The sequence below is a fragment of the Rattus rattus genome, chromosome 1, assembly GCF_011064425.1.
Source record: "Rattus rattus isolate New Zealand chromosome 1, Rrattus_CSIRO_v1, whole genome shotgun sequence".
In the NCBI taxonomy this organism is placed as follows: Eukaryota; Metazoa; Chordata; class Mammalia; order Rodentia; family Muridae; genus Rattus; species Rattus rattus.
In genome coordinates this window covers 14,371,824-14,442,988 of record NC_046154.1, presented here as the reverse complement: position 1 = coordinate 14,442,988, position 71,165 = coordinate 14,371,824, and the positions used below count along the sequence as shown (strand labels likewise).

Sequence of the window (71,165 nt, the reverse complement as noted above, 5' to 3'; positions counted from 1 at the left end):
AGCAGCAAACCACTGAAATGAGAACGGGACCCCCATTGAAGGAATCAGAGAAAGGACTGAAAGAGCTTGAAGGGGCTCGAGACCCCATAGGAACAACAATGCCAAGCAACCAGAGCTTCCAGGGACTAAGCCACTACCCAAAGACTATACATTGACTGACCCTGGGCTCCAACCTCATAGGTAGCAATGAATAGCCTAGTAAGAGCACCAGTGGAAGTGGAAGCCCTTGGTCCTGCCAAGACTGAACCCCCAGTGAACGTGATTGTTGTGGGGAGAGTGGTAATGGGGGGAGGATGGGGAGGGGAACACCCATATAAAAGGGGAGGGGGAGGAGTTGGGGGGATGTTGCCCAGAAACTGGGAAGGGGAATAACAATCGAAATGTAAATAAGAAATACGCAAGTTAATAAAGATAAAAAGAGAGAGAGAGAGAGAGAGAGAGAGAGAGAGAGAGAGAGAGAGAGAGAGAGACAAAATGATTCATACTTCAGGTTGGCTCCGAGGGAAATGCCTGTTATGGACTCTTAGAATTTTTCATCTATTTCTATAGGATAACATTCAATAAAAAGCACCATTACATTTAAAGAAAAAATTCCAGTGTTTCCTATTTGAGAAATTGTAGGCAGGCTGATGTGTCGATTCACATGCCTACTGAATAGAGCACAGATGGAGACCTAATACAGTTAGTTGTAACAATGCCCTCTTCACTTGTCTCTTCCCCTCTGAGTTGAGACACGCTAGCTAAGGAAGAAACCAGAAAACGGTCACTAGATCTCACTGACTTCTAACGGGCTTCTCAGCATTCACCTCTTTGAAGACCACCAGCCTGAGGTTAGGCCTGCACATTTCCATTAGTGATTATGTAAGACTTCTCTGCAGGCCAAAGCAGACATGAAAATGACACTCTGATATTCTGATGCCTCAGGACTGCCAATCTCCAGTGGCCGAAGGGACCCAAGTACCCATTAATGTAAAGGAACAATGTTTTGCTTAGCTCAGCAGAGCATGTCTTTACCCAAGCAGCTGGTCCATGTGTCCCTCCAGGAAACAGACAGCTTCCAGATGCAGCTTCTGGAGGCTTTCCAGCTTAAGGATCTGCAAGGTGAACCTGGTGACGATACGCCTCCTCTTCTCCGGGGAGATAAAGTTCTCCTCACGGATGTTGGAGAGAGCAAGTTTACGCAGGTTCGTCATTCGGCGCAGGTAAGGAGCCAAGTTAAGCAGGAAGGCTGGACTGCAGGAGGAATGCAGGCCCAGTGTTTCTACATACTCCAGGTTCACCATCTGTGATAGCTTCCTGAAGTTTTGGTGGGATGGTGCCCAAACCTGAAGCTCATTACAGTACAGCTGTAGCAACCCTTTCCTCCTCTCAGCCCACTGAACCAGGTAGGAGAACAGCCTACTCTGGCCTCTACCCTTGAGATGCAAGTCCACTGCTACCTTCAAGGGATACGTCATTACTATCTTAGAACAGCAAGGATCTACTGGAGTGGCCTTGGGTAACCAGTCATCCATGGACCCAGGCCACACATCCAAATAGTGTTGTCCCACAGAGCGTAAGTCCAGCACTTGTAGTTTGTACTCTCTGTGAATAGAACAGGAAAAACAACAACAACAACAGAGTCTCAGCAACAAGGCAAGGGGACAATATCTAAAGTGTATCTTTATTCTAGCTCTAAAGCTGGAATTCCATTCCGTGTGTCATCACTTTTTCAGCCTCTGCTATATCCAGCCTGAGTCCTGAACACTCCACACCCCTTTCCAAGATGGCACAGCAGTGGCCTCTGTGGTTCTCCAAGCTGATGGCATGAGAGTCCTCCGCCCCATCCTTGCACCCTTCCACACTCAACTCTCCTCATTTCTGCTCTAGATTCTCTGGGCTACCCTCTGAGTTTACCTAAGCATCCTCACCTGGGGTGAACCTCCCGGATAAGCAGCTTATCAATCTCCTCTAAGACAACCTGTAATTGAGTCTCCAAGTAGGGTGTTCTCTTCTTTACAGCTCCAAGCGGGAGGCGGGGGAAAGGCCAGGAAGACACTAATGTCCTCAGGACCTTAACGTGATTACCATCGTAGGCTTGCTTGAACAGTTGCGGTAAGAGTAATTTGGGTAAGCTCTCCAGAGCAATGATGGCCAAGGCCTCATTCCTCAGAAGGTTCTGCCCTGCCAGCTCCTGGAGCGTGGGTAGGGGCTTGCTGTTCATCTTGGTGGTTCTTCAGGGGTAAAGATCCCGGAGAAGCATCTAGAAACAGAACATCTATTTTCATGTGAATGCTTAGAGAACCCTTCTCACCCGTCACAGGGCCACAGTCACTGCTCCTTCCACTGCAGGTTCTACTGAGCACCAAGTCAAAGGGCTCACTGCTGGTTGCAGTAGCTATATTCTTTCGAGCATCATTGGCCACAGCCCACTTCATTCGCACCCATTCCCAGTGGAAAGTGAGTCCTGAGGATACTGGAAGCTTACTTAAACTCTCTGGGGTAATTTTTCTCACCACTCAAGAGCCCGTGTTTCTGGGAGGAGTGGCACAGGCTTGTATTCCCAGCACTTGAAAGATAGGAGGCTCTAGAGCTGGAGTGATGGTTCAGCAACTAAGAGCACTTGCTGCTCTTGTGGAGGACCTGGATTTGATTCTCAGTCCTCCCATATCTGCTCACGACTGCCTGTAACTCCAGTTGCAGGAAATCTGATGCACTCTTCTGACCTTCTCAGATGCACACATGGTACACTGCATATATGAAGGCAAACTCTCATATACATATAAAATAAATTAAAGGCAGGTATGGTGCTGTACATGTTTAATCCCAAGAGGCAGAGGTATGTGACTCTCTGAGGCTGAGGCCAACATGGTCTCCATAGCAAGTTCCATGACAGCTAGAGCTACAGAGAGACGCTGTCTCAAAAGGAAAATAGGAGAATCAAGAGATCAAGGCCAGCCTCAACTACTTTGCAAACTGGACCTCAGCCTGGGCTGCAGGAAACTTCAACAAGATATCCTAACTTTAACTTGCTGTCTCTCCAACCAGTCATGAAAATAGAAGTGTACACAAATTAAATATTTTGTTCAATTTATCTGATATGGAGCTTCTAATTTTTCTTGCAGAACCAAAAGGCTTCCTCATTTGTGCGAAGCAGTAGCAAAATATTTGAATCCACACCGAGTTTCGGGCACACTGAGCATGGAGACTATTGGTGCCTTGCTCAGGCTTCTTGTGGTTCATTGGCAATGATGGAGAAGGAGAAGCCAGGGGAGCAGTGTTCTCAAACCCAGAACACAGAACTACAAAATGCCAACATCAAGAGGTTTGGTTGTTTTAATTAACGTGGGATTTTGTTTTGTTTTTGTTTCTTTGTGTAATCCTGGCTGTCCTGGAAGTCATTCTGTAGGCTAGACTCAAACTCAAAGAGCCACCTGCCTCTTCCTCTCAGGTGCTGGGATTTAATGCATTTGCCCCCACACCCATCTAAGTTAAGGTATTTAGTCACTTATTTTTATGTGCATGGGCATTATACCTGTGTGTATATCTATATATAATGTTATGCATGTTTCTCAGCCTTATGTATGTTTGTATGCATGTATTTACTTATTAGGCTGGGTCTTATTACTATGTTGTCAGAATGGAAACTCACTCTGTAGACATGTAGATAGACCAGGCTAGCTTTGAACTCAGAGATCTGCTTGCCTACCCCAGTGCTAAGATTAAAGGTATGGACTAACATGCCTGGTTTTCAGCCAGAAAGCCCCCCTCACCCCCCCCCCAGAGTTTCTCTTTCTAGTCCAGGCTGGCCTTGAACTCAACAGAGAGACCCCATTTCAGTAATCATCATCATCATCTCCTCCTCCTCATCTTCCTCCTCTTCCTCTTCCTCCTCCTCCTCCTCCTCCAATTCAGTAAAATATGTAGTTTAAAATAACTTGTGGAGTATTGCATTCTCAGCTCCAAAAAGAGAGAACTTTAAAAATGTTTGCCTCATGGTCTGGAGAGATTGCTCAGTGGTTAAGAGAATTGACTGCTCTTCCAGAGGTCCTGAGTTCAAATCCCAGCAACCACATGGTGGCTCACAACCATCTGTAATAGGATCCGATGCCCTCTTCTGGTGTGTCTGAAGACAGCTACAGTGTACTCACATATATAAAATAAATAAATCTTTAAAAAGAATGTTTGCCCGGGTTTTTTGTAAGTTTTTATTTTATTTATTCATTTATTTACTTTTCAGACAGGGTCTCTCTTAATGTAGCCATGGTCTGGAATTCTTTATGTAGACCAGGCTGGCCTCAGACTCAGACATCCTCCTGCCTCTGCCACCCAAGGGCTGGGATCAAAGGTGTGCAATATCACATCTGGGAGTTTTCTGTAGGTTTTACCAAAAAGTGTACATTTTTATTGCTGCTGCTTACATGTAATACTAGTTCATGAGGCTGAGGCAGGGGGATGTCCCTGAGTTTGATATTAGCTCAGGCACCATAGTGACTCCCATGTGGACATGAGACACCTCAGAAAATAAAGACACCTCAGAAAATAAAGTTCAGAGTTCCAAGTTGTAAGTCTCCCAATGACCTGGTTTCTGTCCTTGTTGAACTTTCAACTCTACAGCTACAGCTCCCCAACCCTAAACAGCTTCATTGGACGAACTTGCAGTCATTAACCCCTTCCTTTCTAGTGTTTCTTTCTTGAAAATAAGTATAATGAGGCGATGTCATTTTGTCCCCAGGAATCTACCAAACATGAAGCAAATGCTGCCCAACTTCATCACACTAGTCCTTAGGCTAGGATGAAGCATGTTTGCTGCTGCAGAGGAACCCAGGATTGATACCCAGCACTTAACATAGATAGCTCAGTCCTTTGTAACCCCAGTTGCAATGGATGCAGGGCCCTCTTCTGGCATCTGTGAGTGGTGCATGCACATTAGGTAATAAATAAGGAAAGTAGGCTGGGGATGTGGCTCAGTGGTGGAGCAACCCAGATCCAGGAACAATCCCTGGGTAGATATGAACTAATAAGTTGTCACCCCACGTAAACCACCAATGGTGACATGGGAGCTTCTCACCCAAGTCCAACTTGACCAACTAATGTATTTATCAGTTTTTTTTTCTTTTTTTCAGTTTTTTATACAGGATCATGGGTGAGGTTACATACAGGAGCCCCAAATAGGACCAACACACATCCATCCCAGAACCCCAACATCACATCCCCATAGCTGCCAAGATGGATCCTTCTATCAGCTAGCCTTCCCTCCAATATACTCAGCCTCCTAAAAGCTGGAACAGTTAGAACAGAATTGCATACAGCTGACATGGGGGCGCCTCAGATGAGGGTCTAATGCCCCTCCCATAATAGAAGGTCAGTAGACGAGATCAAGTAACCACAGCTGTTCTGATGAAGCGGTTAATGTCTCTTGGGCACCAGGAGAGCATTCCACAACATATCCCCACCATTCTTTTTCTTCCAAATAGGGTCTCCCTGTGTACTTTGTGCTGGCCTCTAACCCATATTCTTCCTGCCTTCGTTTTCCAAGTTTATAGGCCACCAAAGTCTTGCTTTAAATTTAATGCAAATGGTGAGCTGTGGGGGTACACGCCTTTAATCCCAGCACTCTGAAGGCAAAAACATGATGGTCTCATTGAGGCCAGCCTGGTCTTCCTATTGAGTTCTAGGACAACCAGGACTGTGTAGAGACTGTTCTCAACAAACAAACAAAAAGGTTAATGTAAAATAAGTGAAAAGCAGAAATTAAAATGATTCGGCTAGGCTGAGCATGTTTGTAAATGCTTTTAACCACAGCAGTGCTTGGAAGGCAGAGGCAGGCTGATCTCTTTGAATTTAAGGCCAGGCCAGGGTTACATAGGGAGATCCTGTCTCAAAAAAGTGGGTTGGAGGTCGGGTGTGTGTGTGTGTGTGTGTGTGTGAAGGGATAGCTCAGTGTCTACGTGAGCTGGCTGCTCTGAGAGCTGGGATTGAATTCTCAGCAGCCACATGATGGCTCACAGCTCCAATTCTGGGATTCTTGTAGGTTTCACAGGCTCCAGGCAGTCATGTGATACAGAGTCCATGGTGTAAATCACCCATTGTGAGTTTCAGGCCAGCCAGGGACCCATAACAAATTTGTCACAAAACCAAGAAAACATTGTTTACCTAAGAGTCTGAATTAAGATCCTATCAAGCGCATACACATTTGGCTACAGGAAATTGACTGTAGACTGTGCTGAGGTCCAGCAGCACCCCTTCCAGACTAGCTATATTGCACAGGCTAGCCTGGAACTCCTGGGCTCAAGAAGTGACCTGACCCTTCAACCTCAGTGGAGCAGGACTCTAGGTGGCACTACCAGGGCCCTCATTTGGGGGAAAGGGAGCAGAAGTGTCTCAATGGAGGTGAGCGACTTACCAGATGGGACAGGAAGCTTTCTGTTTAAGCCAGGCTGCATGTGACTCCAAGCTCCCAGATACTGTCTTCTCCGGCTCTGCTGAAGCTTTACCGTGCTACTCAAGCCTACCCTTCCCAGCTGCAGCTCCCAGTGTAAACGGCTACTAGCTGATTAGGCGTTTGAATCTCCACCCAGCATCCCGTTGTTTTTCTTGTATAAAGTAATTAAAAGGGAAACAGAGGAATTCAATTGTGAAATTCAAAATTTTTGGTAATTCATGACAGAAACGCCGAGACTTCCCAGTGAGTGAGCACTGCCTTAGGCCTTAAGGAACAGACCCAGCCAAAGATTTAGTCTGTTTGCCTGGACTAAACCAAACTGATACCAAACAACACCAGACTCGGAGGCACGGGCCTGTAGTTCCAACACTTGGGATGTAAAACTAGAGGAGTAGGAGTCTGAGGACAGCCTGAGCTGCATAGTGAGAGGCTAGCCTGGGTTACATGAGACCCTGTCTCAAGCGCAGAGCCAAGAAGATGGTTCAGCAAGTTTATGCCAAGCCTGATTACCGGAGTTGGACTCACATGGTAAAAGAAAAAAACCAAAACCAAACAAACTTCCCGTAAATACAAATAGAGGCTGAGAAATGGCTTAGTGGTTTAGAGCACTCGCTGCTCTTCCAAGGGGACCCAGGTTCAGTTCCTACCACTCACATAGCAGCTTACAACCTTCCATAACTCCAGTTTCAAGGAAACCGACTCTCCTGCAGACACAGGGCACAGACACACATGCACCCAGGCAAAACACTTACACACCTAAATAATAAAGGCGAGACCCCACGCCTTGCAATATCATTCCTCGACAACAAAAGGCTAAAACTATCCCATAGAGAAACAGTTCTATGAAGATAGCCATGTGTTCACGTCTTCTCCACAGAAAACCACCATGCATGGCACTTTGGTTTGTTTCAGACAGGGCATTGTTATATGCGGACTTGTACTTGCTGTTGGATACTAGCAGCTGCTACTGGGTAGAGAGTAGGTTGTGGTGGGTCTGTAAGGTACTTCCTTGTCTTCCCGCCTCACCACACAGCTTTCCTGTCATTTTGGCTGGCATCTTGAACAGAACAGCTGTCCTTATTTATCTGTTATCCCAAAGCGTGGTACTACAATTTCTAAGCCTGAAAGTACAAAGGGGTATTATTTTTTTTTAATTTTATTTTTCTTGGATATTTTATATGTTTACATTTCAAATGTTATCCCCCCTCCCACACCCCTCCCCCTGCTTCTCTGAGGATGCTTCTACTCCCACCCACCCACTCCTACCTCAGCACTTAGGCGTTCCCCTACAATGGGGAAATGAGCCTTCACAGGACCGAGGGCTTTTCATCCTATTGATGCTGGACAATGCCATCCTCTGCTACATATGTGACTACAGTCCAAGGACACATGTTCCACTATGTTCGTCGCAGCCTTATTTATAACAGCCAGTAGCTGGAAAGGACCCAGATGTCCTTCAACAGAGGAATGAATATAGAAAATGTGGAGAAGATTTACACAACGGAGTACAACTCAGCTATTAAAAACAATGACTTCATGAAATTCCTAGGCAAATGGATGGAGCTAGAAAATATCATCCTGGGTGAGGTAATCCAGTCACAAAAGAACACAAATGGTATGCACTCACTGATAACTGGATATTAGCCCAAAATCTTGGAATACCTAAGAAAAAAAATTCACAGATCATATGAAGCCCAAGAAGAAGGAACACTAAAATGTGGATACTTCATTCTGTTTTAGAAGGGAGAACAAAATACTCACGAGAAGAAATATAAGGACCAAGAGCGGAGCAGGGACTAAAGAAAAGGTCACCAAGAGAGTGCCCCACCTGGAGATCTATCCCATATGCAGCCACCAAACCCAGCCACTATTGCTGATCCTAATGACAGGAGCCTGATATGGGTGTCTCCTGAGAGGCTCTACCAGAGCCCTAATGATACAGATGAGAATGATTGCAGCCAACCATTGGACTGAACAAGGGGATCCCAATGGAGGAGTTAGAGAAAAGACTGAAGGAGCTCAAGGGGTTTGTGACACCACAGGGGAGTTATCTTTAACATCTGATTTAGTTATGAAGGTTTCAGATTTTCTTTCTTTCTCTCTTTTTTGAATTTTTGAGTGTGGTATGGTGCCATGGGCACTCTAGTTCCAGCACTCAGCAGGCAGGTGGATCTGTAAATTCAAGGTCAGCCTTATTTATATAGTGAGTTCCAGGTCCACCCACATAGTGAAAGTCTATCTCAAAACATAACCATCTAAAGTATGCATTCCATGTGCTGTATATGATGTCCGGTTGTCAGGTAGGAGTGGTAAGCTTGTCACTGCCTGAGAATAATCATCAAAGCACATCTTGCTCCTTCCACTATTCCATGAGTTCCTGAGATCTCACTCTGGTTGTCAGGTGTCGGCCTTTAATCCCAGGCCAGGGCTACACAAAGTAACCCTGTCTTGAAAAACAAAACAAAACCACGAACAAAAGAAGTCCATTTCTATACTTAATTATATCAACAAAAACAAATGAAATGTCATCTCAGATAGTCCAGGAACAGAATTTGACAAGATTCGACTACATATTCACGATTTTCTTTTTATTACCCTGCTCACTCACCTACCCAATGGGAGCATGTTCTGTAGCCCAGTTTAGCTTCACATTTGCCAGCTGGCCAAGGATGACCTTGAATTCCTGATCCATGCCCCTACCTCCACTTTCACCCCCTCAATCCTAATGCTGCAACCCTTTAAGACAGTTCCACATGTACTGGTGACCTATAACTATAGAACTACTTTGATGCCACTTTATAACTGTAGTTTTGCTACTGTTATAAATTGTAGTGTAAATAGCTGATATGTGGGATATCTGACATGTGATCACAAAGGAGTTGCCCTCCAGAGTGGAGAAACAGTGCCCTGAATGCTGGAATTAGATGCTAAGTGTTGTTGTCTGTTTTATTTAGTCCTGAGGATTGAACCAGGTGTCAGGCATGCTGAGCACATACTCCAGCAATGACACCAGACAATGTGTGTCATTGTCTCAGGTAGCCCAGACTGTCCTAGAAATCTGTGTAAGTGGGAGTGTCTTTGAAATTCTTATCCTCTTGCTTCTACCTCAAAAGTGTTAGGACTATAGCTGCGGGTCACTACATATGTATTTTAGCATTATTTCCATCATATGCAATAAGGCTAATTAGCTTAGTACAACTCCTAATTCTTTGGAGAATTTGAGACTCTCTATTCAAGGTCAAAAGGATTAGATAAAGCATCTAACCTTAGGAAAGTTGGTCCAAAGTGTCAAAATGTTAAAATCACTTAATGCAAACAAGTGGACCCAGGTCGTGATGAGACAAAAGCCTTTCTATTCACCAGAGGGATAATTAGAAGAGTTCAAAAGCTAAACAGGAAGTTACATATTAAAGGAAATAAAAAACTGCCTCTGCTTGTTCCTATACCCAGCACTAGGGAGGCTGGGGCAGGCAAGAGGAGTGCTTAAAGCTCAAGGCAGGACTCTGTCTCAGTAAACAATGATCAACCTTTAAGAAGTCTTTATGTTATGGTTCCAATAGTCTTTTTAAAAAAAGGTTTATTTTGCTAGTGTGTGTGTGTGTGTGTGTGTGTGTGTGTGTGTGTGTGTGTGTGTGTACACACATTGGATTCACTGGAGCTATTGTTATGAGAGTCATCACCTAATATGAGTGCCAGGACCCAGACTCTGGCTTTTCATAGAGCAACCACGGAGTCCTCCATCTTTCCAGCCCTGGTCCTTTCTCATCTTTAAATATTTACTTATTTATTATATACAAGTACACTGTAGCTGTCTTCAGACACAGCAGAAGAGGACATCAGATCCCATTACAGATGGTTGTGAGCCACCATGTGGTTGCTGGGATTTGAACTCAGGAGCTCTGGAAGAGCAGTCAGTGCTCTTAACCACTGAGCCATCTCTCCTGCACGGGTCCCTTCCCATCTTAAATCGCCTTAACCTCATAGTTCTGGGAGGTCGAGAAGGTTATTGCACTTCAAAATGTAATTTACCCCCAAATCTGAACACATCTATGATAATAGACCATCATCAAATAGCTAGCTAGAGTGTTCTGCATGCTATGAGAGTTGAGCTTTATTAATGTCTCTTAAGAATAAAAGGGGTTGGGGATTTAGCTCAGTGGTAGAGCGCTTGCCTAGGGAAGCGCAAGGCCCTGGGTTCGGTCCCCAGCTCCAAAAAAAAAAGAACCAAAAAAAAAAAAAAAAAAAAAAAATTAAAGATAAAATCCCATGAGTCTTGGGAATGCCATGGGAGTGGGACCTGTGCTAGGTTTGACAGTGGGCCCGAACGGTCAGGCTGTTTACTTTACTTGGCACATGGCCAATGTTGTTATTATCTCATGGGGTTTTCTTGAGCCCAGCAGGTTCTGGTAGCAATCCTGACCATTTGTGACCTGTCATGCTCAAAAAAGAAACCTTAAACTCTAAGGCTGGCCTCAAACTCACAGAGATCTGCCAGCCTCTGCCTCCTCAATGCTGGGATCAAAGGTGTGTACCACCACACCCTGCTGATCTTAGTAGATTTTAGTTAGAAAACCCACAACCGCCACTGAAAGATTTACACCTCAGAAGAGGTTCACAAAAACAGTAAGTGAATAAGCAAAGTGTTCATACAGCATGGTGCTTTACAGCTTTAACCCCAGTACACAGGAGGCTAAAGCAGGGGCCTCTATGCGTTCAAAGCCAGACAGAAACTTGTTTCACTGTACAATTGTATGATTGTATCACAATGTCTTGTTTAAGGATCCTTTCCAATATTTGGGTGGGTTTGTTTTCTGTTTTGTTTTTGGCTTTTGGTTTTTGATATGGGATCTGATACAGCCCAGCCTGGATTCCAACTTGCTATGTAGAGAAGACTGGCTTTGAACTCTTGTATTCATTTACTTACATTTTTTTGAGAGAGAGTTTCTCTTTGTAACCCTGGATGTCCTGGAACTCAGTATGAAGTCCAGCCTATATTCAAATGTACAGTGATCCTCCTGCCTCTGCCTCCTAAGTGTTGGGATTAAAGGCTTGTGCCACCACTCCTGGTCTTCTTTGGGTTTTTTTTTTTTAAAGATTTATTTATTATAAGTACACTGTAGCTGTCTTCAGACACACCAGAAGACGGCATCAGATTTCATTACAGATGTTGTGAGCCACCATGTGGTTGCTGGGACTTGAACTCAGGACCTCTAGGAAGAGCAGTCAGTGAGTGCTCTTAACCACTGAGCCATCTCTCCAGACCATCCTCTTTGTTTTTAATTGCATTTGTTTATTCTGTGTGCTTGTGTGTATTACTGTAGGTGTATGGGTGTGTGCGTGTGTGTGTCTCTCTGTGTGTGTGTGTGTGTGTGTGTGTGTTTGTGCCTGTACCATAGCTCCTGTATGTGAAGAATAGAGTCTAACTATTACGTTGAATTACTTATTATCGTATTTCCAATAGCCTTAGACTTAAGGACCTCCAAGAGCAGAGTTAAATGGCCTGAAATAAAGCCAGCAGTGTCAGATATCAGAGACCATCCTCTGGTGCTATAGCTCCCTCCCAGGGCTAACTGTCTTGTGAAGGAAACGAGCCTTTTCTAAACCCAGCTTCCTGAATTGCTCTCCAAATGTGTGCGAGAACTGTGTCTGATTCTAAATTCCTCTCTTCATCTTTTAAAAAAAATTATTACCTTTATTTGCTCATTTATTTATTTATACCTATGTATTTATTGGGGTGCGGCTGTGGGGAGCACACTGTGCCTGCCTTAGTGTGCACATGGAACTTGCAGGGGCTGCTTCAGCATGCGGGTTCTAGGGATTGAACTCAGGCTTGACAGCAAGACTTTTCCCCACGGAGCTATCTCTCACCCTCTTCCTGCTCCCTCCTCTTCAAGCACATCCTGCCAGCCTGTGCCACCACAACCAGTTCATCCTTCTTAAGGCGAATGGAGACCATACTTCCTATTGCTCAGGTTACTGAGTGACTGTAACTTAATATTGGGCTATGGCGTGTTCGGTTTAACAGAAATAAAAACACAGTTTGAATAGGGCAAAACAAAACTAAGTCTTAGGCCTGGGGTGGTAATGCAGGCCTTTGATCCCGGCACCTGAGTGAGAGAGGCAGGGCCAAGTAGATCTTTTGTGAATTCTAGACCAGCCTGGTCTACAAAGTGAGACCATAGAGCCCCATCCAAAACCAAACCAAACAGAATCTAAGTCACATGGAGTCTTGTTTTATCATCTTGGGGAAGTGTTCACTGAATAACATGACCTGCATCTAGGGGAAGGCTTTCTGGTATAGAGTGAACATTTCATACCAGCTGGCATGGCATATATGATGTGAAATAAAGATGAAGAAATAAAGTTTCAAAGTTTCATAGATGTGAGGAACAAAGTTATAACAACAAGGTTTTGAGAAATACATCTGGTGGTCAGGATGCCTGTGACAAGCTTGTGACCTTTCTGAGAGGGATACATCTGACGTCAGGATGCCCAGTGATATGATAAAGCTTTGGTGATCAAGATTCTGACTAAGCTAATTAAGCAATAACAACTGTTCTCGGAAATACCCCCTACCCCTCCCTGTGGTAAATTCTGAGAACAACCGCAAGATGTCATCCTGACCCTGCCCGACCACCCACTTCACACACACACACACACACACACACACACACACACACACACACACACACACACAGACCCCGAAAGGGACATGTCAACTTAGCCCTTTCCCAGTGATTCTCCAAGGCCAGGTGCAGGGAAAGTGACCAACTGAGCCAAGAACAGCCCCTTGAGCAGGCCAGCCAATACCTGACCAGATCCTTTGTCCTGTGAACCACCAATGAGAATAGGCCAGCTAATCCTATTGCTGAAGTCTGCCCTCTGTAACGAATAAAAGTTGTGTGCTTTTGGGGTCCAGGGATGCCTTTTCCCGAGTGATGAGCAACCCCACGTATGTGGATTAAAAACCTTATACCCTCATGCTATTGCAGCAGTCACTTTGTCAATCTGTGCTCTGTGGGTGGTACTCCTGAGATAAGGCCACTGTGGGGTCTTACGACAGAGAAAAGCTGCGTGATGATGAATAGATTCAGTATATTCAAAGCCTGGAGTGGATCCCAAAGAAGTAAACGAATGCTTGATCCATGCCGTAGCTCACAGTGGCATGTTTGAGGTAGGCCACTAAGCTCATTAAAATCTGTCCCTGCTCAGTGTGTCAAAACCTTGAGGCTGGTCATAGTAGAGCCAACAAGGGCGGAGGAGACAGGGAGTTATCCAAGTCACAGGTCTTCAGGAGGAATTCATTTAGGTATTTGTTTGCTTCACCCCCAGCTGCTCTGAACAAAGAAGGCTAGGATGGCCTGGAACTCACAGAGATCTATGCAGCTGTCTCCCAAGAGGAGGGATTAGGTTTAAAGGCCTGAGGCACAACACCTGACCAGTTTTTGTGTCAGTATAGGAGCAGATCTAGAGGCCATTAAGACTGGTTGGAACAAGCAGTCAACTTGGTTTATGACATATATAATTTGTATGTGGAGGCAAGGGGACAGCTTGTGGGAGCTGACTCTCTCCTTCCACCATACCGGTTCTAGAAGTCTAGCTCAGGTCCCTCTGAGGGGCAGCGAGCACCTTTATCCAGAGCCATTTTGCCGGCTGAGGCAACTTAGCTTAGGTAAATTAGGTTTCAGAATACTGCTTATCCAATTTTTCTGATAATCTTGAATAGGATAAGGGCAAAGCTAGTACTGTTGTTTTCCAGGATCTTATTTCAGATATGCATCTGCTCCAGGTGTGCCAACTCAGCCCTAGGAAGGCAGAGGCAGGCAGAGGAAGGCAGAGGCAGGCAGATCTCTGGTCTCTCTTTTTTTTTTTCCCTACCAAATGGGTTCCAGAGGGTCATCAGGTCATTAGGTTTGGGAACGCCCTCATTTCTCTATCTGCTGAGCCATCCTACCTGTTCCTTAAATTCTTTCTGTCACGGTTGCAGCAGCAAGCTTTCTACTGAGGGAGGGAAGTCCAAGTCATTGTAAAAAGAGGCTAGCTACCACCTGAGGAGATTGGATTGTTGTTTCCAGCCCTTTGCCTGAGTTATCCCTTTAAATGAGCTCTGCCCTCAGGGGTGTGAGGGTCCAACAGGTGTTCCACATACCTAAAATGTTAAACATCTCTGGATTTAGAAGTCTGACAAGCTACAAACTAGTTTAATATTTTTTAGCCTCTCTCTCTCTCTCTCTCTCTCTCTCTCTCTCTCTCTCTCTCTCTCTCTGTTTTTGTGAGGGATGTGGGCAGGTGGGCATGGGACAAGGTCTCTAAAAACAGCGCTGGCTGTTCTGGAACTGGTTACCTAGACCAGGCTGATCTGCAGCTCACAGAGATCCACCTGCCTCTTCTTCCCTAGGGCTGGGCCACCACACCTGAGTGTCAATGCTCAGATTATAGGCATGTATGTGTCACCACCAAAACCCCTGTTTGTTCTGTTTTGGTTTTTTTGAGAGTCTCACTTTGCTTTTTTTTTTTTTTTTTAATCTTTGTTTTAGTTTGGATTGTTTGTTTGGGTCTCTCCCTGTGTAAACTGGCTGTCCTCCCACACTCGGGCAGATCTACTTGTCAGTTCTAGGATTGAGTGCTTGCACCACCACCACCTGGCAATGAGGCATTGATTTTTCAAGTTGGAGTCTGGTCTCAAATTCTCAGTGTTGTAGAGAATGCTCCTGCTTCCACCTCCTGTATGGAGACTACAAGCCTTTTCTCAACTGATCTACATCACTAGTCCTTTATCCTGTCATCTCCCCTTCTCTCCCTCCCTCTCTCCCCTCTCTCCTTCCTTCCTTCACCCTCTTATTATCCTCTCTTCTTTCTTTTGTAGTTTTTGGATACAGACTGTTTTTTTTTTCTAATTATTATTATTTTTATTTTATAGGTGACTGTTTTGCCCTATGTATGTATGTGTACCATATGCATGCTTAGTGCTTGGTAGAGGTCTGAAGAGAACATCATACCCCCTGGAACTGGAGTTATGGTTGTCTGTGAACTACATTGTAGGTGCTGGGAATCACACTTGGGTCCTTTGTAAGGTAACCAGTACCGTTGTCCACTGAGGCATCTCTCCAGTTTAAGTCAGTTTAATTAATCAACTCAGGCTAGCTGGGAACTTATGCTTCCCAGTGCTTCCCTCTTGATTGTACATGTATTACACGTGTGCGTGTGTTTGTTACCACGTCAAGGTGAAATGTGCGTCTTGATTGCAAAGAATTCCACTGTCCATTAAAGCAGTAGCTGCTATCAGTTACCAGCTGTGAGACATAAGTGACAAACTCCCTGTCCTGACAAGGGGCCATCTCCACCTAACCTAACCGGTTGGATTGCCACAGAGGTGGGGGTAGGGAGGTGATGAAATCACGAGCTCCTGTCAGTACCTGCATGCGTGAAGCATTTGCAGTCAGCTGGCCCAGACGAAGGGCTGTTTTCAAGCTGTGAAAAGATGAGAACAAACCTGAGTAAGAAAGGCAATTTAAAAACATTACGCGGCCTGGGGTTCCTTGGCTTACACCTTTAATTCCTAGTACTCGGGAAGCCAAGGCAGGCGGATGTTGAGGCCCTGCTAGCCTAAAGATGAGTTCTAAGACAGCCAGGGCTGCATAGTGAGACTCTCTGCAAGAAAAATGACGGACAAAAAAGCTGATAAAACTGATAAAAATAAGAGGTTAATAATACGCCCACAGTTGCCTCAAACTGGGGGAAAAGGGGATTAACTCTCGAAGTACTGAAGGTTTTTCTTTAAGTATTCAATTTATGTGTGTGTGTGTGTGTGTGTGTGTGTGTGTGTGTGTGTGTGTGTGTGTGTACATGTGTGTCATGGCAGGTATGCCCTTCTGCCCTCCCATGGGTTCTGGGGATCAAACACTGTTCACCAGGCTTGCATATAGCAAGTGCCTTTATCCACTGTGCCACATCAGTGCTCAGTGGTCCCACTGAAGATTTTGTTTGGTTGTGGCTAACGCAGCCCAGGCTTGACTGCACTAAGAACTCACTTGACCTGACCCTCCTCTCTACCTCTAAATACTTTCATTTGTTTGAGAGTCTCACTCAGGCCCAGGCTGACCTAGAACTCTTTAGCCCCTGGTTTCAGTTCCCAGAGCCTTTTAGGATTGAAGCTCACACACTGTACCCAGAATACTTTTTTAAGATTGGAACAATGCCCGTGTATTGGTATTTAAAAATCTGTTTTAGTTTTTAAAACGTCCCACTTGTTTTCACAAAGAAAACGAAGTTTAACATATTTTCATGTGTATTGCGTGAAGAGAACTAAACTTCCTTTATAATTTTAGGTGGGCACACACACTCATTTATTTAAAATCAGTAAACTTCTTTTATAATTTTAAAAGGATACACTGGGGTGGGGGTGGGGACACATCCCTTTAACCCAGTGCTCAGGAGGCAGAGGCAAGGGCATCCTGGTCTACATAGCAACTTCCAGGTCAGCCGGGGCACAAAATGAGATCCTGTCTCAAAACAAAACTTTTAAGAGAATTTTTAAAATGTAAACCATAGTGCAACTATTCACACACCTAATAGCATGTATGTAACAGTGAATGGAGAGAGAGAGAGAGAGAGAGAGAGAGAGAGAGAGAAAGACAGAGAGAGAAAGACAGACAGAGAGAGACAGAAAGACAGAGACAGAGACAGAGAGACAGAGACAGAAAGACAGAGAGAGAGAGAGAGAGAGAGAGAGAGAGAGAGAGAGAGAGAGAGAGAGAGAGAGAGAGAGCGAGTCTTTCCTGGAATTTATATGTAGACCAGCCTGGTCTGGAACTCGAAGATATCAGCCTGCCTTTACTTTCTGAGTGCTAAAATTCAAGGCACAGGCAACTATGTGTCACTCAATGACATAAACATACATACATACATACATAAATACATACACACACACACACACACACACACACACACACACACACACAAATACTATTTCCTTCTAATGTTAACTTATGATGGATGTTTGGGTTGGCCTACCAGTAGATGGCACTCAAACCCCACAGCTTGTAAAGTTTTCTTAAGATCACTAAAGAGCACTAAATGGTGGGTCACATGTCAGAGCCCAGTCCCTTCTCGTACCTGTGTCTCTGCCTTCCTCCCATTATCAGAAGCAGAGGGCAAACTGAGGCATGGAGAAGGGATGAAGAAAGAGGTAGACTTATTTGAGCTCCCAGTATACTAATCCCTAAATGTGCATCAGTACATTGGCTCCTAGAAGGGCCCCATCATCTAGGTGTGGATTGATATCCTCAGTTGATGCTAAAACTAGGGCTCATACTTCATTCAGACCCCCAGCCCATAACCCTCAGGCCTCAGCTGGGAGACTCACTAGTAATCTTTTACTTAGAGCCACATTTGCCCACAGGCCCCTTGTTATTTTTCATCCTTGGATCACAAGAGCATCTAAAATCTATATGGGGGTGAATGGGAGAGCTGGAGAGACGGCTCTGTAATTAGGAATACTTGCTATTCTTTCAAGGGACCTAGGTTCAGTTCACAGAACTCACATGGCAGCTCCTTACCTCTAGTTTCTGGGAGATCTGATGCCCTCTTCTGGCCACTGGGCATTGCATAAATACGGTGCACATGCATTCTGGTAAAACACTTATATGAGGGCTGGAGAGATGGCTCAGTGGTTAAGAGCACTGACTGCTCTTCCAGAGGTCCTGAGTTCAAATCCCAGCAACCACATGGTGGCTGACAACCATCTGTAATGAGATCTGATGCCCTCTTCTGGTGTGCATGAAGATAGCAACAGTGTACTTATATATAATAAATAAATCTTAAAAAAAAAAAAAAAAACACTTATATGAGTAAAACAAAAGAAACAAATCTTAAAAGAAAAATCTGTTCTAGGCACAGAGATGCAGTCAATTGTGTGCATAAATCCCTAGGTTCGATCCCCAGCACTGCACAATCCTAATGTGGTGGCACATGCCTGCAATCCCAGCACTTGGGAGGTAGAGATCAAAAGGTGTCAGACGATCAAGACCATCTTGAGCTATAGGAGTTCAGGAGTTCAAGGCCAGCCTGGGCTATTTGACACCTTGTCAGTAGTAGTAGAAGGAAGTGGTTTGTTTTTCTTATAGGAAATGGAAGCACTTAATCGTGTAGGACGATCTTTCATTAACGTGATCAAGTCCCAAAACGATACAGTAATTTTAATATGCTAGAACTTTAAATACAGTGTTCCATGTTGGTGTGATCCTAGTATTAGACTCGAAGGGAACAGAGTTCTTTATACCAGCCACAACTAACTTAGGGTAAGAGGGATTGCAACCCAGTAGGTTGGTAGACATGGTTTGGGGAGGTCTAGAGGCTCTAGCTAGCTGGGGGCCCCCTTCACTGCCTGGGAAGGACTTGGTGGAAGTTATCTATATTCATATGGATTCATTATGTCAAACTCTCCTAAAATGGAGAGAGGATGTGAGGATAGAGCACTGTGCTCATAGCCACCCTGTTTCAAAGAAGGGACTTTCCGGAGTGTGCCTGATCAGAGCTGCGGTCACCAAAGAATTAGTATTAATTCCTTCCACAAGTCCATGCAGTGAACCTTCCCCCAAGTGGATAACTTGCATTTTGCTTCCATTTAAATGTATCCCCTCATCTTCTTGTATATATTCATGTTGGCCAAACATGAACGTCCCAAGTGCTCCTGTCATTCCCAAACAAAGTTTACTCTGGAGAGTAGATCTTCATTGTACATCCAAGGTGCATTACCTTGTGTGTTTGAACTCACAGAGTGGCCACATCTGTCCAAGAGAGATGTCAGGAATGGGAAAGAATTGTTGAAATCGCACCATTCCAAGCCAGATGTGGTGGGTCACCATTATAATCAAACATATGGGGTGATAGTAGTGGGGATAAGGCAGGAGGATTATCAGGAGTTCGGTATGGACTACATATATTTAGACTTCTTGCCAGTCTTGGTGGTGCAGCTTTTAATCCCAGCTCTTGGGAGGCAGAGGCAGGAGGATCTCTGGGAGTTTACAGTGAGTTCCATGAAAGCCTGGTCTATGCAGAGACTCTGTCCCAAAAAGCAAAGCAAAACGAAACAAACAAGAACAAAAGCAAAACAAACAACAAAAAGATTTCTTTGTCATGCATTTATTTAAACACTGAAAATTCCCCTACATCCTATACATATACAGCAGAGTAATGATTTAAAGGTACATAGTGGAAGAGCACTTGCCTAGCATGCACAAAGTCCTACATTTAATCCCCATTAGTATATTACTAATAAAGCCACCCACCCACAGTGCAATAGGGCCCGTCACTTAAATCAAGAAGTCTGAACCATCTGTAGACCAAAGGTCAGTCGATAAATCTGTTCATGGCGGTCAGCTGTTAACTTGGGTACCTTAGGATTAACAAATACGTTACTTTACTGTGTGTTGGGTTTACTGATTTTCAAGTATGGTGTACGGTTGTTGTTTACTTAGAGTTTAAACCTATCCCTTCCCACTTTGTTTTGGGGTGGTCCTCAGCACCTGGCAGCACCATCTGGAAGCCCTTTGCATTCCTCTCAGTGAAGCTGTTTAGAATCTACGCTGACAATGCCCTCTGAGCAGAACTATGGCCTTCTTGGATGGCCAACATGGGGCTGCTGGTGGGCAAATTCTCTAGGGCTCAGAGCTGGAGATTAAGGTGGTGGCTGCCAGTGGCTACTGGGGCCTGCCAAGCTGTAACATAATGTAGTCTATTTACCCTATAGCCTGAAGTGGGGAAAAACACACTGGCAACTTCTTTAACCCTATCCACGAAGTAAACAACCTAAAAAGTTTCATCTGGAAACCTCACCTCTTATTGCTAAAGACACATGTCCCAAAGGACATCAATTCCTAAGGTCAATATTTCTGAGGTTGCCTTTGTTGCTCAACCGACCCCCCATCCCAATCCCCCACCCTGAGATCACATGTTCTGTGTTGCTTCAGGATGCCTCTATACCAGAGGAGTCTGTCCCCAAGAGCTAGAAGGAATTACTTGCCACACCAAGTACCCACGGAGGGAAGAGCCTTGATGAAGCTTGCACTCTGACTCATATGACCTGGTTGTCATTAGGAAGACAGGGTGCGACGCTGAACCAGACGGTCCTGGTGTGCTCTAGATGCATCATTGTTTTGCTCAACTCCTCTCGAAGCTCATCTAGCCTCTTATGATAGGAATCACTCTGGGCACCAAAAATCTCCCAAGGGGTAGAATACATCTCTAAGCCTAGGCAGCTCAGCTTGGAGGTGTGAAAAAGCAGGCTCTCCAGGGCAGCCACTGAGATGGGATTCCTTAAGTAGTTGAACATGATGAGCTGAACACATTGGCTCAGGGCAGGCAGGAAGACACTGAGTTGGGAGTCCTTAATCATACAGTTCTCCAAATCCAGGATCCTCAGGGTGGCTGCGACTCTCTCCAGCAGGACGCGAAGGGGCTCGGGATTTATGTTGGTCAGAATGACACCACTCAGGTTCAGGTGTTTGAGCTGATAGATGCCTGGACACTGGGACAGGGCCTTCAAATCTGATTCTGACAGCTGGGAATCAGTGATAGAGAGCATCTCCAAGGGGGCCTCCAGGCACCTAGGGAGAGAGTAAGTAGTTAGTGGTTACAAGTTGTAGGGGTTAGGTTAGGGAGTCCGAGGGTAGGGTGGATCATTTCCTCTGTCACTCTGGCCACCGGATAAGCATCAACGCCTAGTGTGCTGCCTCGAAGAGTCTGTGTACTCAGTTGCTGGTTGCCTCAGAGGACAGCTTTGCAAGGCTCGTGTCTACAAGGCCTCGGTAATAGTTACAGGATTTGGTATGTGCACATGGGATGGATACCAAGTTGGGCCAGGTCACTGGATGGCCTTTCTTTTAGTCTCTGCTCCATTTCTGTCCCTGCATTTCCTTTATACAGGAACAATTCTGGGTTAAACATTTTGAGATGTGTGGGTAGCCCCATCCCTCAATTGGGGGTCATGTCTATCTACTGGAGCTGGTTTCTTCCAGTTCTATCTTTACACTGTCGAATAGTTTGGCTAATGTCATCCCCACTGGGTCCTGGGGCCTCTCCATATCCCAGGTCTCCAGGACTTTCTAGAGGTTCCCCCTGCCCCCTAATCCCCACTGCATCATATTTTAATTCATTCTCCTGGCCCTCTGGGCATTCCTCCTGTTTCTCCTCATACGTGATCCTACCCCTCCTTCTCCTCTCCCACCCAGTTTCCTCCCTCTCTCTGCCTCTCCAAGATTATTTTATTCCTCTTTCTAAGTGGGATTGAAGCACTGACACTTGGGCCTTCCTTCTGTCTTCCTATGGTCTGTGAATTGTATCATGGGTATTCTGAACTTTTTGGCTAATATCCATAGTGAGATACTTAGAGCCAACCATTGGATCTGAGGTCAGGGACTAACATGGGAGGGTTAGAGGAAGAACTGAAGGAGCCGAAGACGATTGCAGCTCCATAGGAAGAACAACAGTGTCAACTAACCCAGACCTCTCAGAGCTCCCAGAGACCGAGTGAAAAACCAAGAAGCATACAAGGGCTGGTTCATGGCCCCAGGCGCATGTGTAGCAGAGGACTGCCTTGTATGGTATCAGTGAGATAGGGTGTTGCTTAATCTGTTGGAAACTTGTTTCCCCAGGGAAAAGGGATGCTGGTGGGGGTGAGGAAGGGGTAGGTGGCTGATGGAGGGTGTGAAGAACTCGGGGAGGAGGGGATCCAGAAGGGAGCCAACTTTTGGAATGTAAATAAATAATTTAATAATAATAATAATAATAATAATAATAATAATAATAATAAATAAAAAGAGTCCACTCACTGAAGTTACCCATTCTAACTTGAGGCATGACATTATCACTGTGGGACTAGCTCAGCCCACAGCCCTGTATCTCCTTTCCCCAACCGTCAAAACAGACAACCCTAGCTCAGGTTACATCATTAAACTGCCCCAACAAGAAAAGGCTTGCCCACCAGAGCTTCAGGGACTAAGCCACTACCTAAAGACTATACATGGACTGACCCTGGACTCTGACCTCATAGGTAGCAATGAATATCCTAGTAAGAGCACCAGTGGAAGGGGAAGCCCTGGGTCCTGCTAATACTGAACCCCCAGTGAACTAGACTGTTGGGGGGAGGGCGGCAATGGGGGGGAGGGTCGGAGGAACACCCATAAGGAAGGGGGAGGGGGAGGGGGATGTTTGCCCGAAACCGGAAAGGGAATAACACTCAAAATGTATATAAGAAATATTCAAGTTAATAAAAAAAAAAAAAAAAAAAAAAGGCTTCTGTGGTCTACTGGAAAGCTCCTCGTGCTTCCTTACCTGAACACCTGGTCCATATAACCTTTGAGGAAGCAGGCAGAGTCCAGGGAGAGCTCCTGGAGGCACTGCAGGTTGGGAAACTGAGAGGTGAACTGGCTGACCAACTGATTCTTCTCCTCAGGGGAAATGGAGGCAGGGACATGGATGTGAGAGAGAATGAGCGAGAGAAGGTTTTTCATTCGGCCCAGGTAAGGAGCAAAGATGGCCAGAGTAGACAGCTTCCAGGTGCAGCACACTTCCACCTCCTCCATACAGTCCAGATCTAGCAATTCCAGAACCTTCACGTTTTTCTGGAGAGCTATCGTGTTGATCTTCAACTTCTTACAGCCAAGCTGCAGCAAAGCTTTTCTCTTTCTCGCCCACAGGAGGACGTAGGACAGGCATGCATTCAAGGCTCTTGGCTTGAGGCACAGGTCGATAAACACTTTCAATGACTCTGGCTTGGCTACCGTTTCCAGACCTCTCCTCTGTGATCTTCTCCTACACTTGGCTTCTGAAATGCAAGACGCCGTCTTATCTCCAGCCCACACGGTCCAGAAGGTTTTGTGCAAAGCCCGCAAATCCAGAATTCGAAGTCGGTAATTACTGTGGGAGAAAGTAGAAGTCTTAGACTTAAGACAGGAATTCATCCTTCTCCATTACGCTTGGCTTCTTCCATTTTTCAAAAAGGTTTCAAAGCACCCCCACCCCACCCCCGCTTTTGGAGTCAGAGGCCTGAAACTACAGGCTAGCACTACCAATTCAGATCTGCAAGGACTCCTTACTCTCAACATCACTTTCCTCCTTCTATTCATCCTGATGTTCTTCAAACCTTCCTCTTGAATCCAGTCCGGTCCCACTACTAGTGCCTATGGGAAAAGGCGGGGACAGGCGTCTTCAGCCATAGCTATGTCTGTTCTGAATAGTCCTAGACACTTAAATCCTTTCCCTAGATGCTCAGCAATGGTGCAATGGCCTGTGAAATCCTCATCACTGAGGCCAACGTAAGCCTCTAACCTTCCTTCCATTCTCTATTCTCTCTCTACCCTAGACTCCCGGGCCTCTCTTCAGGGCGCTTGGCTCTCCCTTACCTGGGGTGAATATTCTGGTCGAGCAGGCCGTCAATCCCATCCAGTATGGTTTGTAAGACGTCCAGGTACGGTGCCTTCATTTTCATCAGACCACCCAGTGGGAGACAGGGAAACGGCCAGACCTGCACCATCCTCCTCAGGATGTTAGATCGTTTGTGGGTGAGGGCGTCCTTGAACAGTGGTGGGAAGAGCTCCATGGGCAGGTCCGGCAGAGCAGAGATGGCCACGGCCTCGTCCCTCAGCAGACTCTGCATGGCTAGCTGCAGGAGTGTGGGTGTGGCCTGCAAGCTCATTCTCACAGATCTGCAGGGAGACAGATGGTCCTGAGGAAATGTCCAAGAAAAGACACCTTTTCGGGCCAAGGATTAAGAAGCCCTGGTCAATCCAGAAACAAACTTAGGGCCACAGCCACTGCTCTGCCTGCGACTCTGTTTACCCATCCACTTCCAGACAGGATCCCATGGCATGGTGCCCTCACACCTTGAAATGGGTACCAAGGAACCTGAAAAGCTCACTTTGCTTCTTAGAAAAGAATCACCCAGGGCCGTGGAACAAGGATTAAGAATGTCCTGTGGACCAACGCAGTCAAATTCTCAGTTTCTGCCATGAACTTTCTAGAACACCTTTGCGTTTTCGTGTCTCACAATCTGTTTCCCACCCTGTCTGCCTTCACCCCTTTTCTCTTCTTAGGGTCTCCTATCCAGCTTCATAACCGAACCCAGTGGATGTTTTCCATCCTGGCCACGACCTTTACTGCTTTGTTCTGTTTGGGTTAGAAACTGCAGAGACATCAGAGCCACAAATGTTCACAAGGAGATTCAGAAAGCTACCCCCTGAGAGTAAATATTGTTACAACTAGCTTGAAAACACAGGGACTCCACACGAAGACCAACAGTCAACTAACCTGGACCCTTGGGGCTCTCAAGAGTCTGAATCACCAACCAAAGAGCACGCAGAAGCTGGGCCTAGGCCTGCTCACACTTAGCAAATGTGGGACCCGAACAACTAGAGCAGGGGCTATCCCAAAAGCTGCTGACTATACACGGGATACGTTCTAGCTGGGCTGCCTTGTTGGGTCTCCATGCAGGGTACTTGAAGTAGCAGGTTGAGGGGGATACCCAGGACAGACCCACCTGCCCAGAGGACGGGAAGTGGAGGAGGTGAAGGAGAAGGATTGTGGGAGGTGCTGACCGACCGGGAAAGGGGCAGTGAACAGGATGTAAAGTGAGTTAAGTAAAGCAAAACAAAACAGAAAAACAAAAAACAGGGCTGGGGAGATGGCTCAGTAATTAAGAGCACTGACTACTCTTCCAGAGGACCGGGGAGAGTTCAATTCCCAGCAACCATAATGGGGCTCATAACCATCTGTAGCTCTAGTCTCAGGGAGTCTGACGCCCTCTTCTGCCCTCTGTACCTCAGGAATTTTAATGATTTGTGATAATCTCACACAGACCATCTTTTGAAAATGTATTTTTTCCCCCAATTTCTTTTCTTTGTTCCGCATAGACCATCTTTAAGTGCGTCTCCACTCATCTTCATCTCGTGAGACATCCTTCTGCATTAAGCTAAAGGTCTTTGGCACTGCCCTGCCTTCACCTTTCCTTTTCTAGTCTCGAAAAACGAAGCAATTTTTTTTTTATTCTGCTATACAAAGAAAGTCCTTCCTTATGAAAAGGATGTCTCTTTTAAGGTTACAAGAAACATATTCGCATCCTTAAATGTTACCTAAGACTTCCCTGCCATGCTTACGGATTGATCCCTGTTTGGTTTCAGGTCCAAGGGGCTGAGGTGCATATTTTCCTTACCAAAGCAGACCTGGCCTCCAAGTTCTCCCAAGCATCACTCAGTCCCTATCTGGCATTCCCCACCCCTAATCCAGAAATTTCTGGCCCAGGGGCCTGTGCTGCCTTCCCCCAGGGGCCCTTCTAAGTATAATCCAGATAATTTGCCTACCCTCCCCCCCCCACTCTTTTTCCTTTTCTTTAATGCACTTCCTTTCTCTTTTCCCTCTCCTTTGTCTCCCTCCCGATGGTGGTGGCTTCCCTAGCCTCTTTCCTTGGGGCCGGTGAACTTGCCCACCCAAGAGCAGTTTCCCAACAAACGTGCATTTATACATATTTTAATCTAACTCGAATGGGCTCATTTCGCTGGTAAGAAATAACTTACCAATCCCTTTCATTTTATTTCCTTTCTTGAGACAGGCTCACATTTGTATGGGGAGGGACAGAGAAAGGATGGCGTCTCTTACAGCACAGGTTGGCCTTGAGCTTTGATGTAGCCAAGGAGGACTTTGAACATCCGATCCCATCTGAACGCTGGGATTTGAGGCAAGTATCAGCAGACCCCATTTAGGCCATGCGTGTGTACAACAGACAAGCACTACCCCAACTGAACCTCGTGCACAAACCCTAATTTCCTTTTTCATTGTCACCGGACAGAGAGCAACACAACGAACTTACTAATTTATTAAAAGAGAACTGAATCTGATTACACGCATAATACAATGTAACAAATAAGATTCCCCTCACTGCATAGTGTAAAACTATAGTTGTTTGCTGTGATCCCAACGGGCTTTTACTCCCACTTGTACCAAAAAGAAAAAAGACAGTGGACAAAACAAACCAGCCAATGGGCCAATCTGAGGACCCAAGTTTAATCCCCAGATCCCACAAAAAGCCAGATGTGGTGGTGTGTATCTGTTATCCCAGGCTACTACTACCCAACGGGAGGCTACGACCTGCTGCCTAACTGAATGAGCTGGGAGAAATGAAATTACTCCCCATAGTTATCCTCTGACCTCATGTGCACACCCTATGGGCACCCACATGTGGAGGTTTGGCCTGTTGCTATGTATTGTGATGCTAAATACTGGCCTTTGAGGTCTGGTTGCACTCAGGAATGAGGAGATCCTCCTACAGATCAGATGATGCTATGTAACCTTGCTCCTTAATTTAAAATTATTGGTTAGATAAAGGTACTGACAGCTTGTAGCTGGGCAGAAGACAGTTAGGCGTGGCTCCAGTTGCAGGGCTTGAGGTCTGAAGCAGAGACCAGGGCCACGAGGGCCAGCCAGGTGGAGTGGGGGTGGCCCAGGCAGAACATGGCAAGGGTATATTGATAAGGAGGTAGACAAAACAGCATAGAGGGCTGATGTCTGCCCAGCTCTAGTACCCTTAAGGCTTATTATAAATATAAAGGTTTTGTGTCTTTTATTTGGGAAGTAAGTGATTTAAAGTGAGGTAGAATGCCACAATTTTAACACACACACACACACACACACACACACACACAAATAAAAAAAAGTAAGGCTCTTTTTACAGATTTCCTTTCTATATCTCACCAAGCGTGTGAGTAAAGATATAGGACATTGCCTTACAGAACTGGCCAGGATAACAACTTCCTGGTCATTGGAAGATGTCGTATAATCAAGAAGGTAGAGGAAACACAGAGGGCTACAAAAATCGTTATGAACTAAGTCTGCAGCTGCAGAAATAATGCCAAAGGCATCTGTTTCCCAGAAGAAGCAGAGCGACTCCAGGTAGCTCTATAATCCCAGGAGACCAGGCCAACACCAGGGCAAGAGAGATGGCTCAGCAGTTAAGAGCCCTGCCTGCTAAGGATCTGGGTTCAGTTCACAGCACCCACATAATGGCTCACAACCACTGCCCCTCCAGCTCCCGGGGTTCTGACCCCCTCTTCTACTTTCTACGGGCAGCAGGGGTACGTGTGTGCACATAAGAAAAAAATCTCTGAAAGAGAAGCCATACAGCTTATCACATAGGAACCCTAATTCTGAAACTAACAGAGATTTGCTATTCTAATATATTTAGGAATTTCAAGGTCAAATTGCTTTTTTTTTTTCTTTTTAATTTATTTAATGTTATGAGTGCTCTGCTGCATATACATCCACAGGCCAGAAGAGGGCATCAGATCCCATTACAGATGGGTGTGAGCCACCATGTGGTTGCTGGGATTTGAACTCAGGACCTCTGGAAGAACAGCCAGTGCTCTTAACCACCGAGTCATCTCACCAGCCCCAAATTAAGTTTTTTTAATCATTGTTTTACATCCTAATCAAAAACAGTAACACCACCCAGAATGTATTCATAAGTGCATATAATAAGGTTTAAAAAAATAACATTTCTTAGAGGGAACTCTCTTTTTTGTTTGTTTGTTTGTTCTGAGGTAAGATCTCAGTTTGTTGTCCTGCCTGTCTTTCAACTTACAAAAAGGTATGTCTTTGCTTCTGTCTACTGGGTGCTGGGAATTAAAAGTATTCACCACCACTCCCAGCCTCCCAAAGTTCATTCAAACCACAGGCAGGAAAAGCTGTAAACCTGGAACAAAACCAGTTAAGTGTTGAGTGAGGGTGATGGAGAGAGTTGGGAAGCCGGAAGGGTAACGTTGAAGCCCTGGGCCATCATTTAAAGTCACGTGACTCTGTCTCCTGAGTCCTGATTAAAAGTGTGGACCACTACACCTGGCTGCCGCTATTATCATCTTATCATCATATCATCATCATCATCATCATCATCATCATCATCATCATCATCATCATCATCATATACCTTCTTAACTTTTCTTGGGTTCCAGGCAGGCATTGAACTACACTGAACCATGTAGCCAAGGGTGATCCTGAACTTCTGATTCTCCTGCCTCTACCTCCCAGTTGCTAAGGTGACAGGCATATGCAACCATACCTGGTTTTATGTTGTGCTGGGGATCAAACCTAAGGCTTGTATATGCTAGGCAAGTACTACATCACCTGAGCCAGGAGTTTCCCAAAGGACCCCTGTGGACCCCAAAGTCCTGGCAGTGAGCGGGATGCCTGATTAACTCAAGTCACTTACCAGAATGTTCCACCAGAATATGTAACCAGAATAGTGACACTACTCTTCAGGGAGCAAAGGCAGGAACTGAGTCTTCCAGTTATGTTTTACGCAGAAAGCCAGCAAGCTGCAAGGGCAGAAGGTTAATGCTCCCAGTAAGACATTGCATATCAGGGAAATCAACTTCCCATCTCATTCCTCATCAGCCAACAGTGGGGGTGGGGAGGAAACAAGCAATTCATCATTTCATTTGATCAGGCGCTCAGCCACATTTCTGAGACCTGTGGTATCTGCCTCTCTCCTTCCCATCACTTGTACCTGTTTTTTTTTTTTTTTAAAGTTAGGGTCTCCTTATGGAGCCTTGGCCTAGAGCACTCTCTGCAGATCAGGCTGCAGAGATCCCAAACTTACGGAATTCACATGCTTCCGCCTCCTGACCGCTGGAATTAAAAGTGCAGACCACTACACCTGGCTCTTTAAAACCTTTTAAAAGTAACAACAATAATTTTGTGGTTTGTGTTTTGTTTTTTTTGAGACATGGTTTCTCTGTGTAGGCCTGGCTGTCCTGGAATTCATTATGTAGATCAAGTGGGCCTTAAACTCAGTGATCTGCCTACCTCTGCTTCTGTAGAACTGGGATTAAAGACTTGTACCACCACAGGGCTTTACATTTATCACCATCTCATCATTTTAAGATAATGTGTCTTGGGTTCCAGGCTGGCCTCAAATTCACCATGTAACCAAGGATGATCTGTCTCTACCTCCCAACTGCTACAATTATAATTACAGGATGCCTGGTTTTATGTAGTGCTGGGGAAGAAACACGGGGCTTGTGTATAGTAGGCGAGTTCTGGACTAACCGAGTCACCTCCCTTCCCTAGCTCCTCCTTTATCCTTATTTTGGTGCACATTCCTTCTAGTTATACCGAAGTTGCTACATGTTGCAGCCTACACGGGTAATTCCAGCATTCCACAGTCTCAGAAAGACTGAGCCAAGGGTGGTTACATAGTCAATACTGCCTCAGAACAAAACAAAAACAACTGGTTAGAACCAGTTCCAGAAGCTCTGCTGTCCTCTTCAGTCCTCTGCAAACACCAGGCACTCGCAGGGTGGAGAGACATACTGTAGGCGAAAGACTCAATACATAAAATAAAAACAAAGTTTAATAAAAGGTTTTTTAAAAAGGCAAACGTCTGTAAAACAGACTTTATGTTATGCCAGCCTCCCGCAGACTGCGTTGATTGCAACAGGAAGTCGTGCAAGCTGGTTGTGGGCACAACCCTAGCACTCGGGAGGGGAGGAGAATTTCTATGAGCTTGAACTCAGCCTGGTCTACCTATGAAGTTCCAGAACAGCCAGAGCTACATAATAAGAGAGATCCTGTATCCAAAGACGGAAGGACGGAAGGGCGGAAGGACGGAAGGAAGGGAAGGGAAGGGAAGGAAGGGAAGGAAAGGAAGGAAGGAAGATGGATGCTAGGAAAGTCACACACCTTTATTCCTGGCGCTCACTGAGCACGGCCTATGGATGTCTTCCGACTCCACGGCAGCCTGGTCTACAAACGGGAGTTCCAGGACTGCCAGGTCTACATAATGAAAACTTGTCTTAATACGTAAGTAAATAAGTAAACAAACAAACCACAAAACCCCAGAAACCTGGAAGTGCTGAGCAAGTCGTACACATCTTTACGCTCAGCAGAGGCAGGCAGATCTCTGGGCAGCCAGAGATACATAGTGGCACCCTGTCTCCAAAACAAAAACAACAAATAAAGCCAACTAACCAAAGAAGCCAGGCAAGTGACTAGCTTACACCCATCCTTTAGGTTTGTGTGAATGCCTTCCGTGAAGTGTGCTTCAGGTTTGTGACCCATTTCTCGGGACGCACGCCGATCCTTAAACTACCCCGGACTGTTCCTGGACTGCTAGAGACATAAGGTCTGTTTACCCTAACGCCTGTAGAGTCACGACTGCTTTTCGATCGTCATAAATACCTGCAATGAAGTCTCTGTGCTGAACTCCGGAGGCCAGAGATCTTCTAAGGAAGGTAGTTTTAGGAAATCCTCGTGAACCGCACGCCCGCCCGGGACCAGACTTAGACTCCTCCTCTCCTCCCCTCCTCCTTCTAGCCCCTCCCTTTCCCCCTGCATGCCCTGCGGACGGCTGTTTGCTACTGTTTCTAGGCAGAAAACTTTCAAGACTTAAGGCTAAATTCAAAGAGGCCAACCTTTTTTTAAAGTATCCAATGGTAACTAATCCTCTAAAGAAAACTAAGGCCTCTCAGTTGAAAGGAACAGAAGCAGACAGGCTTCAAGTCCTCGTGTTGTGTTACTGGGTTTTATTTTTTACTTTTTATTTTGTTTTGAGATAGGGTCTCTTACAGCCCAGACTTAGCCTCCGATTCACTATGTAGCCAGTGACCTTAACTCTAGATTTTTCCGTTTTCATCAAAATGCTGGGATCACAGGTGTGCGCCATTTTACACAGTGATCGACACAAAATTGAATCCACGTGTGAGGGAGGTCTCTGCGTGGATCAAATATCCCGGAGAAGCCGGAAAGAAGTCCAGTTCAACAAGACTCAGTAGCCTGGTTCAAACTTTGACACCCGGCAGTTTATTTTAAGTATATTTAAGAACAGCACAGTTGGGGATGGTGGGGGAAGAAGCTTCCTGGTAATAAGTAACACAATCCTGTGTGCACAATGATTCTTAGAGCACAACCGCATCAAAACTCTTTGTAAAGTACCTTTGAAATCATCCACAAAAAATGAGTACTGGACATTGTGTACCTGTGACATTTCGAGGGTCTAGGGGAGGAGCTGGTGTGGCCTTGTCATACAGATTGCGCAAAGATCATGGGGTATTGTTAACCACTCCCCCTACTCTAGCCTTCTGGGCAGAAAACTGGTTATTCTTCTTTCACTTTGAAAAGACAGCCCTAGCTGTTTAACATTCCTGGTTTCCCTGATGCTTATTGGTGAGTTCAAGAACCTATGTGCTTCCTAGACTCAGTGCTCTACGTCTGAGCTATATTGCTGTGGAGGAAGCCTGGTTTGCCCTTGAATGGCCCTGGGAAGCATTCAGGAGGTTCAGAGGGTGGAATAGTGAGGCAACTTGGCTGATATTTTGCTTAGATAAAGCCCCCACCTGGAACTGGCAAGTGTCCCAAAGGGAGGGGGAGACTTGGGGATCTGGGTTCCTATAGCACACACTGCTAATCTTTGCCTCCCTGGGGACCGTGAAAGTTCCAGTCTAGGAGAAATAAAAGCTAAGCAAGCAGGTAGGAATAACGGGGCTCAGTTTTCCTATGTTTTAGGGACCTCTGAGAGTCCTCCTTTCTCAGGTGGCAAAACTGAGGGTGACAACCAACTTGACAGTCACTCGTGCCCTGTGGGTACCAATGTTTTGCCTCAGAATCCATGCGTGAATACGTCCAGCACCAGCACGCCTTAGCACGCCTTAGCTTTACTACCAAGCACACATCCTTTCCAAGAACAAAACAATCACCTCACCGAGGTGGAAGTGAGGTGAAGAGTTTGGTTTTGATGTTTTTCTTTGTTTGTTTCAATTTGCACTTTTTCATTTGTTTTGCTTGAGATGGCCCCTAGTAACACAGACTGGCCTCAAACTAGCAAGGTATTCAAGGATTCCTGATCCTCCTGCCTCTGCCTCCTGAGTGCTGGGATGACAGACACATTCCACCGTTTAGTTTTCAATTATGCTCACCCCCGTTTTCCAGTGGTAATAATACCAGGCACAAAAAGATTCGGAGTCGAAAACCATATAGCCCATAAAGTGATGTCAAGATGACTATCGAGGATGGCAGTGCAGCTTTATGATAGCGTTATCCTTCTCTTCCCACCTCCTATGTCCTGATCCCCAAGCAATTCTAGCTGGGCTCTAAACTCAAGGTACCATGGTACTACGGCAGAGAGAAATGTAATAGCAAAGTGTTCTCCATCTTGTCTTGGCTGCACCCAACTTTGATTTCCACCTCTTGCCCTGAAACTCCCTTGGGAAAGTGGGAAGGCCCCCAACCCTGTTCTAGAAACTCAGGGTCAAAGTACCCCAGCTAACTATATGGGCTTGGCTCTTGTTAAACTGTTTGCTTGCTTTCCCTTGCAATTGCCAAGCAGAATGCAGTTTTTCTGTGTTCTTTATCTTCAAAATCCCTGTAATATGCATTGGGGCTGCTCTGTGAGAAATGCTTCTCTCTTCAGGCAGTCACGGTCACCAGACTCTCTCTTATTTTCTTTTTTCTCTTTCTCTCTCTCTCTCTCTCTCTCTCTCTCTCTCTCTCTCTTTCTTTCTTTCTGACACACAAGACACAAGCAACCATTCGGTTGCTGAGAATTGAACTCAAGAACTATAGAACTATAGAAGAGCAGTCCGTTCTCTTACCACCCCGCTACCCCCAACCCCCAGCCACTACAGACTCTCAATTCTAACTTTAGCCATGGTCTTTGGGCCTTTAGCTTGTAACAGGAACAGCTACTTGTGAATGGATTCTGCTTTAGACCTGAGCCAATTTTTTTATTCTTTTTTCTCTCTTCTCTCTCTCTCTCTCTCTCTCTCTCTCTCTCTCTTCTCACTATGCTTTGGCTGGCCTGAAACTTGTAGATTAGGGTGTAACCATGAACTCACAGAGATCCATCTGTCTCTGCGTCCAGAGTGCTGGGACTAAAATGCGAGTCCCACGACTCCCACCCAGGTTCCTAGCTATGCCTATAGTCTTTGTGTATCAAACATTAGCAGCTACTATGCCCAGCCTTGGGCTCTATATTACTTTGCCTTGTGCCTTGATCTGACGAAATATCTAACACAAACAGCTTAAAAGAAGGAAAGAAAAAGAAAGAAAGAAAGAAAGAAAGGAGAAAGGTGTTGTTTAATTACCTCAGTTAACTGTGTCTAGAAATTTCTTCACAGTGGTGCTCACGGATGTCTCCTAGGTGATTCTAGAGTCTGTCAAGTTGAGAATTCCATATTAGTCACCACAAGCTCAATATTTTTGTCTGAATTAGCAATTACTACTGTGCCCATTAATAAATGAAGACACAGATTCAGCAGTAACATATATATAATAGTAGACCTATTACAGCTAGGGAAACCTTTAGGATATCTGGTTTGGTGTTTAATATATATATATATATTTTTTCTTCCTTTTCTTCTTTCTTTCTTTTTTTCATTCTTATCGTGACAGGGCAAGAAAAGGCAACGTTTCCTCCATCTTGTGTTCTTGCCGAGTCAATTTCAGGATTAACTAGAATGGGATCTCCTTGGTGGAGAAGTTATCCAATTCTGTGTTAAAACCCAAGGTCAGGACGTCCTGGCTGTCTTGTCTCAGCTTCTGCCTTTCTAGTCAGAACTCCCTCCAGCTCACTGCTTATTTTAGTCTATATTAAAACTTCTTCCTTCAATCTGCTTACTTCTGCAAAGCCCCGCCTCCCCCCGCCGAAGCTGCTCAGAAGGATGTCAGGATGTGGTTTATAAACCTGTCTATAAAGTGCGTGGCTATAAAAGTCATCTCTGGCGGCCTACCCATAGCATCATGTAGCTCAGGCTAACCTCAAAGTCACTGTGTAGCTAAGGATGATCTTGAACTTCTTAGTCACCGGCTTCCACCCATTGGGTGCTAAGGTAGAAAATATACATCAGGGTTAGGGATTTAGCTCAGTGGTAGAGCGCTTGCCTAGGAAGCACAAGGCCCTGGGTTCGGTCCCCAGCTCCGAAAAAAAAGAAAAAAAAAAAAGAAGAAAAAAGAAAATATACATCACGTGGGTCAGTTTATGTCATACTGGGGATGGAACCCAGAGTTTAAGTTTAAGTTAAGCACCCCACCCGCATAGTACCACCTCTAACCCTTTCTCTTTTCGCTGTAGAATCCATTATTTCAGAGAAATTATATAAATAGAAGGAAGAATAGCTTCTAGGAGTGATTGTCAGCTACAGCAGAAGTGGCAGCCTGTGAAAAGTTTGTTGGACTAGCAGTGGTAGCAACTCCCCTTTGTCCTACTGATCTAGAAACTCTAGAGTGGGCCAGTGACCCCTCCCCCCACCCCCCAGGGCATTCTGTTGCTGGACAAGGGATAGACTGGGAGCAGAGGAGGAAAGGCCTCCCTGGAAAAGAGTTTGAGAGTCAGCTAGGTCACAGATTGTTTGAGACAGGTTCTGTATCCTGTTGTGATTTTCTTTTGTGTACAGATTTTAATCTGTTTTTGAAGAATATGTTCTTGTGGCGATTATCTCTGGAAAATATGTAACTTGGGGCTATGCGGTAATTTTCTTCCCAATAGAGAAAAACTTTGTCAACAAGGGGTATAAAATGGGGTTAAAAGAAGAGATAACTTGTTAGAACTTGTCTTTGCTTCAGCCATCCTGTGCGTGCACGCACACGCGCACACACACACACACACACACACACACACACACACACACACACACAAACACATACCCCTTGCTTTCTTTTCTCTTACTGCTAGCTACCACAGACAATGGCTCCTGTAGGTATCTGGATCCACCTCCATTAGCCAGCTGCTCTCAGTTTACTCTTTGGTGACAAAGCTGGTCTCTGACATTCAGTGGTAAATAACAACATCAAAATATAAGCCAAATAAACACTTTCCTCCCCAAGTTGCTTTGGCCATTGTACTTTATCACAGCAATAGAAATCCTAAGACACTGCATATGCATACGTCAGGCAGTCCTAGTCTCCAGGGCCTAAGGTCAATTCTTCCCACAGGTCCAGCTCAGCTGTCTGCACAGGATATGCTATAATGGCCTAGAGGGAATAGGAATGGAACTGTAAATGTTGAGTCGGGTATAGGTGTCCCAGCTGGGGGGAAAAGAAAGAAAGAAAGAAAGAAAGAAAGAAAGAAAGAAAGAAAGAAAGAAAGAAAGAAAGAAAGAGAGAGAGAGAAAGAAAGAGAGAAAGAAAGAGAGAGAGAAAGAGAGAACCCACAAGGGAAGAATTCATCCTGAAACCCCGCAGAAGGAATGAAGCCCTCTAGACCACATCCCTTGTAGCTGTCTCATCTCCAGAGCTGTAAGAGCATAGGCATACATCCCTTTAAGGCAATGGGGCTCTGGTGTTTTGTTACAGCAGCTGCAGCCAATTAACTTCCGTGCTGAGCTTTTCACAGCTGCCCAGCAACTGAAACTGGAAGAGTTTTTCCTCCTATGCTTGCTACAGGCTGAGCTACCTTTCCTCTCTCTCCGTCCCTTCAGCATTGCCACCTTGACCTAAACATCTTTCCTCAGGAAAACCTTCATTGGCGATACCTGGTTAGATCAGATTTCTCCATCATGGGGGTCATGGCCTCTGCTTACTCTGACACACCCTCATATTTTTCCAAGGTCTCCAGTCCCACAGGTCTGTTCCCCAACTCCTGTGTCCTGTAGGTATTTGATAGGCCTCTTCTCCTGCTGGAAGGAGGTTCTGTGAGGGCAGCACCAGATCAATCATAGCTCAGTGGATGTTTATGGGTTCATAGTCTGGGTGCTGGAGAAAAGAGGCAGTCCAGCTCTGTCTTCTAGAGCTTTCTTGACCTAACCTTTCTCCATCACCTGATTCCCCCTTCTGTCATCCCTCCCTCCCTTTAGTCATTCAACAAACATTTGTCAAGCCTTTAGTATGCATCAGTGTGTGAAGTTCTGGATACTTGGAAAAATACGGAAGGAGCCAGAGTAGGTGCAGAGGTTACCCTGGAACAGAAGGCTGGAGGCCAGCAGGCTTCCTGAGAAAGGGATGACACAGACTCAGGCTCTAAATGTTGAGTCACACTATTTGCCTGCAGTGTAAAAATCACACGCTCACTCTGGCTTGGGAGCCAAGCACAGAGAGGACCCCAGCTGTCATGTGGAGAGGCACAAAGACAAGGGCTCAAGGAGCATGAGCGCGGCCACTTCTCTGAGTCCAGCATCCAGCTGGCTCTACACCTCAACAACTGTGTGACCTCAGGCCATTCAGTGAATACTATCTCTTCCTCTGCCCCTGTAAAACAGGACTGTCCCCAATGATTCTGCAGCTTGGAATGTGGCAGTTAATCAGTGAGGGAGTCCACCCTGAGGCAGACATAATACTCAATCCTCAACGAAGGTTACGCTCAGTCAGCTAAGCCCTCTCCTCTCTGTTTCAAAAATGTAAGAAAATGAGTTTCGATTAATTGTTTTTCTGCAAAACAGGTAAACAGTTGCTGTTTGTTTGGGCGGGAAAATACATAGATAATCAAGAGCCAGTTGCTCTGACATTGTTGAGATTCGTGAATGGATGGATGGACAGAGATGGACAGCTGTATTGTTACACCATGTCCGCTGTATGCCACGGGGAAGGGAAGAGAATACACTAGCAGGCGTGTGAAACAACAAAATCCTTTCATTATTCCCGCGGCCTAAGTGGAGTCACTAATGGTCCAGGGCCCCTAGACAAGGATCCAGGAGCCTTGTTTCTACTGCCAGACCTTAGTAGTACCAAGGTGTAAAATCCAAAAGCATCTGGGCCAACGTACGGTTATAATTTTTACAGTCGGAACTGAGGGATTAGAGAGTTTCTCAAGGGTTCCATCATTGTCAACTGGCATTGAATGTAAGTGTTTTTGCCCAAGCAATCAAATTCATTTGTTCTTTCTGTGGTTAGGAACAGGAATTATGTTCAGGGTAACTATTGTTGCTTAGAAGGGGAATTGGTCAGCTTAGGTAAAATGGAGTTTGAAGTCAAATGGCAGTAAAATTTCCTGTTATCTCCTCCCTACAGTATGAATGCATGTATGCATGGATGAATGAATATGTGGGTGGAAAATGTCTATTTATAGAGTGAGTGAATTGATGGATGGATAAATGGACGGAGTGATGCATGTATGTATAAGGGGATGTATGTATGTATGTAGGTATGTATGTACGTATGATAGTAGATGTGCTGAGGACAGAGCTATCTTGAGGTGTAGTTCTCTCTCGGGTTGGCCAAAAAGGTCCAAAGGAAGAGGCACTTGCTCTGATGCTTGGCGGGAAGATTTGCGATCTGTGAAGAACAGGGTCTTCTGGGACTGGGATTAACCAGTCCTTAGGAATTCCGCTGGAGGCACAGAGTGACAGACACTCAAAGGAATAGTGTGCTGGGTCTGAGAGGCATTCCCAAAGACACAGGTTATTCATACGCATTCAGTTAAGCATCATCTATATACAGGGCATTGTATCCACAGTAGTGGACCAACAGCTGGAGTTGGATTGGAGGCCCCACAGCAGGGAAAGGCTCTTCCCAGAAAGACTGGACTGTAACTGTTCTGCCAGCCTGGTGACCTGAGTTCAACTCCTGGGGCCCACATGGGTAAAGGAGAGAACTGGGGGCTGGAGAAATGGCTCAGCGGTTAAGAACACTGACTGCTCTCCCAGAGGTCCTGAGTTCAAATCCCGCAACCACATGGTGGCTCACAACCATCTGTAATGGGATCTGATGCCCTCTTCTGGTGTGTCTGAAGACAGCTACAATGTACTTATACATAATAAATGTTTAAAAAAAAAAGGATCTTCTCATTGAGTACTCAGCTATCAAAAAAACAACGACTTTATGAAATTCAGAGGCAAATGGTTGGAACTGGAAAATATCATCCTGAGTGAGCTAACCCAATCACAGAAAGACATACATGGTATGCACTCATTGATAAGTGGCTATTAGCCCAAATGCTTGAATTACCCTAGATGCCTAGAACAAATGAAACTCAAGACGGATGATCAAAATGTGAAGGCTTCACTCCTTCTTTAAAAGGGGAACAAGAATACCCTTTGGCAGGGAAGAGAGAGGCAAAGATTAAAACAGAGACTGAAGGAACACCCATTCAGAGCCTGCCCCACATGTGGCACATACATATAGAGCCACCCAATTAGACAAGATGGATGAAGCAAAGAAGTGCAGACCGACAGGAGCCGGATGTAGATCGCTCCTGAGAGACACAGCCAGAATACAGCAAATACATAGACGAATGCCAGCAGCAAACCACTGAACTGAGAATAGGACCCCGTTGAAGGAATCAGAGAAAGAACTGAAGAGCTTGAAGGGGCTCGAGACCCCATATGTACAACAATGCCAAGCAACCAGAGCTTCAGGACTAAGCCACTACCTAAAGACTATACATGGACTGACCCTGGGCTCTGACCGGGTAGGTTGAAATGAAAATCATAGAAAGGGCGCGAGTGGAAGGGGACGCCGTGGGTCCGGCTAAGACTGAACCCCTAGGGAGGTGGAGGGGGGGGGAGAGGGAAGGAGGGGGGGGAGGGTGGGGAGGGGAACACCCATAAGGAAGGAGTGGGGGGAGGGGGATGTTTGCCCGGAAACCGGGAAAGGGAATAACACTCGAAATGTACATAAGAAATACTCAAGTTAATAAAAAAAAAATAAAAAAGGAGAGAACTGACTCCTCCTGTAAGTTGTCCTCTGACCACATAACACTTTGTGATGTGTGCATGCTCAAACTTGCCCTCCCCTCAGAAAATATGAAAAATATCCTGGAAAAAGGTGCCGAGTTAGAATCATATCCTTAATTTGGGACAAATTCCCATGGCCAGTGGACCACTGTTCTGGGTGAGAACAAGGCTGTCCCCCCTCCCCCCCCCCGCTCAGGAAATCTACTTTATTCTAACATCCTTAAAGATCTCTCCTTCCCAGACCCCCAAAAAAGTCTGGGAACCCAAGGCAGAGGACATTGTCCCATGACTCCCTTTATGCCAGCATAGCCATTCTGTAGCCTGAGCAAACATCACTGAGATGGACGTCTTTCCTATCACCCGCTATTTTGATACACTCCTCAGGTCACTGTCCCTTTTCTCTGCCGTTTCCTCATGGGTCTCAGAGCCAAGAATGCTTCTTGCCCTTGGGCCCAACTTCCCTTGAAAGTACACATGAACTTGTAAAGATCTAAGGGAGTCTGTGGCCTCTCTCTGCCTCAGTTTTCCCTTCTGTGGAATATGGGGAAATCAAACAAGGACCTGTGATGAGGGTCGCCGAGAAGGCTCAGGGAGTAAGGTTGCTTGCTGCCAAGCCTGGCCATCTGAATTCAAGCTACAGAAGCCAGAGAGAGGAGAAGCCAGAAGAGAGAATCTGTTTACACTAGTTGCCCTCTGACCTCCCCATTTAGGAATGCACACACGTGCATACCCATAGGCAAACGAACACATTTTAAAGGGCTTTGTGATGCTGTTAATCCTGATGGTCAACTTGACAGCTCTAGACTCACCTAAGAGACAAGCTTTGGGCACGCCCATGAGGGATGATCTAGACTGAATTAACTGTAGGTGGTGTCACTCCGTGGACTAGGATTCCGAGACAAAAAGAAGTGAACTGCTGAACCTACCTCTCACTTGGGACACAAGGGACCAACTACCTCCTGCTTCTGCCCCCAGGCCTTCCCCAGCTTAATGAACTGTACTCTGGACCCATGAGCCAGAACAGAACCTTTTTCCCTTAAAGCATTTGTCTGTCAGATCACAGTGACCAATGCAATGGACTCAGGACCCTTTAGCTTTTCTCCTATAGTGTCTCTTTGTCCTCTGTACACACTTGGCTTGACGGTCGTGTTAAAAAGCTTTAATTATGGGAGGTAACCCAAAACAACCTATGAGTTTAGAGACAAGATACCATAAAATACAAATCATGATTCCAAGAGATTCCCACACTCCACACAAAACAATGGTCCATAATTCATTCTCGGGGTACATCTGCAGATGTTTGCTATCTCTCACGTCCAGTGAGGGTGTGGGGTCTTCTGGCTTCTGGCCAGACTGTAAGTGGAGTGGTAATTCTCAGGAACGTGGCACAGGCTGCAGTCGAGTGCGAGGGACTGGGATGGCATGCTCCCTTCTGGACATAGCACACACGGGCAGCCTGGGGTAGGAGGTAGTGTAAATGCTCTCTTTCAGGCCAGTCTTGGAAGCAAGCCACTTTTGCTGCAGTTGCTCTAATAGTCCATAGTTTGTGGGAGGTCCTGCAAGAGAAACCAGGTTTGAGTGACACAGGGCTTCAAGAGTCTTGCACATAGTGGTTATAAGGGCAGTGGTGGGTACACGCCTTTAATCCCAAAACTTGGGACGCAGAGGTAGGCAGATCTGTGTGAGTTGGAGGCTAGTTTGGTCTATAGAGAACACACACCGTAGTCACATCACCCATCGGAGCAGTAAAGCCAATTAGTTCTGGAATGGCACATTAGTTGCCCACCATGGCAATTTTGTGCTAATGGAGACATCTCTAGGAGCTGCCCGGTGTGTGTGTGTGTGTGTGTGTGTGTGTGTGTGTGTGTGTGTGTGTGTGCACAATTGTTCACACTCCTGTTACATTTTCCAGGCCATTATAAAAGAACTAAAGCTAGCAAAGTGAGCAGAGGCCAGAGAGGGCATGAAGGCACGAACGAATGTCTCAAAAGCTCTACCACTACCTGTTTTATGTTTTTGTACACTATACACCCCTATCTTGTTTATTCAATCTTCTCTTATTTATTAATAAGATAAATATGTCTCCTTCTTGGATCAACACCCTGAAGGTGAAAATGTATGCTTGGCATCACTATGTCCCCTAGGTACCCTAACGAAGATTCAATTATTGTGCATAGAGGGAAGGCCCAGCAGAGGAGTAGAGAATGTGTTGTTTCTGACCACTTTTGCTCCTAGTAAACAGTCCCCATGACATACAGGTGAGGCTGTCATTACAGAACCATCCCTGATGTCAAGGAAAGGAGGCGGGTGTAGTTCCAAGCCACACACAAACCTCATTTTCCTTTGACCTCACCCTCATGTAGGTCTTTGTGATAAGAGCCCACCTCAGCCCTGTGCATCTGTGGTCCCCTCATTGAATAAAGACAGGGGTAAAATCTCCAATTATAAAAGTACCAAGAAGGGGAAAGTCAGACTTCTCTGGCAGCCACAGCAATTTCTGTCCATTCCAGGTACGCAGGGCAGGCAAGCTTGGGTTATAATTGTGCCGATTGTAGTGGTCATCATAGGTGCTGATCAGATAGCGATTCCAGGGCTCCTGGTGATGGGTCATCAGGTAATTGTGTGGGAGACCCTGGAAGGACACACACAGTCGCCATATTATCCATCAGAGCAATGTGTCCCTTCCAGCCCAGGATGGACCACCTCCCAAGAATCTCCAGGGGAAAGAAAGCCTCCATCGGTCACCAGAGACTTCTAAGGGCCACAGAACTGTCTATCTCACCGGACCCCTTCCTCTTTCAGTTATATACCCCTGCTAGCTGCTTTCACATCTCTGGCTAAGTACATTCACCCCCAGGGTGAACTACAATGGTAAATTAGTATTAAAATCAGGACACTCTGCTGAATGGAAACTGTCAGGGCCGCTCAGGGTGCAGCTTTGGGATCTGACATCACATCCTTTGGTTCAATCTTTTCTTGTCACCCTACCTGCCTGTTTCCAAGGCAAGGGGGCATTTGGGCCTCACGGTCCCTTCATTTACTCTTGGAAGACCCAGAGAAGTGTCTCCAAATCGCCTTTCCCCAGGAAGGGTTTACGATACCCTGAGCTTCAAAGCAAGGAGCCCTCTCTTCGGTGAAGAGTTATTTACCAGGAAGGAGAAAAGTGTTTTTCTGCCTCTGGGATGCCTGTCTGAAACTGGAGTTTCCTGAACGAAATCCTTCTAGCTTCGAAGGGAATTCTAGGGAACAGGACTGATTGAGAGGATGGCGTGTTTGTCGTGGGCTATCGAAATCCTGTACCCCAGACTTCAAAAGGTGATCCCATTAATTAAAATCAGAGCACAATGCCAGAGAGAGACGAACGGGTTAGACTGGATACGATGCAGAGTTCCCAAGCTGCACCATGAGGGACTAGGAGTGGCTTTGTCATCTAGCCAGTGAGCTGGTGGTATTCCCTGGGTGATAGAAGGACAGGGGCTAACAGAGTTTTGTTGGCGTTTCTTTGGGTTCTGAGTGCCGCCCTGCTGTCTCAAAAATGATACAGTGGCAAAATATTTTCTTAGACCCTTCGGTTCTCATGAGGAGGGGCATGCAATACCATTTATGGCCACACGAGGTGGCAGAGAGCAGGTCAGGGACAGCCAATTAACCTTGAGAGAGGGACTTGGCGAATCCTTAGGAACAGAGAGAATATTGAGGAAGGAAGTTCTGGTTGTTTGGCTATGTGTGGGTGTATGGTGGTTGTAGTGGAGTGTCAGCGAACTTTTTTGAGAAAGTTTCTCTTTGTAACAGCCCTGGCAGTCTTGGAACTCACTCTGTAGACTAAACTGGCCTCGGAATCACAGAGACCCACATGGTTTCTATTTCCAAACTGCAGCAATTAAACTGCTGGGCCTTCAGGGGAACTTTAAAATAAATATGTTATTTTATCTTTATTTATTTGCGTGTGTGTGCGCGTGCACGCGCGCCTGCGTGGAGATCAGAGGTCAACTGGCAAACCTTATGCTCTCTCCTTTCACCGAAGAATAGTCAAGGGATGGGATGTCAGGTGTGGTGATAGGAGCCTTTTGCCGAATAAGCTACCTTGCCAGCTGGCCCTCATGAAGGTTTTGTTTTGTTTTATGGTTGGTGGTGTTTGTTTTCGTTTTTGTTTTTAAAGATTTATTCATTTATTATGTATAAGTACACTGTAGCTGTCTTCATGCACACCAGAAGAGGGCATCAGATCTCTTTACAGATGGTTGTGAGCCACCATGTGGTTGCTGGGATTTGAACTCAGGACCTCTGGAAGAGCAGTCAATGCTCTTAACCACTGAGCCATCTCTCCAGCCCCTGGTGGTGTTTGTTTTTATTTTTTGAGACCATGCCTTTCTGTGTAGGCCCAACTGGTCTGGAACTCCCTATGCAGACCATATTGCCCTAAAATTCATAGAACTCCACCTGTCTCTTCCTCCTGAGTACTGGGATTAAAGGTGTACGTCATCACACTTAGAATCTCCTGAAGTGTTTTATTGTTATAAAACAAATCAAAGCCATAAAATGAAGTATTTTCCAAATGCATCAGTTAGAACATCAGGTAGGTCAGTTGTAACAAAATGGAGAAACCTCTGCGACATGTCTCAGAAGCTGTGTATGAAGTTCTCAGCTTTGGTTAGGGGAGAGCTAAGTTAATGCATTTCAAAAGGATTTCCCAGATAGCTAGAAGGATGTTAGGTTGGACACAAATGCAATGAGTGGCTGTTAAGAGGAAGAAGTTGGCTCTGTAGCTGTAACATTCTGAAACATTTCAATCAGAAAGTTCTGATCAGTCAATCAGGCTTGTAGAACCTTTAACACAGGTGCAACATCCCCCCACCCCCCACCCCCCCACCCCGGGGACTTCAGTCCCTACTAAAATAAAAAGAGTTTCAGTTCATGATGAAATAAAATTAAGTTGTGCTGGAGAGATATTTCAGCTGGTAAAGCTGCTTGCTGCTTGTCTGGGGACTGGGGGTTGATCCTCAGGTTCCACATGGGGGATGGAGAGAACTGATTCCTGTAGACCTCCACACATGTGCACACATCCATTGGTGTATCCCACAGCGAAGGAACAAATCATTTTTTAAGTTAAAAAATAAAAATAAAAAAGGGCTGGAGAGATGGCTCAGTGGTTAAGAGCACTGACTGCTCTTCCAGGGGTCCTGAGTTCAATTCCCAGCAACCACATGGTGGTTTACAACCATCTGTAATGAGATCTGATGCCCTCTTCTGGTGTGTCTGAGGACAGCTACAGTGTACTTAAATGTAATAGATAAAAGAAGTCTTTTTAAAAAAGAGAAGAGATACATGCACGGTCTGATTTATAGAAAAGCCACTCACTTGTTCCTTTACCATTAAGCCACACAATTTGAAAGAGTTTGTTCCCTGCCTTTGGATTCTGAATAGCTGATTTCCAGGGTCCCTCCTTACGCTAAAATTCTGATTCTTACAAACCACATTTTACTCCTTCCTTTCACCCACCTAAGTTTGAACAGGTGCCAGGCAGATAGAATGGGGAGGCAACAGGCTGGCAAAACAAAACACTCAGGATTCTCACTTGGGATTCTCAGAGTGTGGTGGCACAGAGCACGGCTATGTCCTATGGATGAAGGCTGACAAGCTTGTCCCCATCGGAAGAAAGTCTGGTAGGAGATGACCCTCCCTGATGTACCCAGAGTCTCTGAAACACTCCCACCTGCTAATAAATGTCACTTTACCTCCATTTTCCTTCTTGTATACCACCGAGAAATGTAGTCTGGTCTGTGGTCTGGGAGGGGAATATATTCCATCCTGTAATTGCACTGAGGTGTGTGCTTAGTGGCTTTGGTGAACTGGAAAAGAACATATATTCATGAGAACATCTGAGATGCTGCCTTTCATACCCCTGCTTTATCCCTCAGAATATAGGCAGGTAGAGAGTGAATTAAAAAATCCAGGATAAGAAGGGCTTGAGCTAAAGGTCTCAGACTCTGTCTCAGACTTACTTGACCACTTTCCTTCGTCCTTTCTTTTTTCTTTCATTTTATTCCAATTTTTATTTTTTATGTTTGGTCCCTTGGAACAGTTGTGAGTTACCATGTGGTAGCTGATAATTGAACCCGGGGCCTCTGGAAGAACAGCCAGTGCTCTTAACCACTGAGCTATCTCTCCAGCCCAGATCTATACTTTCTCATTTTGTTCTTGGCATTCCTCTATGCTAGTAGTTCTCAACCTTCCTAAATGCTGCAACACTTTCATACAACTGTTATTATAACTACATTAACATGTATCGTATGTGCTGACCTCTAACTCTACAGTTACTCTCATTGCTACTTCATAACTGTAATTTTGATACTTTTATGAATCATAATACGAATATCTGACAGTCAGGTTATCTGGTATGTGACTCCTGTGAAAGGACCATTCAATGATAACTGACCGATGCTCTAAAGTCTCTTCCTTTCCTTTCTCCTTTCTGTTCCTCATTTTCCAACCCCTCCTTTCCTTCCTTCCTTCCTTCCTTCCTTCCTTCCTTCCTTCCTTCCTTCCTTCCTCCCCCCCCCCCAGTTTGGTTCGGTTTTTCGAGTCAGGGTTTCTCTGTGTAGCCCTGCCCTGAAAATCACTCTGTAAGCCAGGCTGGCCTTGAACTCACAGAGATCCCCCTGCCTCTGCCTCTTGAATGCTGGGATTAAAGGCTTACACCACCACCACCTGATCAATTTTAGTCATTCACATTGTTATCCAGTCACCCCCAATATTCCTATCCAGAAGGTCCACATCCCAAACACCAGTGCCCATTCTTCTGGCCATGTTACTTTCAGTTTCTATGAGTGTGCATATTCTGAACACCCAGAAAAGGGGTCACATAGTGTTTGTCCTGCTACATTGAATGCATTTCACTCATGTCTTCAAGATTCATCCAGGTGGGAGGATATACAAATTTCCTTCCTCGTAAAGGCTGTATGACCTGGCATATCTTGTTGACCCATCAATCCCTGGGTGAGTACCGGAATTGTGTGCCCTCTCTCTTGGCTAAATGTGAAGAATGTTACTCTGCACGTGGGTACAGCAACATCCTTCTGAATCTCAGGTTTCATTTTTTAAAAAATGTTTATTTATTTAATTCATATGAATACACGTCACTGTATTCAGACACACCAGAAGAGGGCATCAGATCCCATTACAGATGGCTGTGAGCCACCATATGGTTCCTGACAGTTGGATTCAGAAACTCTGGGAGAGCAGTCAGTGCTCTTAACCACTAAGCCATCTCTCCTGCCCCCAGTTCTCATTCTTTTCAAGTTATGTACAGAAGATCTGGCAGCTTATGTGGTCATGATATGTTCAATTATTTCTATTCCTTTCCCCCTCTTATTTTAAAAACATTAAAAAAATTAATTTTATATAATAAAATTACACACACACACACACACACACATATATATATATATAGTTTATGGGTGGTTGTGAGCTAACTTGTGAGGTGGGAACTGAACCTGGGTTCTCTGGGAAAAAACAAACAAACAAATAAACAAAAAAACAATAGTCTTAACTACTGAGCCATCTTTCCAGGTCCTCAAAATTTATATTTTTAGATTTATTTTTATCATCAAAATATATCTAACAAATTCTCAAAGAATAAATAAAAACACCTTTAATAGATTTGTTTTTGTTTTATGTGTATGAGTGTTTTGCCTGCCTATGCCACTTGTGTGCCCAGTGTCTTTAAACGTCAGAAGAAGACACTGGATCTCCTGGAAATGGAGTTGCAGGTAATTGTGAGCCTCTGTGTGTGTGTGCTAGGAACTGAATCCAGGTCCTCGGAACAACTATGCATCTAACTATTGAGTCAGTACTCCAGCTCCATCTTAAAAAAATGTTTTTTGATTTTTATTCGCTATAATAATTGTATGTATGTCGTCGAGTGTGCATATGTACAGGTGCCTGAAGAGACCATTAGTATCAGAATATACTGATATACTGAATATACTGGAAATATAGAGGCAGGGGGAGCGCTGCCTGATGTGTGTTGCAGTAAAATAAAAAAAATTTTCTTTTATCCCACACTAGATCCAACATGACATCTGTTGGATATTTTCATCTCAGTCAGCAAAGTGTCTCACCCGCTCTGCTCCATCCCATATCACACTGCGGATGGCTACTCTCTGAGCCTGGCAACAATCTCTCTACCCATCTAGTTCCCAAGGCAGGTTGCCACCATGCCAGACATACACATCCAATTCTGTGGTGGCCCAGTGTGTCCAGCCACCACACACTCTCTCGAACTCAATTAAATCAAGAACACAGAACATGATAACCTCTAATCCAATTGATAAGATATAATTTGCTCATTTACAAAGTCCTGTATCCCTTAAGAATATTCATAACAACCTGTAAATGTGCAGAGAGGAATCTTAACATTGGCCTCCATGTTCTCTCAGCTGCTTCCCTCTCTTTTGTTCCTGTCTCCTCCTCATCCTCTCTAAAACTTTTCTCCCACCCATCCTTCCTTCTCGTCCAATGACAGGCCTTGTTTCTCTTGTACCTGCCTTCGCCTGCATAATGACATCATCCTACAGATGTGGGTATTGGGAATCAAACCGGGGTTCTCTGGGAAAGCAGTGCATGTTCTTGACTGCTAAGCTATCTCTCTAACCCCTTAAAAACAGTTTTTAACATGTATTTATTTGACAGGGTGGGGGAATGTGGTGTATACATGTGTCTGATGCATGTGTTGGGGTGAGAAGACCATCTAGGAATCAGTTCTCTCTTTCAGCAGTGTGGGATCTGAGGATCAAACTCAGACCATAATGCTTGGCAGTAATCCCCTTTACCCACTGGGCCATCTTGGTAGCCACCTTCTCTCTCTCTTCTCTCTCTCTCTCTCTTTAAAGATTTAATTAATTAATTTATTTTATGAATATGAATACACTTAGCTGTCCTCAGACACACCAGAAGAGGGCATCAGATCCCTTGACAGATGGTTGTGAGCCACTGTGAGATTGCTTGGAATTTAACTCAGGACCCCTGGAAGAGCACTGACTGCTCTTAACCTCTGAGTCATCTCCCTAACCCCCAAAATATATATTTTAAAAAAGAAAAGAGGGCTGGAGAGATGGCTCAAAGGTTAAGAGTACTGACTGCTCTTCCAGAGGTCCTGAGTTCAATTCTCAGCAACCACATGGTGGCTCACAACCATCTGTAAAGGGATCTGATGCCCTCTTCTGGTGTGTCTGAGGACAGCTACAGTGTGCTCATATACATAAAATAATTACACACACACACACACACACACACACACATTTTTGTTTAGTTGAAATAAAGCACCTCCCTTCTCTTTCCTCTCTCCAAACCCTAGCATGTACCCCACATTGTATACTCTAGAAATCATGGCTTCTTTAACAAAAACTGTTATTGTTAAGTAAGATACCTACTCACTCACATATACACCCTTCTTCCTATTTCCCCACCCCCAGGCATACACACACCTACCTAAATATATAAATACAGCCTCCCTAGTACATTTAGTGCTACATATATAATTTCAGGGGTGACTGCTGACCTTAGATAACCAATTAGATGCTCATCCTTGAGAAGGACTCTTTGTCTAGCTCCCAATGCTATTTGTTGCCTGAAGTTTGTTGTATATGGGTAGGGCCCAGTATCCTGCTCTCTTCATTTTTCTTTCCTTTCCTCTCTTCTTTCCTTCCCTCCCTCCTTCCTTCTTTTTTTCCTCCCTGCCTCCCTTCCTCTCTTCCCTTTCCTTCCTTTCTTTTTTATTCTGAGACAAGGTCTCAGTATACAGCTCAGGCAGGCCCCAAACTCAGAATGCTTCTCTGCCTAGACCTCCCACATACCAGATTAAGAGTGAGAAGGTAGATGGGTCTCTAACCACTGAGCTACATCCCTAGCTCTTCCTCCTCCTCCTCCTCCCCTCCTCCTCCTCCTCCTCCTCCTCCTCCTCCTCCTCCTCCTCCTCCTCCTTTTGACAGTAACTCAGGCAGGTCTTGAACTGATGATCTTTGTCTCAGATTTCTGTGTGCCACCACTACCTATTGCATCATTATTCTTAAGAGGTTATTAGTTTGATTTTTTTTTCCTTCACATCTTTGCCTTGATATCAGGGTAATGCTGGTTTTATTTTTTCATTTATTTCCTCCCCTTCAAATTTGTAGAGTATTTGAGAAGGGTTGGTGTTAGTACTTTTTTTAATTTTTATTTTATAAAGTAAAACACGTAAGTTTTTTTCGTGGATGCCTGTCTGTTCACCAACTGCATGCAGTACACACAGCGACCAGAAGATGGCGGCATTGGACGCCGTGGAACTGGAGTTACAGATCCTTGTGAGCGGTCGCGTAGGTGGGTCCCGTAGCAGAGTCGCTTTAACCGCTGAGCCTTCTTTCCAGACCCCAGTGTTACTATTATTTCTTTTTTATTTTCCTCCTATTTTTATTTTATTTTTCTCCATGTTTGATGAAGTTCTCTGTCTTGGAGTTTCCTTTAAGGTTCTGATTACAAATCCAGTTTCCTGATAATTATATATCTATCTCAGGCTTTTTTATTGATTTAGAATTCAGTCTGATAGATTGAGTGTTTCGAGGAATTTACATATCGATTTTCCAGTTTTTGCAGGGGTTGGGAAGATGGCCCAGTGGTTAAGGGCATTTGCTGCTCTGGCAGAAGAAAGGAACCTCCAGAACCCATGTCAGAGACTCACAACCTCTTCTGATTCCAGTTCCCAGAGTTCTTTTTTTTTTTTTTTTTTTTTTTGGTTCTTTTTTCGAGCTGGGGACCAACCCAGGGCCTTGCGCTTCCTAGGCAAGGGCTCTACCACTGAGCTAAATCCCCAACCCCCGTTCCCAGAGTTCTTATGGCCTCTTCTGATCTCCATAGCATTGCATGCATGTGGCGTGTGATTAGATAAATAAAAATCAAATCTCAGAAAACAATTTTTAGTATAGTGATTTCCCCACTTTCATTTTACTATCTAAAGTTGTTTTCTTCGTCGTCAATGGACTATGAATTTTGTCCATTTGTTTCTTTTTAAAAATATTTATTAGCGCTTGTGAGTGTGTACAGCGTGGGTGGACTACATGGTGTGGTATAGAGTGGTGCATGTACATGTGTGAAATGCATGATGTCTGTGTAGAGTATATGATGTGTCTAATATATGGTGTGTGTGCATCGTATGTATGTTGTGTGCAGTGTACACGGTGTATATAATCTGTGTGGTGTGTGTGGAGCATATGGTGTGGGAGGGTTTTATGGTTTGTGTAGTGTGTACAGTTTGTCTAGGGTGTATGTATGTAAATGTTTTGTGCGAGTACGTTGTGTATGGTGTGTGTAATTTGTGTATGTGATGTGTAAGAAGGCACATGTCGTCCCATGTTTGCATGTTGTATATGTGGTGGTCAGAGGACAACATCTGGTGACATTCTTTGCCTTCCCCTTGTTCAAAGAGCGTCTCTTATTGCTGGCCACTGCACTGTCCAGCCTGGGCTGGGCTGTGAGCTTCAGAGAATGCTTGCCCTTTTCCCTCCCCTTTGGCTATAGGTGCTGAGATCGTACACTTGCCACCACAGCCAGCGTTTACAAGGACTCCTGGGATCTGAACTCAGGTCCTCAGTTTTACACGATGTGCTTGTAAACTGGGTTAGAATCATCGGAAAAGAGGGAACTTCGATTGAGAAAATGCCCCCATCAGATTGGCCTGTAGACTAGTCGGTGGGAGTATTCTCTTAAGCCAACAAGTGCACCGGATGGCAGTGACTGGTAGCAGTGGGTCAGGCACTTCCAGCTGTCTGACTGGCTGTTACCACAGAGGGAGAAAGTGTTATCCCCTCAACCTGCCTCCGTGACAATTCACAAAAGTGGTTCTTCCCCACTTCGAGACACTTCGGTACAAAACTTCCGTTTGTTTCAACTGTTACCCGTTTCAAAATTTAAGATGTTTTGGGTCTCAAATATCCCCACTACCCACTCCCATAAGCAGCTGGAAGCTTCCAGGAGCAAAACTACGGCTGAAGTTCAAGGGCCGTGCAAGGGCTCAAGTAACGAGGCCAGCCTTCCTCCATCTGATGCTCCATCAAGCGCCTTGTCCAGGAAGGAGACTGTCTCTTGGTAGGCGGAAATTAAATCTGTAACCTGTCTAAGTACAATTCACACACATTTTAAAAAATTGAAAGAAAAAAAATAAAGACAAACAAAAAACAAAACCCCTTCCAGTTTCACGGCCCAGTCCAGGGGAATGGTCTCTAACAGGCCCAGCTCTAGATCAGATGTCACTCTGCATCTTCTTGTCACCTTTCTCCTCCAGTCCTGTTCTCTCAAGACGCTCCTCTGGATGACAAGCTGGACACCCAAAAGGAAATGGGTTCAGAAAATACTTCCCAAATGTCCTCCAAGGCAAAACCAATGTGGTCGCAGGTCTGGTAGTAGAGAGGGCGGAAATCTACCTAAAAAAATGCACTTAAATCTGAGCCAAAAACCAAAAGCCCTGAGTCTCAGTTCTCATGAACTTTGTCTCATGCTGTTCCACACCCTTCTCACACAGGGCCACTTAGGACTAGGGAGCAGCTAACATGGACAGAGCAGCTGGCTTTGCAGACTATCAAAGCACAAACCCCTTCCTTTCCACTCTGGAAAAGCACGGTTCTATCTTCATCCAAGAGCTGGAAGATTTGGTGTGTTTCTTTGGAACCATCAATGAAAAGAAGCAAACTTTTCCTGTTATTTTTTTTTTTTTTTTCATGTTTACCGATCAGAGGATCAGAGCGGCAATCTCTTGACAGTTCAGTAGCACACAGGCTGACTTGGCCAAATGGACTTATGAATGGATGCATTTGGACCGCATATCGATACCAAAACGAAATGTGGGAATATGCTATGCACCTCGATTCTCATGTTTAGGATACAATAGTCTTTCTGAAAAGCAGATGCCTTTTCTACTACAACTCCTTGTCCTGGGCCTCATCTTCTGAGAAGTCAGACAGAACTCTCCAATGAGCTGTCACCAGTGCCCTCCTCCGGTTCCTTCAGGCCTCTGTTGCATACTTCTGGACGTACTCTTTAATTTTCTGCTTGTATTTCTCTGGTCGGTGGAGGTACATGGCTGCAGCAGTGTCACCATTGAGAGGATCTATGGGGTTAGGATAGGCCAGCAACTGGGGCAGGAAGGCCTCAAATATATTGGAAAGATCATAGAGAGCTGTCCAAGTTTGATTAATTACATCTAGACACACAGTTCCTGATGCTTCATCAATGTGGGGAAGGAAAATTTTACTCATGAATCCTATAGACGGAAATTTGAAGGGGTATTTATCAGGAAGGTCCACTCTAACTTTCCACACGCCACCTTCATATGGAGTTCCCTTTGGTCCATAAAACTTGTAGGATTATAACCCAATGTTTGCTTTCAATGAGCTTGACTACACCCGTTTTATCCTTCTCTTGCAGGATGGCGTGGTGTCGCTGCTGCTGCTTCCTCTCCACCTGCCCTGCTGGCTCTCCATCTTGGCTCCCCTTCTTGGCCCCGGGCCCCGCTCGCAGGGCCCCGCAGTCTCGCCGGCTCCTCGGTGGAGGTGGCAACATCCGCGCGGTCCCGTGGGGTCCGCTCAGCGGCCGCTGCACCCCCCCCCCGGGGGGGGAAACACCGGGCACTGCCCCGCTGAGTGGGGCGGGGACTGAGGCGCCCGCGTAGCTGCCAAACGGCTGTGGCTCCGCCCGGGTCCAGGCAGCCGCTGCTCCACACTGTGCACCGCCCCCTCCCTCCTGCGCTCCCTTGTTTGCTTGCCTGCCTGCTCCCTGATTTCTTATTTAATTCTACGTGGTGTCAGAAAAGGATCTTTGTTGGATTTCGGGTTTTTTGTTTGTTTGTTTTCTGTTTTTTTTTTTTTTTTTGGGGGGGGGGTTGTGAGACTTGTTTTGTGACCTATGACATGGTCCTAGGAATTTGGCATGTGTGCTTGAGAAACGTGTATCCTTGGACCGAACCCAGGGCCTAAGCGCTCTACCGATGAGCTAAATCCCCAACCCCTAGATACATACATATATTACGTTCAAACAGTTTGTGGTGGTGCTCAAGCCCCTTGTTTCCACGTTGACCTTCTGTTTGATTGTTAAATAAAGCATTAAGATACCTATTTCTTTCTTGGTTTTTCGAGACAGGGTTTCCATGTGTATTTGTAGCCTTGGCTGTCCTAGAACTTACTCTGCAGACTATACTGGCCTTGAACTCAGAGAGCTGACTCCTGAGTGCTGAGATTAAGGGCACCACAACCACCCAGCTTGGGATAATTTTAAAAGAGAGATTGTTTTTGTTTTTATTTTACAAGTAAGAATGTTTTGCCTTGGGCTGGAGAGATGGCTCAGCGGTTAAGACCACTGACTGCTCTTCCAGAGGTCCTGAGTTCAACTCCCAGCAACCACATGGTGGCTCACAACCATCTGTAATGGGATCTGGGTGTATTCATCTACATGAAATAAGTAAATACATATTTCAAAAAAAAAAGAATGTTTTGCCTTTATGTGTCTGTGTGTACTGTGTATGTGCCTGGCGCTTATGGGAGGTCCGATTGTGAGCCACGATGTGGGTGCTGGGAATGGAACCCAGGGTTCTCTGGAATGGCAGCCAGGGCTCTTAACTGCAGAGTCATCTGTCCAGCCCCTGTTTCAATCACTTAGCGAATATTTATTTCGAGGCCTAAAGCAGGTTCAGACTAAACAAAATGATACTGTAATTTCTTATAATATATAAGCCCTTAATACAAAGTTTCTGAAATCGAGAAAATCAAGCCTGGACCACAGGACTTGAAACTTGCCATGAACCCTGAAGACCAGAGTCTGATAACTGAGACCCACCTGGTAGAAGAAAAGAACTGACTTCTAAAAATTGTCCTCTCACCCCCACAGTGTATCAGCAAAAGGCACCATGCCCAAATACACATAATTGAATAACATTCGTTCGTTCGTTCGTTTGTTTGCTTGTTTGTTTGACACAGGGTTTCTCTGTGAAAGCCTCGACCATCCCAGAACTCATTCTGTAAATCAGTTTGTTTGACACAGGGTTTCTCTGTGAAAGCCTCGACCATCCCAGAACTCATTCTGTAAATCAGGCTGGCCTTGAATTCAGAGATCCACCTGCCTTTGCCTCAACATTGCTGGGATGAAAGGTATAAGCCATTACGCCCAGCTAAAAAATTTTAAATTCTATTTTCAGGGCTCAGGGAATATAGGTCAATGTCAAAGCGCTTGCCTAGAATTCACAAGACCCCGTGCTCCGCCTCCAGCATCAAAGTAAATCTATCTTGAAGATTTACCTCCCACGCACTTCAAGGTCTCCTTCATGCCTGCCGCTTCACCAGTGCCTCCTCATGACCTACCTGATGGGCACACGGCATTCTGTAAATGACTTTCCCAATTAACCACAATGCCAGCGTTCTACCAATGTAAATAAACAAACACAAAAGCCCTCAAGGAGCTCAAACCCACAGTTTATAAGAAGAAACGCACACGGCGTAAGGACTGTTAAAACTGTAAACCTCTTATTTAGTACGTATAATTAAATAAGTACTGTCCTACAGCCTGCCAAATTTTACAATTTTCTTCTTCCTGGTCCATTTCTTTATAATATACTTTCCTTGGAATACAGAAAGCTACTTTTGTCATTAGAACTTTCAGACAACATGAATGGATAACTTGGTCTTAGAAGCTTAATTTATGTGTATTTAAGTATTATGCTTACTGTCTTTGTTAAACACCTCAATTTTCAATTTTCTACACTGTAACTGTAGAAAATGAAAAATAAATATTTTTTGAATGAAAAAAAAAAAACCTGTTAACCTCTTGCCTCTAGCTACAGTTCGTTAGATGTGCAGATGGGACTACACGAGGCTTCAATTCAATTCAGGCTGCAACAGCTGAGAGGAACATTTTAAAAATTCTATTTCCTGATTTAATTGGCTATTATATAGGTTTCCTGGGATGAAACAAGACTGTGTGTGTTTTCAAAGCTTGTCACATATTTTCTAAATAGATGCTCGGGAGCAGGGGTGGCTGGGGTGGAACATGCCATACATGGGGAGCTCAGAGGACAATTTGTGGGAGTCAGTTCTCTCCTTCCACCCATGTGGCTTCCAGGGATCAAACTTAGGTCATAAAGCTAGGGGACTGGCACCTTTACGCACTGAACCATCTTGCATGTCCTGTTTTCATTTATTGCTGTCACAAATGACACCAATATGAGTTCTGTGTTCGTTTGCATAGATCTACAGCTTTTATATATTTCTCCCCTAAATTGTGTAGGAAGTAACAGGTAGTTCCAAATTTTAAATTACATAATATTGTTTTTTTTTTCTTTTTATCTTTGTGTATTTTCATTTAAGGGAGCTATCGTCCCTTCGTCTTGACTTGAATGATTACGTTGGAAGGCGGGTCTCTGGCTCTCCAGAGCTCCAGCTGATAAACTCCCTCAGTTTTTGCGTGTCTCGAAATATCTTCATCACTTCCTTGTTTTTAAAGGGCAGTTGTGTGAGCTATAGAATCCTTAATTGACGGTTCTTACTCTTTACTTTGAATATATTATCCCACTGCTTCTAGGTCTTTTTGATGTAAAACCTCCACTGATATACTCTGGTAAGTTGTCGTTCCTGTACCTGATGTATTATTGTTCATGGTCTTTCTATTTTCCTTCCTTCCTTCCTTCCTTCCTTCCTTCCTTCCTTCCTTCCTTCCTTCCTTCCTTCCTTCCTTCCCTCCCTCCCTTCCTCCCTCTCTCCTCCCTTCCTTTCTCGCTTCCTTCCTTCCTCCTCCTTCTCCTTCCTCCTCCTCATTCTGTAGATTTATTTAGTTCATGTATATGAGTGTTTTGCCCGCATGCATGTCTGGGTACCATACACATAGCCTGGATGCCTTGAAGGCCAGAAAAGGGCGTAAGATCCTTTGGACCTGGAGTTACAGGTGCTTGTGAGTCACCATGGGTGCAGAGAACTGAACCTGGGCCTTCTGCAGGAGCACACAGGTGGTCTTAACTGCCGAGCCACTTCTTCCACCCACACTTCGGAAGTTTTTAGGACACACTGCGTCTTTGGTTTCTAATAGTTTGATGCCATGGGTCTCTAGATGCATTTATTCTCCTCGGAATTCCTTGAACTTCTTAAAGTTCATAAAGCCATGTCTTTCCTCAAGCTGTGATACACACACACACACACACACACACACACACACACACATATATAATACACACACATACATATATATAATATACACACATACATATATATAATACACACACACATACACACCTACACACACACACACACACACACACATGCACACACATACACACGCGCACACACACACACACACACACACACACATGCACACACACACACAGGACCTCTCACAGATCACAAACTCACACAGATCTGCCTGCCTCTACCTCTTAGAGCTGGATTTAAAGGTGCCACCACACACATCCATACTCTTTCTTTACCGAGAGAGACTCTGCTATCTTGTTTATTCCTTTGCCATGCTTTCCCTTTTCTTTGAATATCTAATACTTTTCATTGCTGAAAAATATTAAAAATTAAAAACACCAACTCTCTCACTCTTTGGGAGAGACTTTTTTATTTTTTTAAGCTAGCTGGTCTTCAGAGTCAGCTGTTAATGAAGGCTGACTCAAGTCTCAAGCTTTTTCTTAGAACATATCTTGCCTGGGTTTCTGTATAGTTCATCATATTCACCAAACACTTCCTACTTAATGTCTCAATTTACCTATAAGTTTTCACCTCTCCCTTTCTTTTTTTGCTTCGTGTGGTCTTAATATATAGCTTATGTTGGCCTTGAATTTACAATCCTCTTGCCCAGCCTTTTCAAGTGTTGAGATTATAGACATGTGTCACCAGGCTCAGCTTTTTTCTTCATGTGTTATATTGGATTCCTCTAATTTCCCCTCCCCCTCCTCATTCTACCCTGTCCCCAGACTCACTCGACAAAGGCTCACTATGCAGCTACACAGCCTTGGGTGGCCTGAGGCTCCCTGTGTACATCAGGCCTCAACTCCTAGAGATTGCTCTACTGCTTCCTAAGTGCTGGGATTAGGGGTACGCACTACCTTTGGCCTTCTCTACCCGCTGTCTCCTGTTTGGGACAGTCCAGATTTCCGTCCAGCTTTTTCCTACAGGGATTGTGACTCATTATTTACAGACTGGAGTCCCTTGTAGCTTTTTTTCTGCAGGAACCCTAACTCCTTGCCGATCTGGTCATTCTCCCCTGCCCTCCTTGGTGCTCCTCTTCCTCATATCCGCCAACCACAATTGAAGCTAATGATGACTCATGCTGTGTCTGGTGATGACGCATGTTCTCCATGGAAACTATCTTTTCTAGTCCAAAGTGATGGAACTCGGTTAAAAGAATGGTGATCAGTGCCCGGGGGGGGGGGGGAGGACTGTGAGAAACATTTGCATTCAGCTTTTAAGACATTTATTCCTGTTGGATGTCAGAACACAGCTACAGAACCAATCTGAGAAGGGATATTCTGAGTGCAGTCCTCAGGGAACCCTCAATCTGGATATGGACTTCTGCCTTACTTTCATGCACTCCCAGATGTAATCTATAGTATGTGCCAGGCAATCGTCTTTAAATTGGTCTGTCCTGAGAAAGTTCTGGGAAAGGGCTGCTATGTTAATATTTACTGCGTACTTACTGGCATTTTTTACATGCTTTCCTGAACTCAAACGACCTTCCTTGGATCATTGCTTTTGGTGGTGTTGTGGTTAGCTTTGTGTGTAAAAGTACACTAAAACCGCGGTAGAGTTTGCAGCATTAGACTGTAGTTCACCCCCTTCTTTAAGGTCTGCACATCTTAGGTCTCCCAGAGATTTTCATAAGTGTCTGAATGATGATACATAGATACATACATACATAGATACATACATAGATACATACATACATACATACATGCATGCAGACAGACACACACACATATTAATCTTGGCCTGGCTTTGTACTTGATTTGCTATCAAGAACGACCTTGAATACAGATCCTCTGCCACTATCTCAGAAGCGCTGAGTGCTCTAGAGCACAGACATACCACACCTCACCTAGTTTATGCTCCTCTGGAAATTGAGCCCTGGGCAGGTCCTGTGCATGTTTGATAAGCACTGTGTCAATTGAACAACCCAGGCCCAATCCTGGCAAAACTCTAAGTGGCTCCTTCTTTCTATCCAAAAAGGTAAAGTTTCAGTTTCCAGTGTCCCATTCAGTTGATGCCACCACCAAGAACCTGTCCTGTTTTGAGAGATAACCATGAACATGGGCAGGAGGACTTGCGGAACTAGTGCAGTGAGTAGCAACATAGCCATTAACGTCACTGCAGAGAGTGCTATGCCTGCTTTAGTAGGTGGTACGATCAGAGAAGGGCCAGGATGAGAAGAGTAGGAATTCTCCAAACAGAAGTGACCCAGAGTTAAAAGTGTTTACTGTTCTTGCAAAGGACAAACTTTGGTTCCCATTACCCACAGTGGGCTGTTCCTAACTGCCCATAGCTCCAGTTGCAATGGATAGGACTCCCTCTAATGGCTTCTGCAGGTATCTGCATGCAAGTGCACACGTGCATGTGATCAGAGAGACATAAACGTACACACACACTCAAATTATTGTTTTTGAAGATTTACACATATTTTATTATATATTATGTGATATATATGATATCATATCATATGATATGTACATATCAGCGTTTGTATCATGTTTATGCATGAGGAAGTCAGAAGAGGACATTGGATCCCCTGGAGTTGTATGTGAGCTGCAATGGGGACTGGGAACCAAACTCCAAACCCAGTCCCCTGCCACAACATTAAGTGCTCTTACCCATTAACCTTGTGTCCAGCCCAGTAAAAACAAACAAACAAACAAACAAACAAAAAGAGAAAACTTTAAAGAACTATAAAGCTGGTGGCACACAACTTTAATCCAAGAACTGGGGAGGTGAAGGCAGGAACTCTGAGTTCAAGGTCAGCCTAGACTACATAGTGAGTTCAAAGACAGCGAGAGGATATGTAAAAAGATTATCTCAGAAAGCAAAATAAACAAATACTTAAACAAAAACAAAATTTAAAAGTACAAAAGAATTGGGGATCTCCTGGTACTCTGAAATTCCTCAGTGACAACAGTGTTAGCGTTACAACTTTATTAATACCCCTGCTATCGTGTCTTTCAGGCATAAGGAGGGACCTTAATTATTGCTTGAATGCATCTTTTCTATGTAGAGCACGAAGGCCCTGCCTTACGTCAGGGTCTTAAGTTGAACCACACACTACCTCACATTTCAGAATAGCAGTGACTTTATTCCTCTCTCTGAGTTATTTTCCCATTGGTTCTTCCTCCTTACCTTCCCTCTTTCTTCTACCCAGTTTCCAACGAGCACTTTCGTTGAATACTTCTTTTCAATCTGCCAGCCTGGAGTAGAAAATGTCTCAGGAACCACTGAGGTCGAAAACATGACCAGGAGCGATACCACGTCCCTTTGCCTTGGCAGATTCAGGGACGAGAGCGACGTTAGGAGGTTATTAGATTCTTCAACTCCTCATCTACCCTTCATGAGTGGGTAGTAGTTGACACTCTGCCAAGCTTGGGAAACTTGAAACAAAGCCGGAGAGCTCACTTTCCTCTGGGGAGAGTGATGTGATCTTGGATTGTCTTCTGTTGACTGTCTCCATGGTGACAGACTCTGGGCAGAAATATTCTTTACCAGAAGCAGTTGATTCTGGGGGAGCAAATCTCTGGTCCCACAGCACAAGCCAAAGTAAAAAAGCACCACAATGAAAAGAGTAGTGAAAGACCAGGTCTCTGTTGTCACACCAAGAGGGCCACCACCCTTGCTGCTGCAGTCTTTTATTATTATTATTATTATTATTATTATTATTATTATTATTATTATTATTATAATTATCATTATTATTATATTTACATTCCAGATGTTGCCCTCCTTCCTGGATCCACCTCCTTGGGTTCTTCCTCCCTCCCTTTCTCTTTGCTTCTGAAAGGGTGCTCCACGACCTAGCCACCCACCCCTACATCACCCCCACTTGCCTCCCCCTTCTCTGGGGAATCAAGTATTTTGTTTTGTTTTGTTTTTCTATAGGATTAAGCACATCTTCTTCCACTGGAGCCAGACAAGGCAGTCATCTGCTGTGTATGTGCCGGGGGCCACGGACCAACCCATGTGTGCTCTTTGGTTGGTGACTTAGTCTCTGGAAGCTTTGAGGGGGTCCATGTTAGTTGATACTGTTGTCCTTCCTATGGGTTTGCAATCCCCTTCAGTTTCTTTAGTCCTTCCACTAACTCTTCCATAGGGGTCCCAGACCTCAGTCCAATGATTGGCTGTAACATCTGTCTCAGTTAACTGCTGCTAGAGCCTCTCAGAAGACAGCCATGCTAGGGACCTGTCTGCAAGTACATGACATCAGTAATAGGATTGGAGTTTCATGCCTGTGCATGAAATGGAATGGCCTTTCCTTTAGCCTACTCAATCTTTGCCCTTGCATTTCCTTTAGACAGAAACAATTCTGGGTAAAAAATTTTGAAGATGAGTGGATGGCCCCATGCCTCAACTGGGGCCATATCTATCTACTGGAGGGTGGTTTCTTCAGGCTCCGTTCTTCCCACTGTTGGGCCTTTCGCTAAAATCATCCCAACTGGGGCTTGGGAGCCTCTAACATCTCAGGTCTCTAGAACTTTCTAGAGCTCCCCCCAAAACCCCTTCTCTACCCTACACTGCTGCATATTTCCATTCATTCTCCTGCCCCCTGGGCTTCTCTTCTGTTCCCCCCCCATACCTGATTCTGTTCCCCCCTCCCCTTTCCCACCCATGTTCCTCCCTCCCTCTGCCTCCCATGATTATTTTGTTCCCTCTACTAAGAGGAATTGAAGTAGCTACACTTGGGTATTCCTTTTTGTTAAGCTTCATATGGTCTGTGAGTTGTATCATGGGTATTCTGATCTTTTATAATATCCATTTATCAGTGACTATATACCATGCATATCTCTTTGGGTCTAGATTACCTCACTCGGGATTAGCTCCATCCATTGACCTGCAAAATTCATGATGTCCTAATTTTTAATAGCTGAATAGTATATTATTGTGTAAATGAAACACATTTTCTGTGTCCATTCTTTAGTTGAGGGTCATCTGGGTTGTTTCCAGCTTCTGCGTATCACAAATAAGGCTGCTATGAACATAGTGGAGCATGTGTCCTTGTTATATGGCGGAGCATCTTTTGGGTATATTCCCAGGAATCTTTTTTTTTTTAATTTCTTTTTTTTTTATTAACTTGAGTATTTCTTATATACATTTTGAGTGTTATTCCCTTTCCCGGTTTCCGGGCAAACATCCCCTTCCTTACGGGTGTTCCCCTCCCCACCCTCCCCCCATTGCCGCCCTCCCCCCGACAGTCTAGTTCACTGGGGGTTCAGTCTTAGCAGGACCCAGGGCTTCCCCTTCCACTGGTGCTCTTACTAGGATATTCATTGCTACCTATGAGGTCAGAGTCCAGGGTCAGTCCATGTATAGTCTTTAGGTAGGGGCTTAGTCCCTGGAAGCTCTGGTTGCTTGGCATTGTTGTACATATGGGGTCTCGAGCCCCTTCAAGCTCTTCCAGTTCTTTCTCTGATTCCTTCAACGGGGGTCCTATTCTCAGTTCAGTGGTTTGCTGCTGGCATTCGCCTCTGTATTTGCTGTATTCTGGCTGTGTCTCTCAGGAGCGAGCTACATCCGGCTCCTGTCGGTCTGCACTTCTTTGCTTCATCCATCTTGTCTAATTGGGTGGCTGTATATGTATGGGCCACATGTGTATTCCCAGGAATCTTATAGCTGCATCTTCAGGTAGAAGTATTTCCAGTTTTCTGAGGAACCACAAGTTTGATTTCCAGAGGGATCGTACCAGTTTGTAATCCCACCAGCAATGGGAGAGTGTTTCTATTTCTCCACAACTGGAGTGAGTTGGAGACTTTCTCGAAGGTGAGTCAAATGGTAATATTACTTGGTGTTAATATGCAAACCTATGCTAAGATACTAACAGGCATTCACTCACAGCACCCCTTGAAGCTGGTAATGTAATGGTATCTGCTTTGTAGTTGAGGACACTGAAGCACATAGAAAGGTTCAGCTTTCTAAAACCACAGGGTTACCTGGTAGGACACCTGAGAATTTCATCTATTCCAACTCGAGCTTAAATCATTGGCTTCCATCTACTGCTTTCCTGTCACCCTGCTTAAGAGGTGTCCATGAAGAATCCGGTATCATGTTTGCAGCTAACTACCATATGGTTCATTCATTCACTCAGTTTTCATCCATCCATCCATCCATCCATCCATCCATCCATCCATCCATCCATTCCATAAGCTCATCACATTCTCTATCTTAGGAGTAATGATGGTTTGAAAAAATGGTTCTCATAGTCCCATAGGGAATGCCACTGTTAGGAGGTGTGGCCTTGATGGAGTAGGTGTGGCCTCGTTGGAGGAAGTGTGTTACTGGGGACTGGCTTTGAGGTCTCAGATGCTCAAGCCAGGCCACTATCTCTCAGTCTCCTTCTGCTGCTTGCAGATCAAGATGTAGAATTCTCAGCTACCTGAGATGTAGAATTTCCAGCAACATGTCTGCCTGCGTGCCGCCATTCTTCCTGACATATTGATATGGACTAAACCTCTGAACTGTAAGTCGGCTTCAATTAAATGCTGTCCTTTATAAGAGTTACCATGATCCTCTGTTATGCTTACAGAAAGGAGCCTAGCATAACTGTCCTCTAAGAGGCTCTACCCAATAGCTCACTGAAACAGATGCAGAGACCCACAGACAAACATTGGACAGAACTTGGGATGTCCTGTGGAAGAGTTGGGGGAAGGATTGAGAGACCCGAAGGAGAGAGGGACTTCACTAGAGCTCTCAGAGAATCAACTAATCTGGACCCTTGGAGACTCCCAAAGACTGAATCACCAACCAAAGAGCATACATGGGTTCCAACCCCTAGAACCCCCTCCTACACATATGTAGCAGATGTGCAGCTTGGTCTTCATGTGGGTCCCCCCCAAAAAAAAACTGGAGATGGGGATTTCCATGACTCTGTTGTCTGCCAGTAGATCCTATTCCCCTAACTGGGCTACCTTGTCTGGCCTCAGTGGAGAGGATATGCCTAGTCCTAAAGTGAGTTGATGTGCCAGTGTGGCTTGGTGCCCAGGGAGGCCTTCCTCTCTCAGAGGAGGGAACAGGCAATGCGGGGAAGAGCTGTGGGTGTGTGTGTGTGGGGGGGAACTGGGAGGAGAGGGATGCTAAAATCTGGATGAAAAGTTATATATATATATATATATATATATGTAAATAAAGACAAAAGGGGTTACCATGGTCATAGTGTCTCTTCACAGCAATAGAAACTCAAAGTAAAACAGGTGCTAAGGTGAAGTTGCAGTGCACTAATCAACACATCTTGGCTCAGTTCAACAGGACAGAGCCCAGTATCTTGATTATTCTCTAGGCCAAAGGATCAGAAGCCACCGAGATAGCTATCTATAGAGGGCTAGTTCGGTCTAGTGGAGTATGCTTATATGATGTAATGCTCTACAGTTCTTAAGAAAGCCTGGTCTAGGGGCATATTATGTAACTCAGTGGCAGAGCACTTGCCCAACACGTCAAAAGGCCCTTAGCTTAAACCCTAGTGAAGGAAGGAGAGAAGGTGCTGAATAGGAAAGGAAGAGCAAAGAGCAAAGAGAAAAAGGGAGACAGAAGAAAGGAACAGGGTTAACCTAAAAGAGGCACTAATAAATAGAAGAAACTGTTAATAATTTAATTTTATTTTACTTTATGTGTATGGATGTCTTGTTTACATGTATCTCCGTGTACCACATTCATGATTATTGCCCATGGAGAGAGACCAGAAGAGAACATCATCTGTATTGAGATCTGATGCCCTTTTCTGGTTCTGTCTGAAGACAGCTATGGTGTACTTATATATAATCAATCAATCAATCAATCAATCTTTAAGGCTGGTTGTCAATTCCCAGAACCACATATAAAGAAACAAACAAAAAAAGATACTGATTTTAAGAATGTTTGTAAAGTGGATGGGTAAGTGTGTGTGTGTGTGTGTGTGTGTATGTGTGTGTGTGTGTGTGTGTGTGTGTGTGTGTGTGTGTGTGTGTGTGTGTGTGTGTGTGTGTGTGTGTGTGTGTGTGTGTGTGTGTGTATGCCTTATAAGACTATATGTACTACATGAGTACAAATGTCTGGGGATGCCAGAAATAGGCATCAGATCTCCTAGAACTGGAGTTACAAGTGGTTGCATGCTGCCTGATGTAGGATCTAGGAACTGAACCTGGGTCTTCTGTATGACCAGTAAGCACTCTTAACTGTTGGTCCATCTGTCTAGCCTGAGGTGTATCTTTAATACTACTAAAAGACTGTAAAAGACTTACAATGTTTTGTGCAGGAATATGAACCCTGACTAAGATAATTACCACAGTACTATCTCCTGATGCCCAAGTATAGTCATTTCCCCATTGCAGTGGTACAAATTTTGCTCTCTCTTCCTCTCCCCTCTTCCTCTCCCTCTCCCTCCCTGCCTCCCTCTCCCTCTCCCTCCCCCTCCCTCCCCCTCCCTTTCCCTCCCCTCTCTCAAATAATGGTTAAATTTGCAACTTTATGCATGTGTGAATGCATATGTATCAGTTTTGTGTATGTGTGTGTGTGTGTGTGTGTGTGTGTGTGTGTGTGCGTGCCTGCCTGCCTGCCTGCCTGCCTGTGTGTGTACATGAGTTCAGGTGCCTATGGAGGCCGGAAGACTGTAGGATCTCCTGGAACTGGAGTTACAGACAGCTGTGAGCCACCACATGGGTGCTGGGAACTGAACCTGGACCCTCTACAAAAGCAACCAGTTTTCTTTTTTTCCTCATTAATTAATTTATTTATTCACTTATTCGCTGTTCCCAATCTCTGCCTCCTCCTATTCCTCCTCATACTGTCACTTTCTCAGGAAATAACACAATTAATTTTACTTGCCCAAACAAAAACGTGTGAGAATGGCATGGTTTTATGTATTTATTTCTTGCAAATGTGTTTAATCCCCTAGTTGATAAGAGCGGATGGAATTCTCATTCATCTGTTGTGACTGGGATTAAAGGTTTGGACCACTGTAGCTACTGGTATGTTCTTTTTTTGACATTGTCGTATATAAATATATACATATATGCCCACCTCTCGAAATAGCTAAAAGAAGTCTCTGTCACCGTTCATGGTGAATTCCCTTTGGTTAGTTCTGAGTTTTATGCTGGAGAGCTGAGTCTAGGTGCCCTCTTAGATGAGTCAAAGCCAGGAGGCAGAGGTTGAAGGCTAAATTAATCACAAGTAGTTAATGATGGTTTCGGCCATTTCTACAAGATGCCTGGAAAGCTAGAAACGGACACGTTCAGAAGCTTCTGGGTTGGCAAGCGGATCTGGGTTTTTAGAAAAGTGGGCCATCCCCCAAATCCCTTGTCCACATGCATCGTGAGAAGAGTTCCAAACAGGGGCCAGTAGGATGGCTCAGTGGGTGGAGGTACTTGACAACAAACTCCATGGCCCGAGTTCTGTCCCAGCACCCGCTTGGTAGAAGAAGAGACCTGATGGTCTTGGCTAATCTTCTGATTACCATAACCAAGGAGCCATTTGTCCAGCCCATCTTTCCTGACTTTTATTGTTACTTCTGAGAAAATAACCAACAGTCAGAAGTACTAATTCTTTTACATTTTTTTCTTCCATTAATTTAGTTTGTGTGTATGATGTACATGTTTGAATATGTATATATTGTTTTTTTTTTCCTTCCAGTGTGGGTCCAGGGGGCCACACTCAGGTTCTCTGGCTTTTGTGGCAACTGTTTTTATCCCCTGTCCTGGTCCTTTTAATTATTTTAAGGCAGTTGTGTTTTTTGAATTGTTTTTTAAATGTGTGTGTGTGTGTGTGTGTGTGTGTGTGTGTGTGTGTGTGTGTGTGAGAGAGAGAGAGAGAGAGAGAGAGAGAGAGAGACATGTGTGTGCATGAGAGAGAGAGAGAGAGAGAGAGAGAGAGAGAGAGAGAGAGAGAGAGAGAGAGGGGAGGAGGGAGGGGGGGAGGGGGAGGGGGAGAGGAAATGCAGGAGCCAGTGTAAGAGCATTTATGCCACAGTAGTTAGCATAAGAAGGTGAGAGGACAAGGTGTTCAGGAGTCAATTCTTTCCTCTCACCACGCTGAAGGTGATTTAAGGACAGAATGATATTATCTTCCTCCAGAGATAACTTTTCAGCCATGTGTGCATATGAGGCGTTAGGAGCCACTTTTATTCAATCCAGTCATTGTGCAATCAGCACAGCACAAGCCCAAGACTGTCAAAGAGGAATTGCAGTGTCATGCAAAGCCTCTAGGAAAAGAACCTACAACCTCTAGTACAGAGGCGATTCTGAGAACATAACGTCTACAGCAAGAACTAAGGGTCGAGCACTCCATTAACTTCTTCTACTCCACAGGACCAAGGAAAGAAGCCATTAACCCCACCAGAGGGTTTGCTATGAACCTGATAGTAGCTCTTTCCATACGTCTGATGGAAGCATGGATCTAATCACAGCTCCCACTAAGGAAGTAAGCGTTCCTTAGGTGTATTAGAGATGAGCCCCTCTGCTGCCAAGCAGGAAAACTAAGAGATTAGGAGGGCAAGCAAGTGGCCATCTTCCTCCCATGAGGCCTTGCAAAAACAGTAAGAGAGACCAGAGTCTCTTTTCACTGCCGCCATCTTCTCTTTCCCTCTTGCATGGCCTCAACTCATAAGTCCAAGGGTAGTCTTGAGCCCTGGAATCTCCTGCCTCTACCTTCCGAGTGTTGGGATTACCAGTGTGCATCACTATGCCCAGTTTTATTTGGCTACAGGATTTTGTGCAGAATAGGCAAGTACTCTAACAACCACATCACTTCTACAGTACCAGAAAGTGTTGCTTCACATTATAATAAACATGGCTCTTCTAGGGACGAAGAGATGGGTTAGTAGTTAAGAGCATGCAGTTTTCCTGCAGGGGATTTGAGTTCAAGGACTTCCTGAAACTGCAGCTCCAGGGAATCTGAAGCCTCTGGCTTTCAGTGTCACCTGTACTCACATGTACATAAGCCTTCCCCTCACATACACACAGTTCAAAAGAATAAGAATACATCTCTAAAGAAATGGTTCTGGAGGGATGACACAAGCCAAATGTCATTACATTATAATAGAGACCCCCCACTGAAGTCCTCTTGTCTTTTGTGAGGTTTTGTTTTGTTGTCTGTGCTGGAGATTAAACCCAGGGCTTGCTTGAGCTAGGCTAGTGCTCTGCCTATGAAGTGATGCTCCTCCAGCCTTCTTGGAGGATTTCTCCAGGCATAGAAATACTAAGACACTGAACCCCAGGTTCAGCAATTTTCTAAACAAGACAGCCAGTTGTGGCACTGGGGCTGGTGGTTCTGTGTGGAGACCAGAACAAGCGTTGGCAGGTTAGACAGGGAGAAACTGGCTCACTGATTCCAGACATCTTTTGCTTTGTAAGATGAAGGTGAGGATATCAGAGATGAGACACCTGCTGCTGTTTATGTGAGTTGGGAAGCTGTAACATTCTTAACTTAGCTTGACAGGCTTGGCCTTTACCCACTGAGCAACCTAACCAGACCTGACAATTGATCTTGATGAGATTTAGGGTAACTATGGAAACAACTATCTGGACATGTCTGTGTGGGGATTGCTGGATTTGCACAGTTGAGAGCAAGCAACATCACTTCATAGATGGGGATCTAGACTGAATGAGAAAGACAAAGGGGGTCAGGGATGGGGAGGTGGCTCAGTGGTTAAGAGTACCTTCTGCTATTCCAGAAGACCTGAGTTTGGTTCCTAGCACCCATGTCAGGCAGCCTGTATCTACAGCTCCAGGGGAACCCAATGGCTGGCTCCTTTGATACCTGCACTCACATACATGCACACAAAGATACATACATACATACATACATACATACATACATACATACATACATACATACATACGTTAAAAACTAATAAAATAAGCCAAGATAAATTTCTTTACTAGATTAGATTTCTAATATAATTTGACTGAAACAGTATAAGACAGGCAACATGTAGAGAATGATATATTTGGTAAATAATATTTACCAAAATCTTCTCTCAAAATTACTATGTATATAATTTACACACACACATATATACATATATATATACATGTATATATATGTATATACACATATACATATGTATGTATATATACACATATATACATGTATATACATATATATACATGTATATATATATGTATATATGTGTGTGTGTATGTGTGTGTGTGTGTACAGGTACATATTTAAGTATGGAGAAGTATGATTTTAAGGGTTTTGCAAGATCACATTTTAAAGAAAGAAATCTAAGCAGTCAGTTGGTAATGGTTGTTCATGCCTTTATTCCCAGCATCGGTGAGGCAGACAAAGGTAGATCTCTAAATTTGAGGCCAGCCTGACCTACAGAGTTTCAGGATAGCTACACAGAAGAAACCCTGTCTCAATAAAACCAAACAAAACCAAAGGTAAATAAATAAATAATAAAATAAAAATAAAAGCAGCAGCCAGGCATGGTTGTGCAAGACTTTAGTCCCAGGACTCAGGAGGCAGAGGCAGGCAGATCTCTGTGAGTTCCAGGACAGACAGAGCTACATAGTGAGGCACTGTTTCAAAGTAAAATAAAATAAAAAAATAAAGTAAAATCAAATCAAATCAGGAACAGTGGCTAGACATAGCTAACAGAATGGATAGGAAAGGAGGTTAATAAAGAAATGTTGAGGTAGGAGACATGGCTCAGCAGTTAAGGGCACTGCTAGTTCTGGTAGAGGACACTCATGCCGGGCAGTTCACAATTGCCTGTAACTCCAACGCCAGGGAATCCCATGTCATCTTCTTCGTCCCTCCCCCAGACATTGCATATGTGGTGCACATACATTGTACTGGCAAACATTCATATACATAAAATAAAAATAAGTAAATTTTATGTTTTAAATGAAGAATTAGCCCTATTTCTAATATTTTAAGGTTTTACTTAAAAGGAGGATGTGTTTGTGTGTCACTAGTGTCATTGGAAAGTGTTTAGTTTGGGTACTAAATTTAGGAACTCATGCATGATAGACAAGCCTCATATGGCTGAAGCACACCTTCAACCATAAGGTACAGCTTATTTAAAGCAAAAAAAAAAAATTGACATATTCTGATTTCAGATATACCAAGTTCTAAAACTGTTTCCTGGGGAGGAGTTTGCACCTCTGTCCCACTTGCAATTAGGCTTGGCCACGAGCATATGAGCAGAAGTCCTGCGCACCCCTCATTTCAGAAGTTTGGAGAGATCCGTATCCCTTTGCCATAAGATCAAAGATATTTTAGCTAGGGCCTGTCTCTTGTCCTACTGGGGTGAATTGGAAGGGGGTTGGAACTCCTTTTTGACACATGAAGGCCATGCAATGTGAGAAATAGATTACTGCAGTCGTAGCCTGGGCTATGGGACTGTAGAGCCATTAGCACAGTCTGACGTATCTTTGCTAGCTTAGGGATAAAATGAGTGAGAGAGCAGTCATTTGGAGCAGAGTTCCAGGGACAAGGGGAGAAGCCAGGGAGTCTTATTTGTCACAGGTGGAAGAGGCAAAGTGAAACAAAGATCAGAACAGACAAATGCGAGTAGTTGCAGTGTGGCCCAAGCCTTCCTCTCTCAATTGTTTGCTGGCCAAAGAAAGCAACGTGGTGGGCTCAGAGTGTGGTTCAGGAGGTCAAGTGCTAGTCCAGCATGCATCAAGCTTTGGGTTTGGTTCCCACCACCATAGAACGTGGACGTGGGAGTACACACCTGTAATCTCTGCTCAAGCTAGGAGGATAAGAAGTTCAAGACCATTCTTGCTCTTTAACAAGTTCAAGGCCAGGTTAGGATACGTAAGACCCCCATCTCAGGGGTGGGGGAGAGCAACTTGGGGTGCATCTCTCTGTCCTTTATCAGATTGTTCTGGCCAAGAGCTAGAAAAATAGGGGGTTCTAAATAAGTACTGATAATTTACTGAGAAAACACTCCAAGCTCAAATTGACAAAATTCATGGACACCCCCCCACCCCGTGTCTCCTAAGCACTGTCAGCTGGCCACTTTAGTAATGCATCCAGCAGAGTTTCTGTGCTAGCCAAAGCCACTCAGTCTTGAAATAAGACAAAAAATATTTGATGTTTTCTTCCTGACTCACATCTCATAGAAGCTGACATCTCTGTATGGGAAATGAGTAAGGTGTCTCCTTTATATGAATTCTAGAAAAGAAGAGACCTTCATTTTTGGAGTAACAGGCTGCAGGTTACAACCAAAACTTTCTTGTCAGGCCACAGTGTATAACATGGGGAGCCACTTAGCCTTGGGCGTTGAATCAACCAACTGGCTTTGAGTTAGACTTGGAAGAATTGAGAAATTAGTGTTACTTACCTCTCAGAGCCTCAGTTCTGTCCTCTTAAAGGCGAGTTTGAGAATATTGGGTTCAGTGGCTCACATCTGCCACTTGCAATTGAGATGCTGAGGCAGAAGGATCACTATGACCCCTCTTAAGATCAGGTTGGGCTACATAGTGAGTTTTAGGCCTGTCTAGGCTATAGATTATGACTCTGTCCCTCCAAAGTAATATTTGCCTTGAAGCCAAGCATGAATGCAAGGGCAGACTGGGCTATGCAGTGAGACCCTGTCTCTTAAAATTAAAAGAAAAAAAACATGAAGGAGAAATAAGAATACTCACTCTGTAGAACTCAGGTAAAGAAAAAGGAAGTTCAATGTTCTGTACATGTGGAGTTTGCTAGCATGAATATGTCGGAAGAATAAAAGAAATGAATAGGTTAACAGAAAGGTATACAGGTTCACTCCTGAGGACCCCAACCAGCTACTAAGGTAAAAGTCCTTTGTCAACTCAGGTGACAGCAAATGCTGGCGAGGATGCGGAGAAAGAGGAACATTCCTCCATTGTTGGTGGGGTTGCAGACTGGTACAACCATTCTGGAAATCAGTCTGGAGGTTTC

At 44.8% G+C, this 71,165-nt stretch overlaps 3 protein-coding genes and 1 pseudogene across 3 annotated transcripts in view; all 4 read right to left on the bottom strand.

Moving 5' to 3' along the window:
* Window positions 1-2,203, bottom strand: part of LOC116886283 (PRAME family member 20-like) — a 4,552-nt gene extending 2,349 nt beyond the window's left edge. Inside the window, exons 1-2 of the mRNA XM_032887714.1 lie at window positions 1,911-2,203; window positions 1,015-1,584 (exon numbers count right to left, since the gene is read on the bottom strand). Coding sequence (XP_032743605.1) covers window positions 1,015-1,584; window positions 1,911-2,203 — 863 coding nt within the window. The remainder of the gene's footprint in view (window positions 1-1,014; window positions 1,585-1,910) is intronic.
* An 18,146-nt stretch (window positions 2,204-20,349) lies between these two features.
* LOC116886276 (PRAME family member 12-like) lies at window positions 20,350-30,746 on the bottom strand. Its single transcript, XM_032887702.1, has 4 exons — window positions 30,647-30,746; window positions 23,827-24,129; window positions 22,757-23,341; window positions 20,350-21,030 (listed from the first exon to the last, which is right to left on the bottom strand). The coding sequence occupies exons 2-4, from the start codon at window positions 24,117-24,119 to the stop codon at window positions 20,499-20,501; spliced, it is 1,410 nt and encodes a 469-aa protein (XP_032743593.1). The 5' UTR covers window positions 24,120-24,129; window positions 30,647-30,746; the 3' UTR covers window positions 20,350-20,498.
* A 9,465-nt stretch (window positions 30,747-40,211) lies between these two features.
* Window positions 40,212-59,744, bottom strand: C1H1orf158 (chromosome 1 C1orf158 homolog). Its single transcript, XM_032887692.1, has 4 exons — window positions 59,454-59,744; window positions 44,802-44,915; window positions 41,521-41,698; window positions 40,212-40,622 (listed from the first exon to the last, which is right to left on the bottom strand). The coding sequence occupies exons 1-4, from the start codon at window positions 59,562-59,564 to the stop codon at window positions 40,441-40,443; spliced, it is 585 nt and encodes a 194-aa protein (XP_032743583.1). The 5' UTR covers window positions 59,565-59,744; the 3' UTR covers window positions 40,212-40,440.
* On the bottom strand, window positions 52,011-52,653 carry LOC116885329 (annotated as a pseudogene).
* Window positions 59,745-71,165: the final 11,421 nt, after the last annotated feature.

What these genes read in the sequence shown, in the direction of transcription:
- C1H1orf158 (XM_032887692.1), bottom strand. Translation starts at nt 59,564, where the DNA reads ATGTTTTCGACCTCAGTGGTTCCTGAGACATTTTCTACTCCAGGCTGG. An exon ending in GGGTAGAAGAAAGAGGGAAG is followed by an intron (nt 44,916 to 59,453) that starts GTAAGGAGGAAG and finishes GTTCTTTTCCAG; the next exon opens with TTCACCAAAGCCACTAAGCA. An exon ending in GTCTGACTTTCCCCTTCTTG is followed by an intron (nt 40,623 to 41,520) that starts GTACTTTTATAA and finishes TTTCTCTTGCAG; the next exon opens with GACCTCCCACAAACTATGGA.
- LOC116886276 (XM_032887702.1), bottom strand. Translation starts at nt 24,119, where the DNA reads ATGAGCTTGCAGGCCACACCCACACTCCTGCAGCTAGCCATGCAGAGT. An exon ending in GACCAGAATATTCACCCCAG is followed by an intron (nt 23,342 to 23,826) that starts GTAAGGGAGAGC and finishes TTTCTCCCACAG; the next exon opens with TAATTACCGACTTCGAATTC. An exon ending in TATATGGACCAGGTGTTCAG is followed by an intron (nt 21,031 to 22,756) that starts GTAAGGAAGCAC and finishes CTCTCTCCCTAG; the next exon opens with GTGCCTGGAGGCCCCCTTGG.